A 72,089-nucleotide genomic window follows, 5' to 3' on the forward strand; every position below is an offset into this window, starting at 1 on the left:
GCTGACCTTACAGGCAGCTTACATTGTGAGCCCCAGATGTGGTGCTGGCTGATCTCCAGATCTCTGTGAGAGCAGCACACATTCTTACTTGAGTCCTAATAACTTACACTTTTTTATATATGCGTATGTGTGTAGGGATGGGGGTGGGTACATTGTACAACTTGCCTGTTCTAGTTCTTTCCTCTGACCCCATCAGACTGGGTATATAACTCAGGCTGTTAGGCTTAGTGACAAAAGTTTTTACCCATGGAGCCATCCTGCTGGCCCTGCAGATAACACCTTGGCCAGATTAGCATGGGCCTTGTACAAGGATGATTGGCAGCTCTGTGGCTTGTTCTATATCAGAAGAAAAAAAAAAGCAGCTCTCTCCCCTGCCTCTTTGGCAACATCATACATATACATTGGTCCCCTTTGAACCTCACTTTCCTATACCCCTCAACACATTTCCTTCCCACCTTCGTGTCTTCTTTCTATTTATTTGTGATGAGACAAAAGCTCAGGTAGGTATTCTAGGTTGGTTTTGAACTCACAAAGTAGCAGAGGATGGCCTAGGACTTCTGGTTCCCCTGCCTCCACCTCCCCATTTCTAGGATACAGATGTGTATCACTTTGTCTGTTTTTTCTTGTGTTGGGGATTCAATCTAGGACCTTTGTGTGCTAAGCAAACACTCTGCCGAGTTACATACCTAGCCCAAATTATTTAGCGTATAGGAATGGTGGTCCACACATTTATTCTTATCTCTCAGGAGAAAGAGAGATCTCTGTGAGTCCGAGCCAGCCTGGTTAACATAGCAGGTGCTGTATCGGCTAGAACTACAGAATGAGGTCCTGTCTTGAGGAAAAAAATGATAATTGTGGAAAAGCCTGCTTCCTGGAAAAATACATATAAACGTGAGCTTTTGTTAAAGTTTAGTGATATCGTTATGATGCTATGACTATGGAGGTCCATAAATCCTCTTACCTGAGAACTTAGCACTCACTCACCTGCTCAGAACTTACTGGGGATTCAGTGATCTGTGAGACAAGGGCTCAGTCTTGTGCAGCTCACAGTCTAGTGCCATGATGAGCTGTGAGGAGTCAAATGCTAAGCTAGAAATACAAACAAGAAAATGAAAAAAGAGCCCTGGGTGCAGTATGACTAATCCGTAAGGTTTCAATCGGGTTATTATTATGCAACAGGCCATTGGGTATTAGAGCACATGAAGTTTTAAAGTCTAGGATGCCCCACATCCAATGTGAGGGAGGCCCTGGAAGATTCAGTTAAGGTCAATTCTGATGCACAAGAGATATGCATGTAGGTGAAGGGAGAGCTACCCCAGGTAGCAGCAGTGACAGGGGCAGCAGCGAGAGCAGCAGCATGTGAACAGGCCTAGTGACAGAGCAGAGATAGTTGGAGGAAAGCTACAGAAAGTTATTAGGGTTCCACTGGCCCAGATCCCAAAGGCACATGCTTTATGGATTGTAAACTTTATCAAGGTCAAAGTTTGTCACTGAGGAATTTTTTTTTTTAAACCAAGTGCATGAAGAGATCAGTGTTTTCTATTAGAAAGAATATCCTAAGGCCTGAGGGATGGCTCAGTGTTTTGGCTTTCCTTCTAGGCTTAGCCCAACAGTTACCTGCTATAAAAGGGACAGTTTGGCCCCTCCTTGCTTTCCCTGTGCCCTTTCTCTCTCTGACTCTCTGACCCTTTTCTCCCTCTCTCCCTATCCCCCTCCCCCCTCTCTCTCCAACTGTTCTTAACTGGCCTTTTCTTCCTCCTCTTCCTCTTCCTCCTCCTCCTGTTTCTCCTCTCTCTCTCTCTCTCTCTCCATCCTTCTCATAAACTCTATTCTATACTAGACCCACCATTGTATCAGCATGGGTCTGCTGAGGTACCACCCCCCACCCCCACCACACCATACCACACGCTACAAAACATATCCTGGCTCTTTTAAAAAACACAGCATCATGGACAAAGTACTTGCCTTGAAAGACTGATGGTCTGATTTGAGCCTCAGAACCTATACTGGAGGAAAAAAAGCCAGATGCAACTGTTTACATCTGTAACGTCTATTTTTGTTCTACCATGCAGCCCACAGCCTAGCTTATAAAAGTGGTCCTCTGATCCCTACAGTGCACTGTGGCCCATACAGACCCATAAACATCTACATTCATCTCTCTCTTTCTCTGTCTGTCTCTCTCTCTGTCTCTCTGCCTCTGTCTCTGCCTCTCTGTCTCTCTGTCTCTCTGTCTCTCTCTCTCTCTCTCACACACACACACACACACACACACACACACACACACACACACACACACACACACACACTCACACACACACACCTGAAAAAGAAGGAGAAGAACAACAAGAGCAAGAACAAGAGGAAGAACAACAAGAAGAAAGTTGTTATTTTCGTCATTAAAATAGTCACCCTGCCTTCTGTGGAAAAATAAGTGGATTATGGTTTGGATAAGGGAGATTAAGGTGAAATTAAGGATGACCAAAAGGAAGAAAATTGCCAAGTTACTCAGAATGAAAAATGACAGTGAGCCCAGTGCTGGCAGGAGAGATAAAGTGTTGGGAGCATGAAAGTCCCACACTCACAGATAAGTCCTAGGAAAACAGTAATGTTAAACACCCAGAATTATCTCTTCAGTGGAAGAGAAACATGCCTTTTTTTTTCCCCTTGAAGGCTAGGAATGGAGTTGGCTAACAACCTAGGCGATCCTTGTGCTATCTGTATGACCAGGGGCTCTTAGGCCTCCCCCAAGAAGAACAGGAGCTATTTAATAATCTAGGTCACCTCTGTGCTTTCTGTGTGACCATGGGCTCCTCCAAGCTCCTTTAAGTAGGGCCGTAGGTAGTTGATAACCTGAATGACCTCTGTGCTTGTCTGTATGACCGAGACCACACCAGATCCTCCCCTAGGCAGTTAAAATAACAAATGGAGTCAATCTATAGAACCCGTCTTTATGGAAGAGGTCACATGTACTTTGGAAAGGTTTAGATGTAGTCATGTCTTAAGCGTTGTGCACATGGGCTTGAGTGAATTGTCACCAGGAAACTTTTTAAAATATGACTAAAATACACTGCCTCTAGATGTCAGCCTCTAGAAAAGTGAAGCAACTGAGTTGTGTTGAACCGGATTTCCTCCTTACCTCACATAGACGGTTACTCTTCTGGCACGAGTGTTTGTAGAAGCCCCACCATGGAGTAGCGCAGACATATCGGGGATCTCTGCATACTACCCGACACATTCTCTCCTTTCCAGTGAGTCTTACCTAAGGAAATGCTCTGCACTGTGCAGTGAGGCAGCAATGGGTCAGATTAGCAAGATACTCTTGGTACTGAGGGTATATGCATCATGTAGAATCAGGGGAAAGACTTGCTAGGATTTAATTATCAGACATAGGAACTTTACATTAAAATGCTTAATGATCATAAGCAGACAATGACAATGACTGCTTTTTTTACAGAGCACTGACTCTCTGCATCGATTCCCTTCAGACATTCTACATGCATTAGACCACTTAGTCTTCAAGCAACCCTATGACGTAGGCTCCCATTGTATCAGTACAGGATAGAATAGGATATAGGACAGACTGTTTAAAAACCTTGTATAAGGTCACTCCCTGAGGAAGTAGAGAAGCTTGAAAGTCTTATTTCAATGACCCCTATACTCAACAATTCTATTTCCCTGGCATGGCACACAGAAATATACCCCTTCATCTAACTCAATATGAACGTTAAAAATGACTTTCCCCTATTTGTTCTGGCATTCTCAAGAAGCACAATACAAAGGCTTCTACTCTACTTTGTCTCTAGAAAAGTCCTAGGAGAGGTACAAGAAGGAAAAAAAAATGCTGTGTTTTTGCAGATTCAGGCTCCAAAGATTAGGAAAGGAGAAAAAAACAAGCAATGGTTTTTTAAAACAATGAATGCTGTTTTCCTTTAGCCATAAGGGAATTTTAAAACTTGACAAGCCCATTCAGCTTTCAAAGCATTCCACATTCCCCACCCACAAGCAAATGCCAGAAGGTGCCAGTTTGAGCCAACTCCGGGTTCAGAACAATTTTCTAAATACTGGATCAGATTTCTTCAAAGTCCACACACCATAGATGAATACTTCCATTGTCTTTAATTGGCCTGATGAAATGTGCTTAGCAATTTATCAACTAATTAATTAATCTTAAAAGCACATTTCAGCAAGAGATGAGACAGTCAGGTACAAATGCAACCCAGGAAATGATAGGGGATTACTACTTCAAAAAGATTAAAATCGCTGCTCAAGATCTTTGAAATTTTAGAGTTAGGTTTTGTATAGTCTCAAATTCAATGAAGGATTTTCTGGGGTGGGGGAAATCTGATTACATAAAGAAAGCAATTTCCTCAATTTGAAGGAGAGTTTTTTGTTGTTGCTGTTTTTGAGAAGAAAAAGAAAATGCTGATTACAATTATTTCATTCACTCAAGTACTGTTCACTGGAAATGTACTCTGTGCCTAGCCCCATGCAAGGCACTAGAATATAGAAACTGCTATGTATAGATCTTGTTGTCTAGCCATATGTGGGGAGATGTACAAGCAAAGAAATCATGTAATAAAAGATCGTATGGTAAAAGAAATATGTTCTAGGGACCTGGGGAGCAAGGCTGAATAGGTGAACCCATACTGTGTTGCTAAGATTTTGGACTTAAGTCTTTTAAGTGCTGGAGAGAGTAGGCAATCACAGTATTAGAAGGATCATGCTATTGCCAGTGAAGAATGGGCTAGAGGGTAGGGAAGCACCACAGGCAGAGTGAATTCCACTCTTTATAAAAATCATTCCAGAGTATTCTGAGGTCTCCATTTCGGTTCTCTAATCCATTTCCCCTTGCCCTACGACATAAGAAATTTATAAATTACCTTTTAAAGATTTATTTTGTGTGTGTGTGTGTGTGTGTGTGTGTGTGTGTGTGTGTGTGTGTGTGTACATGAACATGAACCCACAGAAGCCAAAAGAGAACACCAGATCCCCTGGCACTGGCTGTTGTGAACTGCTCTATGTGGGTGCTGATAGCCAGACTCCAGTCTTTTGCAGGAGGATCAGCAAGAGATCTTAACTCTGAGCCACTTCTGCAGCCCCATATGTCACCTTTTGAAAGTGCTATCTTGTTTCTAGGCTTTTGAAGTTTCTCCAATATCTACAATTGCTTTATACTTGAATTTCTCTGTAGTCAGATGTGGGGGTTTGAGTAGACTCATGCGTTTGAATGCTTAGCCATAGGGGGTGGCACTATTAGGAGGTGTGGCCATGTTGGAGTAGGTGTGGCTTTGTTGGAGAAGTATGCCATTGTGGAGGCGGGCTTTGAGGTCTCATATGCTCAAGCTATGGCCAGTGTTGACACAGTCTCCTTCTGCTGCCTGTGGATCAAGATGTAGAATTTTCAGCTCCTTCACCAGCACCATGTCTACCTGGATGCTGTCATGATGATAATGGACTGAACCTCTGAAACAGTAAGCCAGCCCCAATTAAATGTTGTTCTTTGTAAGAGTTGCTTTGGTCATGGTGTCTATCATAGTGTCTATAGATTGAATCCACTTACATGTATTGAGAGTTGTTCTATGGCTTAGAATATGGTACTTGGGTACATGTATGTGGGTACATGTAGGTTAATATCAGTTATGTTTCTATTGTTGTGATAAAATACCACACCCAAGGCTAATTTTCAAACATAGTTGACTAGAACCAGATTTTTAATTAAAAAATCACTTATTTAAGTGTTTCCCTCCGGAACGTCACAAGCTAGGCTCCACTGTATGCACTGCTCTCAGCACTGTCTTCTAAGTTCCCATAATAGGTCATTATGCTTAACACTCAATGGCTTTTCTAGTCCAAAGCTGCATGATATTTCCCCAAACAACATCCCATGAACCCGGTCCCCATTTTTGTTTTTGCTAGGTTTCTACTGCTATGATAAAACACCTTGACCAAAAGCACCTTGGGGAGAAAAGGGTTTATTTGGCTTTCATATCCAGGGTCACACACAGTCCCTCCAGGCCACAACCAAAACTAAAGCAACAATAAAGAACATTTCTTACTGGCTTCCTCCCCATGGCTTTCTCCACCTGCTTTCTTAAACAGTGCAGCATCATCTGCCCAAGGGTGACACAGCCTACAGTGGGCTGGGCCCTCCCACATCAATCATTAATCATGAAAATGCCCCAGACTGGCCTACAGGCCATCGGATGGAAGCATATTCTCAATTGAGGTTCCCTTTCCCCGATAACTCTAGCTTGTGTCAAGCTGACAAAAATCCAACCAAGACAAGTTTGGAAGTTTTAGGAAGTGGGGTGTGGCTGGAGGAAGCAGGCCTGAGAGCATGTTGTTGAAGGTGTATTTTGTCCTTGGCCCCTTCCCCTTTGCATCCTGGCTACCAAGAGATAAACTGTAGAGGGCACAAGTGCTCATAGATAAGCACTGGAGAGACCAGGAATGTTAGTCATGGACTAGAGTCTCCTCAGGGAAGGAAGCGTGTACCTGTTTCCCACCCAGAAGGCTGGGAGTGGATGTTGTTAAGAACCTGGTGACCTTTGCTCTCTGTAGGGCTGGGCTTCACTGAAATCCCTCATAATGTTTATACCAGACTCTCCCAAACTAGACCTTTGTCTCTATCTTTGTTTTTCAGTCAGTGGAACCCATCCTTAGGGGGATATCACATGTATTTTATAACCTACTGATGACCTCCATTAGAGACCACAGGATCCTGGGCTATATACCTATTTTTATGGTAGAGGCCTCATGTACGTTGCAAAATGTAGTCACGCCTTGAGCTTTATTGTGTACTAGGATTGGGATAAATTTTTTCCAGAATTTTTTTCCCCAAAATCCCACTGTACTTGAATATCTCTAAAAGGAACCGGCCTGGTGAACTCATGATGAACTGAGGTCCCTTCTTGCCTCATAGAGTTCGTTCCTTTGCCAGCAGTAGGGCTTGCAGGGACTCCCTCAATAAATAGCTTTGCACCTCCGTACACTCCCAAGTATGATGTTCGGTTTTACCCTGGGTTCCGAAGCGACCAAGTGACCATGGACCCCATGGATCCAGTGTGTATTTCCTTCTGTAAAGTGACGTTCCTCAGGTTATTTTGTTACAGTGTAATTAAATGTAAATCAGTAGGGCTATTATGGAGACTAGTATACGAGGTTCCTTACAAAGCTAAACACGGGGCTGGGGAAAGGGATCTGGATAAAGTGCTTGCTATGCACGCAAAAGAACTGCAGCTCAGAATCTCGGCAACTACATTAAAAAAAAAAAGCTGTCCATAATGGCACCCCATAGTCTCAGTATGTGATGGCTGAAAACACAGAACCCTTGGGACAAGCTCTTTAGACTCGCTGAACCTGCAAGCTCTAGCTCAGTAAAGAAAGTGGACAGTCACTGAGGACGACATCTGATGTCCAATGTCATACTCTTACATTTATACCCCCAACCACACACACGCACACACACACAACAGATCTGCCAGATGATCAATGATCCCCATTTCTGGACACATAAACAAAGGAAGTGAAATTATGCCAAAAAGGTCACTGTCTGTCATATATACGGTGCCTCTGTTCTCAGAGGATAAGTAGTCCATATTATGCCAGGCATCAGTCTTGTGCCATTCAACAGATGAATAAGGAAAATATGATATACACAGACAAATGTGGTATTTGGCCAGAGTGAAATCCTGCTGTTTGCAATGAAATGGATGGAAACAGAACTGGAGAATATGATGTTAGTTGAGATGCCCCAGATACAGAAAGACAAGGCTCCGAGTGTTTCTGCTCACGTGTTGATCTAGAGATGTACTTACTGAAGAGAAGCCGAAAACAGTGTGGAGGCTGGACAAAAGGAGACCAGAGTATGCTCCGTGTATAAAAACACTAAATGTATACAGGAAGTTAGGGCATGTTAATAAAAAATGAAAAGCTTACTTTGCAATAAAAAGTGGTTTGAAAAAGAACTTCAGAAGAGTTGGAGAACAAGACTTGAGTCTTCCAGTGCCCTTCAGTTCAACAGTGCTGAGTGCCTACCACAGGGAGGAACTGTGCTAAATGCTGTGTGCTGAGAGACGATGGGACAGCCCGGGAGGAAATAGAATGGGAGCCGTTACTGGCTGAGAGTCAAGCTTTAGCTCTCACATCTAGCATGCCAGTTATGGTGGTGGCAGCCTCAGACAGTCTTGTGGGAAGCACCATTTGTTCACTGAGGCCAGTGACGCTCTTCATTAAGTTAAAGATCACTCAGCAGATTGGGAGGGAATCAGTTTGTGCAATCCCACAACAGTCAGTGCAATGCCACTATTTTTCTGTTTAGCTTGCAGTATCTCTGTATGGTTGTTTCCTGGTTTGAGAACCGTGCACTTTTCCAGTGTTAGGAGTAGAAGCCAGAGCATGCTGTCCACTCCTGAGCTGCATTCTGAACTCTGAACGTCTTCATGCTGCAGCAGATCTCTCAGCTACTATGAAGAGAATTCTCTTGAAGTAAAAGTGTCAATCTCCTTTCTTGTTTTCCAAATTAAAGCACCTAAAAGTGCTTTGTTCAGTCTTTGGATTTTACGTTGGACACCTGCATCAATGACTTGGAAAGAATAAATCAGTTTAGATTACATTAATATCATTGTAAAGGAACGTAAAAATGTGTGTGCATGTTAGTGTTTTAGTGTACACATGCCATGGTACACTAGAGGTCAGAGGGTAAGCTGTAGGAGTTTCCTCCTTTCACCCTGTGGGGCTGTGATTTAACTCAGGTTGCCACGTTCAGCAACAGACACCTTTACCAACTGAACTGTCTCTCTGGCCTCAGCAGGAAATTTTCCAAAAGAGAATTTAAGAATCATTTTGTATGTGAAATATGAAGGGGGAAAGTCAAGATGCCATGCTGGAAGTTAAGATGAAAGCTTTACTTTTATGTTTTGAAAGACAAGATCATGTAGCCTCACGTAGCTCAGCTGGTCTTGAACTCTGTATTTGAGGCTAGCCTGAAGCGTCTTCTCCTGCCCCTATTTCCCAAGTCCTGGAATTACAAGGATGCACTAACACACTTGGAGCTTTGACTACTCTTTTTAGATATAAAATTCTAGCACTTTTCATAAACTTTAAATATCTTCTTTGAAGAAAGATGAAAAACAATGGGTTGGATCCAACATGATTGTCAGCGGACGAGGAAGCTAATCACGTCCCTCTCACAGCAGCATTTTCCATAAATAATGAACTAAAACACACAGAATTTTAAAGGTATTTTATTCCAAATTCCCCATCTAGGAGAAAAGATGTATAACAGTGTTTACACATGCTTCAATAACTTATTCACTATACAACTTACATTCTCTAAAACAACAGAGTAAACCAGCAGAGACAACACTTAGCACTTAAATAAGATTCTACTGTGGGAAGCAATGGTGTGGCACACTAGAAGGAGGGATCTACCCATTTACCATGATGGAGTGACTTGGAGTTCATAAGCCATCATGGACAGTGTGCGTTGTTCTGATGTGTCATGTCAAAACCACTGTGACCTTTCAGAATAGAATGTTTTTTTCTGACTAAATCTGGTGGGTGAGGAAAGGGTTCCATTTTTATCCCTTTTGTAAAAAATAAATATAGTCTCCCTTTTTATGCTAAGTCCACAGTTTTAAATAAAACACTTACTTGTGTTTGTGTATACCCTACACTGCTGTAGCACGGAGCTTTACCAGTCAGTACTTCACAGCCAGCAAGGTACGAACGTTACAGGGACAGAGACGGACCGCTTGAGTTTGCCACAATAGCACCTAGAGAAATAGCACTGGGGTCAGAGTTCTCCTGCTGTCCTTAGGATGCAGGGAACGTGGAGAACACCAAAGTCCAGGCAGAAATGAAAGGAAAGAGGCAAGAAGCTTTCCTGCTCTGCAAAGAAGATTTTATCAGCGAATGTACTCTCTGGCATAGTTTACAAGAACTTCTAAGCCAGGCCCATGGCGGACTGTGCAAAGGGAAGTCAGACGAAAGTGACTGGGCCCTGAAATCTGACCTTCTGCCAAGAAATTATATTTTCCAAGATTGGGAAAGGCACAGGAGGTGCACATTTTAATTTGGCTCAAAAATAATGAAAATTAACCTTAAAACTTGGCAACAATTATAAAAACCAATGCCACTTTCTTTGACAGAAGTACAATAAACCAACAAAAAGCATACCACAGTTCACGATATTCAGTGCCCATGCATGATGGTTGGGCATGTCTATACAGACCACATCTAAAGGACTAAGTCTATAAAGGAAGATCCAACAACTGACTTCACCTAAAACTCCGCTTTCTCATGTCTTCTTTCAAAAACGAATCTGCAGACAGACTAAGTTGCTTTCTGTAGAACTGCAAACAAAGTGCTTTAGTTTTTAGTTGTTGCAAAAGTGATCCTACACGCCACAGATCGTACAGGCCAGAGAACACAGGGACAGGCAGTCAACTCACAGCTTACCTGTAAAAAGCTAACTAGGGTTTCAGTGTGATGCATGTAAACCATGAATTATAAGTTTCAAAAAACAAAAACAACAAAACCAACCAGCAGTTGTGGTGAAGTTTACATCCCTTCATTCGTATCCTTACAAGACAGCACTAGTACTTAGGAGGGTTGTAAACATAAGTCCCTACGAGGGTACATCTAGTCTAGGAAAAGAGACATTCACTACAACGATGTACCTGACATCTGGTACAGACCTCTACTGACAAGTGTAGTGTAACGTGTCCTGCGGCAGGACCCTGGAGGAAGGATGTGTCCAAAGCGCTGAGACACTGTAACAGCAAGTGTGACTGTCATGAGACACACGGAGCAAACCACATGTTTAAAAAGTCATTAGAACATCACGTTCTTGGACACTAGTGTAGAAAGGTCTCCCGAAGATGAAAGAGTGTAGGCCTGGCTTAATTTTCTCAGCTAGAGCCATTATTATGTTAAGGTCGCCCTCTGCTGTTAAATCAAGATCTATCTTCAGGTTCCGAAGAGACTTAAAGGGCTTTTTCCCCTTCTGCCTACAAATAAAACAGAGCAGACAGAAAACCCAAACATTATAATGCGGACAATGCTCGGAGGGAACACACAGCAACTCCAATGCATACAGGCTCTCCTCCAGAGAGGCCGGACTCACGTGTCATCCTCTATGTACTTGATTAGTGTCAAGGCTTTTCTGTGAAGAATGAGGAGGAACTGTGCAAGGAAAGTACTCCTGAGAGACAGGCCAGGCTTCAAATGGAAGACCTGCAGGGACACAAGACAGTACAGTTTCCATGACGTTGACGGGATCTGACACACATCACCCATTGCAGCTAGGTCGCCTGGTTTCCAAAGGGCGGGGCCAAGGTAGTGGCAAATGTCTGGAAACCCTCCCAGTTTTTGAGATTCCCTATTTTAATGCACTTGAAATTTGTATTCTACATCAAAACATCTTATTTTATTATGAAAAATAACTAAGTGAATGACTTCAGGTGGTATGGAGGATGGGGCAATTTTGTTTCAGCTTCAGAAACATGGGATTACACAATTACGAACTATCACATCTCACGCAGACCCGGATCCACAAGTCCCAGTGAACTTGAGGCTCTTTTTCTCAAAGCTATGTCGGTGGCACAGGGTATTATGACAAAGCTCCGCTTACGTATAGAAAGAGTCTCATGCCATCCACCACCATCTCCAAATGTGTAGCTCATCAGATGTTTTAAAAACAGAGACAATAAAGGTGCTACAATTTAAGCAGAAGCAAGCTAAGTTTTTTTTTAAATTTTTTTTAAAATTTTTTATTTTATTGTATGAATACACTGTAGCTGCCTTCAGACACACCAGAAGAGGGCATCAGACCTCATTACAGATGGTTGTGAGCCACCATGTGGTTGCTGGGATTTGAACTCAGGACCTCAGGAAGAGCAGTCGGTGCTCTTAACCACTGAGCCATCTCTCCAGCCCAGCAAGCTAAGTTTTAAGAATATTTTCGGGCTGGAAAGATGGCTCAATGGTTAAGATCACTGACTGCTCTTCCAGAGGTCCTGAGTTCAATTCCCAGCAATCACATGGTGGCTCACAACCATCTGTAATGGGATCCGATGCCCTCTTCTGGTTTATCTGAAGACAGCTACAGTGTACTTATATATAATAAATGAATAAATCTTTAAAAAAAAAAGAATATTTTCAATTCAAGTAACACAAATTAAAGCACACCCCTCTTCTTCATCCACAACAAAAGTCCTCAAGGGATAGGGCTGTACCTGAAACAACTACAAGGATGGAGAATGCTGTTTTTAACTGTTAAGATACAGGCCATTTCCCATTACTAGTTCAAAGAGAAATTCATTTACGGACTTTAGAAACACCTCTAGCACTTTAATTCTTTGGTGATTTGTATGTATTCTGTAGACACTGTGCGACATATTTTAAAAGAAAACATGCAGTGCTCTTTTGTCTATCAATAGGTGGTATCATATTTACCTGATCCAGAAAGGCTTTCACTAGAGTGTCTCTGTGTAAGACATCTTGGAAAATATTCCTAAGAAGAAAAAGGTTCAGATGTTAAATGGTTTTATAGAGTCAGTTTCCACAGTCTCTCATTCTAGACAAAAAGGTAAAGTTTTATACACAGATGTGTAAGACAGATGAGTGTATTTGGAAAGGATACTTAGTTTGCATGAGGCCCTGGGTTCAAAATTCAGTGCACTCAAATGCAAATACACACAAACACTCAATGCACACAAAATAAACACAAACACACACAGAGATCCATTTTAACTCAAGGGTAATTTATACATTTTTAGCGTTTTTTCCTAGCTAGTGTAAGTTGAGGCTGTCCAGGCAGGGCATGTGCCTATCTATCAATGCATTTTAGAACCGTCACCTTACAAATTAGGCTCAGGTCAAGAGACTCACCATCTGTAAGTATAAACCAGGTCATAAGCTATTCTACCTCAGCCATGGCTAGCATGTAAAGTCCAGGCAAAATGGCCAATCGAGGCGACCCATTTCAGCATGCAGGTCAGACCAGAAGCTAATGAACAAGACTTATTTTCTCACACCCCATTTCTTTCAGTGTTTTTCTTCTGTCTTCCCTAGGCTATCACATTCATGCCAGAGGGAAAATTTAACATTTATCACAATAAGATAAATGAAAAGAATCAGATTAGGTAGTGATCACAACACCACGGCCCAGGAACCATGGGACGACGGAAACGTATCTGGGGATTACTCCGTGGTAATAATAAATAATTGTTCAATGGTATAGCAATTGCCCAGTGTGTGTGAATCCCTAAATCTGAAACCTCAAACCTCACAGACTCAAAGGAGAATATTATTTAAAACACACTGATACTATCATAAGCCCACAATAATAGAAGATATAATCTTGTGGCTGAAAATATTTCTGACAATTTTATATTTAAAACATTTATTAGAACTGGAAATAAAATTCCAAAATTCATGACATGATTTTGTCATGCCAGAATAGCTGAAAAATTGCTTTTGTCAAATTGTCCAACCAAACATATTCAAAGCAAAGACACTAGCGTGGTGCAAATCCACTCAAGTCTCCTCTTTTCCTGAGAAGAGACTCAGTGAGGAAACCGCTATGTGTTCCAAGATGGCTAGTATGTGAACTAGTGACGTAAGAGTTCAATTTGACCATGTCTTTTTCTGAAGCAACTCCCCTCAACCTTTCTAAGCAAAGGAGAGCTGTGTAAAATGGGTTCTTTTAATTCTGCAGCGACACACTGGGACCTCTGGGCATTGTGTTCCTACTTGGGCGTCTGTCAGCAGTTTACTATGGCTCCTGGTGTGCCGTGTGCCTCTTATCTCAGCTCTGCTTTCTTCTTCAGACACACGGGTCACACCCATTTGTCCGGGCTCACTGCTGCCTAACGCGCTTGAACCGGATGATCACACTTAACATATTTTCAGTGTATACAAAGGACTAGCACCATTTCAAGTTCTGACTGAAATGAGAGAACAGTGGCACTGTCTCACTATGTTTTTCAGACTTCAGAACACCATTAAATGCTTTCTTGAAGTTTTATAATTAAAAACCATAATTTCCCCCTAATCAATCAACAACTATTGACTTTTACTTTGCTGATCAGTGAGATTTACTTTTACTATTTTCTGATAAGAAATACACAGCAAAATATAAAATGCAAAGAAAAAACTATTCTCTTTATAAATATCAACTATGTTTCTGTGTTTGATATTCACACCCAGGAATAAAGACTTAAGAGTTACTTTTGTTTAACATACGATGACCATTATACACTAAACTTCCGGCAGTAGGGGCTAACACTTTCAGACTGGTAACTATTAACCTGGCACTTCATTAAGTAACTAGGAGATCACTATATATTTGCTAAGTATTTATTTTAAGAGGCAATCTTAACCTATCTTACAGGAAACAGTATTTTAAGAAATGAAGACTTAGGCTAGGCATGGAGGTCCATGCCTTTAATCCTTGCGCTTAGGAGGCAGAGTTTGGGGCTCGCCTGATCTATATAATGAGTTCCAGGTCACCCAGGACTGCCCAGTGAGACTGCCTAAAAATAATAGTAATAAAAATTTAAAGTTAAAAAAATAAAGAAAAAAGTGCCTGAGTTTTGGCTTATCATATTTCATTTCTTTAAAATACTACTTGCATTGTTTTTACTCATAAATGACAAAAGTTTTATGTTGTTTAACAATGACACCTAAGGCCAAGTGTCACATACAAATCAGGAGTGAAGCTCTCATCTGTGTAGATGATGGTGTCCTGAGCCATGTCCTCTTCTGAAGTTGCCCTCCAGAAGGCTGTCAGCTCTGACCTCATGTATCTGCGTTGATTATAAATATGTTCATGACACGGTGGCATCTGCTTGACAGTGTTGACATCCACATCGATGTGTGTGGTGGGATAAGGGGCATACATAACTTGCCGGAAAGGTAGTACAAAACTGCCAGTCGCATCCTGTCAGAAGGAAGAGAAAACTTACTGGCCATATGACAAACGAGAGAAGCATTTTTAAAAGTATAATAATGGTAAGAGATGCATACTCCTGTGAACTGGTACAGAGTTTGTTCAGAGATAATATTCAAGCGGTTACTATATAAAAATCCAGCCACTACAGTTTGTGTTTCCAGTGAAAATATACATACAGTATGTCATTAAAAAAGTGGGTCAGAACATGCCATGTATAATCCAAATGAAGGGTGTGGGCACTGAAGGAAAAGAGTACAAGGACCTATGCCACGTATTAATGTGATTACTTGCTGGTCTATAAAACTATGATTGCCTTTCTTTCTTGATTGTTTTATCTCCTTTCTGTATCTGAATAGTATGTGTGTTAATAGGTAAATATTTAACTCCTCCTAGGTAGCTGGGCAGCCACTTACCCTGCAGCAAGCACCTGCTGTGTACGAGGTATTGTGCTGAGTGCAGAACACAGAGGCTGCGCAAACCTTTCATGCTTAAAGGCTAGGATAATTACCGTATATCAAGATATTTCTGGAAAGCTAGACAACTGTTGTCCTTGCTACTGCTGGTTCCTGTTGTGGTAGTTTATCAACTTGTGATAAACTTTGTGAGTAAAGAGATGAGAAGAAGTTGGAGATATCCTGACAAGGAAGATTGGACTTGCCTCAAGGACCCAACACCCGTGATCAGTAGGAAGGAGTCTAAGGAAGTGTGTGCGCCCTTCCACCTCTAACCTTCTTCTCCTACCAACTGTGGCGGGGTTGGAAGGGTTAGGGTGGAGTACAGACGGGAAGGGGCAGAGGTATAAGAGCCCAATCTAATGGCTACAGCAAATACACCAGCACGACTCCACTTTGTTTGGAGACTCACAAGTATTTCACTCACTCACAGTTTTGTGCCTCCCCTGTGTCTGGTGTACAGGGTGCTCTTTCAGAAATGCCATTATCTAACTGAACAAGGGCGTGCTAGGAAGTACTGTGTACTTCACTGTGATGCTAAGGACAATTGATAAGTGAAGATTTGTAAAATCAAAATTAGAAATGTGGTTTTATTTTAGTTCTGAGCTCACGGCAAGCGCATGATTTGAAACCCAAAAGTTTTCCTTTTGGGGGTGAAACTAGAGATTGAACTTAGGGCCTTTAACTTTCTAAGTTAACACCAACCATATTAATGAACTGTATCTCCAATCACCAAAAGCTAAATTTTATTGGCAAGAATTCAACTTTTTAAAACATGTTTTTAATTTGGTAAATGTCATTATAAAAAAATCTTGCAAATATATATAAATATCACACACCAAAATTAGCCAGACCCAAAGTCTATACAAATCCATGAATTTCTACAGTTAGAGTCGGCCTGTGGAACAGGTGCTGTGGGGCTCCACATTCAACTTTACCCTCTCAGTATCAGATGTATTTCATGCATTTACCCACCACCTACAACAAAACATTCACGACAGAATTAAAACCAGAAAAACTGTGTGTGTGTATATATTCATATATATACATATATATAAAATTTCTGTTTTCCATAACTTGTATCTATTATATGAATCTAGCCCTTTCTCATCCTTCTTTATATGTTATATTTAATTTTTAAATTAATATAATCTTAGCACTCAGAAAATTGAGGCAGGTGGATCGTTGTGAGTTTAAGGCTGTCTAGTTTTATTTCAACTTAACAAAAGCTAGAGTCATCAGAGAGGAGGCAGATTCAAAGAGAAAATGTCTCCAAAATGCCTGAGCTGTAGGAAAGCATGGGGCATCTTCTTAATCAGTGATTCCTGAGGGAGGGCCCACCCCATTGTGAGTGGGGCTCCCATGGGCTGGTGGTCCTGGATTCTTTAAGAAAGCAGGCTGAGCGAGCCATGTTTCCTCCATGGCCTCTGTCTGCATCAGCTGCCTCCAGGTCCCTGCCCTGCTAAGCTCCTGTCCTGACTTCCTTTGGTGATGAGCTGCGATGTGGAACATACACTGAAGAGACCCTCTCCTTCCCAACTTGCTTTGGTACTCATAATGGTCCCTCACAGCAATAGTAACCCTAACCAGGACAAAAGTTGGTACCAGGAAGGCACAGTTACAGTGCCAATTGAGTGGCAGCAGCATGGAGGGCTGCAGCAGGGTTCTCCAGAAGGCACGCTTTTAATCAGTGTCCAATATAAAAGACAGTTTCTTTGACACCAGGATCCACAGGTCCAGGAATCCAGGGGTAGAAAGGAGAATAATCCCACTCATTACCACCCTGTAGTGACCCATGGAAAATTTTTGATTCCTGTTCTTAAGACCTTAAAGTCTGCTGGCCTAGAACAACATTGTACAGAACTAGAGGCTCAGATTTTCCTTGGGCAACTCTGGACTTCTGATGCTCTTTAAGCCAACCAGCTAAGAAAGTAATAGGTGTTAAAAGGGGATTCAGACTACCAAGGGGAACTGGACTGCCTCTCCACAATGGAGGTAAGAAAGATTATGTTTAGGAGATCCTTTGGGGCATCTCTTGGTGCTGCCATGTTCTGTGATTAAAGTCAATAGGAAACACAACAACCCAATCCAGGCAGATGACAAAGAGCACAGACAGGTAAGGAACAAAGGTATGGGTCCCTCCTCCAGGAAGAGCCAAGACCTGCTGGGGTTCTTGCCAAGGGTGGAGAAAATACAAAATGGTTTAGCAAAGTAAGGCAGTTATAAATACTAGCTAAGGCCACCTGACTAGTTGTAGAAAAGAGGATTATAACTGACATGGGAGTTTTTGTCATATTTTCTTAAGAATGCATTTGTAGACATTTGTGTTTTCTTTCATCAATTTCTTTATCATATGCTGTAACATCAATTAAGAAATATCAATGGTTATCGTATTTAAGTTTCAGGTATTAAAAGAATAAGACATTGGCACCTATTGTAAATTTATAATGTTTGCTGATGTACAAGGAATAGTTATATCATGTTAGGCGTAATTATGACCTGGTTGAATATAGAATGCATTTCTTTTTTTTTTTTTTTCTTTTTTTTTTCGGAGCTGGGGACTGAACCCAGGGCCTTGTGCTTGCTAGGCAAGCGCTCTACCACTGAGCTAAATCCCCAACCCCTAGAATGCATTTCTGATTGTATGTGGGATAGTGATATTATGTTTAGATGTTGTTATGACCTGGTTATTGTTTTCACTTGGAAATTAATTATGACATAAGGAGATGTGATTGTGTGTCAAGCTGATATTGGGTGAATTTGTAATGATTATTTTTGGCTGTCAACTTGGCTACATCTGTAACCAAAATCCAAAAGTGTAGGGCACATCTGTGAGGGAGTTTGTTCAATCTGAAGTAGAAGATCCACTTCTATCCAGACCTTTGAGAGAGGAAGACACTCCTTTAGTCCAGATCATTCGAGCTGGGAAAAGACATGCCATTTAACACCATTTAAAATTACTTGTAATCCTGATCTAATCTGGGCCATTTGTTCTGCTAGAAATCTATATAAGGACTTGGAAAAAGGAAGCTTTTGGTTTCTGCCTGATTACCCTTGTCTTGCTAGCAAGACCATTCTTTCACTAGCATTGGAACCTATTTCTTTGGGATTCCACTGTATACAGAAGCCAGCTGAGACATCAGCCTTGCAGACTGAACAACCATTATATTCTTAGTCTTACTGTTCTTGGCCTGTAAGTCATTCATTCTAATAAATTCCTTCCGTGCATACATATATATACATATAGGTATGTATGTGTGTGTGTGTGTGTGTGTATATATATATATATATATATATATATATATATATATATATATGCTCCTTTATAAGTTTTGTTACACATGCATCTATCCAATCAACACAGAGCAATTGCTGTAATTGCAGGGTACAGTGTGACATTTTAGTACATGCACAAAAAGTATGATTCATTCAAGGTATCATACCAAACATCTCAGATAATTATCATTTTCTTCAGTTAGGAACATTCAAAATTCCAATTACTAGATTTTTAAAAAACAAAAACTAGAGCTGGGGCAATGGCTCAGTAGGCAAAGTACTAATTTCTGTGTAAACATCAGAACTCAACCTATGTTAGGATCCCCAGCACCCATGTATAAGTCAGCAGCAGCAGCATGTACCTATAACCCAGTGTTGGGGGATGGTATGGACAGGTAGATCCCAGGGCACCACTGCCCAGCCAGTCTAGTCAAAGGTTTAGAGAGAGATCTGACTGAATAAAAGCTGAGAAAGTAGACATTATTATCTTGTTTCTCATCTTGATGAAGAGATTTCAGTGGTTCTCTATTTGGTATAACGCTGGTTGTAGATCTGTCCAATGTAGACAGCTTTTGCACCACAGAAGTAGGGATGTTCCTTGAATACACAAATTTATTTACAGTTCCTACAACAACACGGCTTTTGTTTTGTTCCATTTTGCTTCCATCCTTAAGAACAAGTATGAGAGAGCCATGCAGTGGCCATGGAAAGCAAGTTTGCAATTTCCCTTGCCTGCTCTTCCATCTCACTCTCTTTGAAGCAGGGTCTCTCAATCAAACCCAGGGCTTGCCGGGAAAAAATAGTTTCCACTTAATTATTGGAAAAAATTGCTAATTTATATTTATCTAGTTTGCTTAAAAAACAAATATAAAAACTAAAAATATAAGCACTAGAAACAGACAATTTGTCTAAGTTTTAAGAGATGTTTTAATTTCTTAAACTGAGTCAGCATGGTACATTTTCATACCTACTCAGTAAGCAAAAGAAACATTACCGTTTCAGAGGCTCAGTCTGACTCAGGCACTGATTTAACAAGAAAACGCCAAGGCCAGACACACAGCTAGAGGGTGCTTCCCAGATGACACTAACTGTAGATCCCTAAGACATACACTTCATGCTCACAATGATGGAAGAAACCAGTCCCCAGACAATTCAAAATATGATCCATTAATGCTAACAGTATACTTTACAAAGATGCTCGTAATAATTTTAAAGTTCATTTTTACTTGTTGCTTCATATACGATAAATGAACGGCAAGTGTACCTTTAGCAAGCCTTGTACAAAGAGTCCAGATTCGTATTTAAAGGACGATTCGGCTTCACACAGCCTGGAGCACTTCCTCTCTGCTGGTGTCAGAAAAAGGCACAGTGTTCTTACTATCTAGAGAAGAAAAGGTTCAGCATTGACACGTGAGGTAAAAAGGCCACTGCTTGTTTATGAAATAAATTTCAATAGAAAGTTTTGTTGCCATCATTGAAACAGTTCCCAAGTAAGGAGCATCCTTTGACAGGGCATGGGTCAAAACACATCCTGCTTACAAAGGGATTTTGTGGCCAGTTAAGTTTAGGAGTAGGTGGTAAATCAACTGCTTGGTATCTCAGAACTTGCTACACTTGGATAACTATTGTTGTTCTCTAAGTGAATAATATTTGTTTTTTTTCCCAACTGTATTTGGCCATGAAACCTTCATCTGGAGAATAAACCATGTTTCACTGAGGGAACTATCGTCTGATGCAAAGTGACAACAGGGACTGCCCAAAATCTTCCACAGAAAAAACCCTGCTCAGTTTCATGGGGAACAAGTGAATGGTGGGTTTAGAAATTGCTCGCTGCCAGTAAGTTGGCCTAGAGCTGTACAGAGCAAAGTGAACAGCTGTGTGGCTGTGCTGGGACTCAGACCATAGCCAGAGGGAGCTGAAGACAGCAGTTCTCGACTCCAGTAGACACAACTTGTCTCTCAAAACTGAAATGATACAGGACAAGCTATTTAACCTAAAAGAAGATGAGAGATGAAAAAAAAAAAACCTTAATAAATGAGCCCAAACAATGGAGCCTTTCTCTTTTCATTAAGCCAACAAGGATGACCCACATGGAGCCCAAGACCTTCAGTGTCTCAGGTGGAAAGCTGCTGCCTTTGGGGGTCATGCATGACAGCTCTAAATACCCAGCTAAAATATAATGAGAGGTTTTCGTATACTTGGCAAATTAAAGTTCATGTAAGTACACAGGCTAGCTCTCAAAAAAAAAAAAAAGCCGAATAGCTTTGTAAAGCAAAGAGCCCCTCCCCCAACTTATTTCCATGTGAAACATTTAAAAAGAAATTAGGTTTGTTCCAGTTGATATGAATATGTGTCATGTGTCTATAAAGATGACAAAGATGGCCGCTGACTTTTGGCACGTGTCCTCTGGAAATGTTCGATCAGTGTTTTGGCTCCCTCATCCCATTATGTTCATGGTATAAACTCATAGATTTTGCTGAAATCATCTCCAGAAGCGGAATGATCTCGTTAGCTATTTTACACTCTCTGCTTTTGTGACTCTCAGATGTTTGTCTTACTAGAAAGCTGCATGTGGTCACTCTACACCTCATGGTAAGAGTCATCAGCACAGTTCCTATCCTGCACACAGCCAAAAACAAACTGTTCAGGAGGGAGAGTCATACAGGGATAAAAACCAACAACTGGAAAATAGGAGAAAAATACCTCATTTAAAGGCCAGGCCAGATGGCGTATACTTTTAATCTCTGTAGTTGAGCATAAGAGGCAAGTGGACTGTGGTGAGTTTGAGGCTAGCCTGATCTACATAAGGAGTTTCAGGCCAGTCCAGACTGTATATAGTGAGGCCCTGTCTCAAAAAAGAAAAATCTCATTTAAAAATTTTTCTCAAAACAATTTATGATTCAACTGGGAGTTATGGATTATGAAAATTAATGTGGTAATCAAATTGTTACTCATTGTATTAGTCAGTTCTGCTAGAGGAACTAGTTCTGTCAAAGGAATTTGGTAAAATTACGCTGCTTCCTTACACTATGAGGTTATTTCAATCGCAGCCTACTATTTACATGATAATCCATGATACGATGCTAGCGATGACGAAAATCAGAGGATAGCTGAGCTGTAGAAAGGATTACCTTATTTACTTTCTCTGCACTGCTGCCTACCACCACAGAACAGCCGCAGGTCTGCAGATGTGAGCTGATGGCACTGTAATGAAAACACCGGCACGGTCACGGCTTCACAACGACAAGAACCAGCTAGGTTTGATACCACACCAGAGCCTGATGAACATCAAAGTCACCCGCATGATGTCACCCGCATGATGTCACCCGCATGATGTCATCTTCTGTTGTGTAAAACCTTGCACTTTCTAGGGACCTTTCGTGGATGTCATCTTAACGACAACTCAGGGCTGGCGCGATGGCTCCCTGGTGGAGAGCACCTGCTGCTCTTGCAGAGAAGATCCAGAACCCACATGGTGACTCACAACCATCTAGTTCCAAGAACACCAAACCCCTCTTCTGCCTTCTGCAGGTACCAGGCACCGGTGTGGTGCACATACATATATGCAGATATTCAAACACATAAAATTAAATATATTTTTAAGGAAAAAGATACCGTGGTTAGTTAATAGATGCCATTATCTTATAGTAACTCCTTCAAAGAGAAAGGACACTGGAAACAATGCATGAATGGCTGGTCCCAGCATTCTGAAGTGCTTCTGATTCAAGCCATTCAGGCCTTGATATTAAGCATCTTCACCCAGTATTCACTGTGAGCTTAAAGAGAATGCAACAAAGAAGTAAACACTTGAACAAAATACTTGTTCACTTCTCACTGCTAGTGGCGGTCTGCCACTGTAAAGAAGACTACAACAGGAGACGAGGGATGCATGTGGACCACTCTATCCTGCAAAGGAACACACAGCTGCTTGGTGAGTACTGGCTATTCCACTTACTGTCTTTCTTAGAGCAAATATAACAGGACACATTGGCTACCGTCTCCTGGGTGAGTTCATGTTCCTGGCACTGTCCTAAGTGCTTTAGCTTATCCATATCACCTGGTGCCTACAAGGACCTGATAAACTAGCTGTTATCACTGTTCCCATTTCACAGGTAAGAAAATGAAGGTACTGCTTTGGGTACTTTCCCCAAGTTTTCCCAGTTGTAACCCAGATAGTCTGGTTTTAGAGCCCTTGTTCTTATATGTTAAAGAAAAATGTCAGTCTAAAATAGAAATAATTTCCATTTCTAGACCTAAAGAATTCACAGGAATTTACAACGCAATTCAACTTGATAGATTTCTAAGGGTTATATATAATGAGAATTGTAAGAAGAAACCAAACCCAAACACAGATCAGAACTCCTGTGGGTACTTTGGAAACTCAGCCTTTTCAGACTGTGGGAAGAGTAACGTCAGACCTGCCACTACTGAGGCATGTATACGCCTCACGTATACGCTTAACACGTATCAATACGCCTCACGTATATACTCAAATGTGCAATATGGTCCCTAATATTTGGAGGAAGTAGGTGTTCTACCATTTTTCCCCCTCTAAATCTTGTCATGGGTGAGCATTAAGATTTTGATCCGCTCTAATTAGCATTCAGAATAAGAAGTAAAATTCTTACTTGAGAAGAAAGCCTTCATGACAGCTGTCACCAATGTCATCATCATTGAGTACTGTATCAGCTATCTAAAAGGCACACATACAAAATTAGTCTGTTCAGTGTTGAGAGCACTCTTAGTAATAATATGCCTAGGTCTAGAGCCGATACAAGCCAGCCTCTCATGAGCATCGGGGCTACCTAGTGATGCTGCGTATGCACTTTTCAGAGTAGCAGAGGGAACTTGGCCAGGAAGCGTCAAAGACGCTTCTTTTAATTTCCTCTATCAGAATTAGGAGATCAAGATTAACGACAAGTCAGGATTAGGAACAGTGTCCAGAGATATTTACTCATGGAAAATGTGTGACTGAAATATCCTCAACAAATGATCAGAGAAACTGGTGGACGAGGAGCTGGAGAGATGGCTCAGTGCTTAAGAGTACTGGCTGCTGGTCCTGAGAACTGGGGTTCAATTCTTAGCATGCTCGCACCCTACCCCCCCGCCCACCACACATGCACGCACACACACTCATGCACTCGCTGAGGCACACTCTGCTCAAGGGGTAAAGGATGCGTGGACTCACATCGAGGTCTTCAGGAACACTGTGTGATCTCATAGACGCAAGCAGCTCCATCACAGGGATGACCTCCCCAGTAAGCATAGGGATGATACTCTGACCCTGGACCAAAGACAAGGAAGTGAATGCCAGGTAATGGGAAGAAGACAAAGGATATTACTGCAAATTTCAACATTCAAACAATCTGCCACAAATACACAGAAACGTCTGAATTTTAAAACTACGACATAAACCTTTTAAGAAAACTGTGCCTACAGCTGGCTCTGCACCCCTGAGCGATGCCTTGGGGGTGTGCTCCCTCCCTTCATACAGCAGCTCCTGTGAACACAGTTCGGAAGGAGTAACTTTTAAAAACTGCATAAGCACAAGGCTTGCACAGGCCTGATTCAGATGAGGGCTAACCCAGAAACTATCTCCATTTGGTATTGGCTCACAAATGAAAAGCTAATTGTTGCAGAAGTCTTCCAGGGTATACACACCGCTCTTTAAGGCCAGGCCTCAAGCCTAGCACAACGCAAGGTCAGTGGTGTTTCTGAAAGTGCTTTACTACCCTGTATCAGGGTCCCCCCGCCCCCATACATATTATGGTTTCTGGTTTTGTGTTTTTATACAATTTCTGTGTATGCAAATATTGTATCTGTCCCTACATGTGTTTCTTGAATTTTTTCTTTGGCTCTTTTCTACTTCTATTTATTTTGTCCTCTTCTGGTTTGTTTTTAACTTATTTTACATCATCATCATCATCATCACCACCACCACCACCACCACCACCACCATCATTATTTTAGATGCCTGATTATATCCTAATGAGAGAGAGAAAGAACAGGTATGGATCTGGGTAGGTGGAAGTTATGGGAGGAGTCAGGGGATGAGTCAATAAATTGTGGGGCTGGTGAGATTGCTAAGTGGTTAAGAGCACTGACTGCTCTTCCAGAGGTCCTGAGTTCAAATCCCAGCTACCACATGGTGGCTCACAACCATCTGTAATGAGATCTGATGCCCTCTTCTGGTGCGTCTGAAGAAAATGACCATATATTCATATAAATAAATAAATCTTTGAAAAAAATAAATTACATGTAGTATCTTAATTTTACAAGTAAATGACCTCAAACATATTTTGCCAAACTGAAAAGGATGGCCAAATATTAATCTGTAGATGTAATTAACTTTTTTTACTCTAGTCTTCAGATTTAGGCTGCAGAAATTTTTATTCAGTTCACTCTACACAGCTTAACAAGAGTTACTCATTTTCAGGCTCCTTCTGTCAAATGAATGTATCCTTACCAGAAGGACCCACCACTTTATACAGACATGAGCAGAGGGGAACTGTCACAGGCAGCAAGTGATAGACACTGTACCTGATCTTCCATCCTCTCGGTGCCTTCCAAGACAATTTTCTGGACATTTTCTTGTCTTTCCTAAGAAAAAGAAAATTTACTTCAACAAATCCATTTCGATGCTTGTTCATTTTTCAGTGTAGATATGTTCTATCATGTACAGTGCACAGGGAAGCACTTTCTATGCAGGTGGGGAGAAAGGATGGGGACAAGAGATTAGCTCAGCAAGTTCATGGTTTCACATAGAACTTAAATACAATCAAAGCATCCTTTATTCTGCAGTAAAGAGATAATTTAGTCAAAGACGGCCCACATAACACCTGCAGCTTCAAAAGAAAATAATTACACACTATTCAAATCAAACAAGATCGACTTGCATCTGAGGAACAGAGGGATGGTTGTTTTAGTTTGTTATTTATGGGACCGGAACTCACCAGGTAGAACAGGTTGGCACTGAACTCAAATCCTTTTGCCTCAGACTTGAGCAGGGATTACTTGCCTGTAATATCACCTGCAGCTACACTGTTTGGATCTAAATGATTTTTGTTAAGTTTGTCAGAAATAAGGAAGGAGTCTGCAAAAGGTATAATAGAGAAAAAGAAAATTATTCTTTTTAAAAGATGCTATTACCCTTTGTAGTAGGTTAGAGGCCTTATAAAATTAGTCATGTTTTAATGGGTTTCCAGGACAATATTAAACTAGAAAATAGGAAGGCGAATTATATGCTGAAAATGCACAGCAATGTATCAGGAGAAAACCGTATTTCCTTTAGCTAAATTTGTAAATTGAAAGGAGTAACTCCCTAGAATCCCTTTGGTCTATCCTCATTATAGAAAACTGGGAACATGGGAAAGCAGCTTAGTTACCAAGGGCTGCAAGGCTGACAGCTTATCAGCATCTTTGAACATTTATACTTTAAAACGGTTGTAAGGAAGAGACAAAGTCACTCAAGGAAAACAAGAAGGACTTAGAGCCAAAGCTTCCAGAACAAATTCCAACTGAATGTTTACTTTCTCTAAGCTATAATACCATTTCATCTTCCATTACGACTGTGAAGACCACAGTCATGTGAGCAGATTTTTCTGTGCCCAGGAGACACAACATAATAGCTGTCTGGTGTTGGCTGCATATAATTCCCAAAACTTAAGTGTAAAAGTACCAGAAGACACTTCACTGGCCAGGTTGCTCTGAATGAGATCAAGAGCTGCTTACCGGGGTTGGGGATCTAGCTCAGTGGTAGAGCACTTGCCTAGCAAGCACAAGGCCCTGGGTTCGGTCCCCAGCTCCGAAAAAAAAAAGAAAAAAAAAAAAAAAGAGCTGCTTACCTTGTGCATCCATATCCTTCCTTTTCGAATGATGTGCGTTAGCCTGTCAACACACACTCTGTGCAGTGGGAGGTAGAAACTCAGCTCCGTCTGCGGCAGTATAATTGATAGTCCGTAAGTGCTCCGATCTCCGTTCCAGTTCCCGTCGAAGATTAATGAAACAATAATGACGCCCTTTTCAGATAAGACAAAAAACTTTACATCTATTGCCCCACTCTCCGCATTCCGAAGAATTTCTCCATTCAGAGTGTGGTTGGCAAGAAAAGTGATTTCTCCATCACTGAGGAGTACTTGGTCTGTCTTTGGAGCCCAAATGTGCCTTACTCTAGGACCAAGAATATTATCCCAGTAAGCAAAGGTAGCCGCCAACAAGGGTGATTCACCACTTAAAGCAATCTCTGTCTTGGCAACAGCAGGAGATGGTGGGGGGCAGATAGTCGACATCCCTGCATCCCAGGTCTCACATTATCCAAATGCTTGCAATAGCTAAACAGAGACATACAAAAACAGCGGTTAGGTTCAGCCATTTAAAGATATCCAGCCACACCCCAACTGACTTAGAAAATGTCACATACCAACAGAAACAAAGAATGAGCCTTTACTACCTCCAAATGCATAGCCTGTGCACAATTGTAACGACTGGATGTTTGATATTTGGTCCCTAAACCATTTCAACTAAAGAACGAAACAGGAAGGGGAGGACCCGGTGTTTCAAATGGTACCCTAGTTAAAAGTAGGTAAAATTAGGTCCAATGGGCCATTGGAGGGAAGAATGGGTTCTAATCCAATGACTGCTGTGCTTAAGAGGAGTGGAAAGGAGACTGAGGAGGAGGCAGACTAAAGCAAAGCTAGCTAGCTGCCGGAAGACAACAGGCAGGAACCGGAACGCGGATCAATCTTGGACAGCACAGCGAGAGTACCATGGATTACTGCTCCCCACCAGAGGTGGTACTGAGACAAGGAAGGATCCCCAAGAAGCCTTCAGAGGACTATGTTCCTGATGATCACTTAACACTTGCATTAGGCTTGGCGTTTCTAGAACTGAGAGGGAACACACTGCTGCTCTTTTAAGTTTCCCAGTTTCTGTTTCCTAGGTGCTCCTAGAAAAGCAATTAAAAAAAAAAAACAAAAACAAAAACAAAAACAAAAAAAAGAAAACAAAAAAAAACAACAAAAAAAACCCAAAACAACCCTGAGAGCAGAAATACCATAAATCAGCTAAAAAGATGCAAGATCAAAAAAACAGCAACAGAGCAACAGCCCTGTCACGCTCAGTGAGCTCTGGCGACTGAGGTACCGAGGTCCAACACTAGTGCTTAAAAAGTCACTGAAACAGGAAGGGACAATAAGCAAAGGCGGTAGTGCAGAAGGCAGTACAGCAGTGTGAAGGGCGCATACTAAGTTGCTAAAATGAAAGTTTCAGTTACTCAGAGCAAAAAGACAGGCAGACAAGAGCAGAGGAGCTCAGAGCCAATCCAGCGCCAGGGTTACACATGTGGATCTTCACTCCAACACATCAAAGTCTACATACTGTATGTAGAAAATCACAAAGTTTCTAATTAAAAACATGCCATCAAAGATTTAAAGTGGAGAAAGTGACAGAATGGTAGGTTTTATGTAAGGCAACTACTGCAGGAAGCCTCCTCTCTGCCAGTGTGATTACTTTGGGAGTAGGAGTAAACATTAGATCAGTCACAAAGTGATGGCCATGTAAATACAAAAGTCTATTTACTGGGCTGGGCAGACCGTTGGACAGTGCAGCCTGCCATGGAGCTCATTCAATCCCTAAGATCCATATGGAGGAAGGGAGAAGGACATAACTAATTCCCACAAGTGGGCCTTGAACGGTCATAATCTCTGTCTCTCTTTTTCTCTATCTTATCAAGAGTTTAGAGTCTCATGCAAAGGAGTAACGCCTATATTTAGAACTGAGCAAGTCTTTCTATCATATTATGATTAGGCATACAGAACTTGGCAAGACACTCAACTCTAAGGAATAGGTTACCTAGAGTTTTTAAATGTGCATTTTGAGTTTTAGAAATTCACTTAGGCACTATTTACTTTTTAATACATGTCAATTGAATAGTCTGAGGAGACTCTAGATTATAAAGTTGTACAGCTTGTTTAAGATGTTGACTTTTGGACACAGTGGAGAGGTCAGCTTTCAATGAGAAGTAGAGAGTGTAATCTGAGTGGAAACTGTAATGGTGCCACTGTTGTCCTCGCCACCAGCAGCGAATTGCAGGACCACAAAATAAGTGAACTCAACACACAACCATTCACCTAGATTGCAAACATGTTTCTGTTACATTTTTGCTTTTCATTTGAAAAGCACTGAATAATTCTAAATACAATAGAACAAATATTCCATAAGTATACTGAAAAGAAAAGCACTTCTGGAACCAGTATTGAGTCCCAACGCATAATCTTAAAGACTTATGGGAAAACTTTTACCTGATTGTGAAATTTAAAGTATTATATGCCATTTACTTTATTTAGCCTCATTCCTAGTCTAATTATGAGGAAAAGGACTAAAGATCATGTTAGGTTGTTCAGTTTCAAATGCAACCTTTACCAAAATAGTCCTCTTACCCCTAGGCAATGAATGCAAAGACCCCACTGGACCTCTACATTGCAAAGAGTACCCATGTATATTATATTTATTGTAAGATGTAATTTACAAAATAGGAGCAAAGAGATTGATTAAAAAGTATAACCATTGACAACACACCAGAATGACAAAGAATTATAGGAACATGGTCTCTTTCTGAAATGTCGGTCTTTTTCTGAAATGTCGTATTCGATGGGACTCACTCTTTCCTGTGATTAACAGGTGATGACACACACTACAGGATAAGATTGACAAAGTGAGGTAGGTTCCTACTGAACTGACGTGTCAGAGTGATCACTGCGGTTTGGTCTTTTGCTATGCTAAATACTGGTTGCTCCCAGAGACCTCACCTAGACCCAGGTGACTACATGACCTTGCCCCCCAAGTAACCTTGATTGGTGAATAAGATGCCAACAGCCAATTGCTGGGCAGAAGAGACATAGGTGGGGTTAGGGTTCCCAAGTTTGGGGTTGGAGAACCATGAGGAGAGACAAAGGTAAAGCGAGAAGATACCATGTTGTAAAAATCTTAAAATAGGGGCTGGGGATTTAGCTCAGTGGTAGAGCGCTTACCTAGGAAGCGCAAGGCCCTGGGTTCGGTCCCCAGCTCCGAAAAAAAAGAACCAAAAAAAAATTTTTTTTAAAATAATGGCCATGTGGGCTGGCTAATTGGAGTTAAGAGCAGCCCAGATGAAGCATGGCAAACTATATAATGGGATTACTGGCTGGGAAATAGACATAACAGCATAGAGGATAGATACCTGCCCAACTCTTGTAAGGCTCATTGTAAATATAAAGGTTGTGTGTGTCTTTTATCTGGGAACTGAATGGTCAAAGGTTGGGTAGAAACCCTGGATTGGGACTAAAAATATCCAATAACAGATCATGTTTGGATGATCCTAGACCACTGAGCTAGGACAGCCCTGTTGGTTAGATGCCAGGAGGAGGAAATGGTTCAGAAGCTTCCACAGCTGAAAGATTTTTCTGCCCAATTCTTTTGAAAAACCAAAACAAAAAACCCAAAAACTCCACTATATTCAGAAGTTAGTGTCTCTTTTGAGCCCATCCTTCTGCTGCTGCAGCAAGTAAGATCTCTCGTTTGACTCTATGCTGAGCTCCACCTGAGTCTGTATTCCATAGCTTGGTCCTTTCATGCCTTTACAATGTCACTGCCACTGCATTTCTGGGTCCACGGTTGCAGGCTGCTACATTTTCTTCTTCCCCTTTTTTCTGTGGATTAGTAAAAAGGCTCTTCTAATTCCTCATTTGTGAAAACCTCCCAGTGGCCTTCAGCATTTCTGCACGTCAAGCATGCTAGCAAAGCCTTCAGCAATTTAACGTGGAACTTCTCTGTCAAGTTTAACCTTTCTCTAGCTCACATAGATCCCCGCATCAACGCAGCCATCTTGTGAAGGGCTCAGTGACCCTCACTGGAGAGAACTTTGCAATTTATCTATTGAGTTATGATGTGAACTTATTCTTATTTTACTCATATATTGTTAGCACTGTTATGCATATTTACTTAACTTTGTTTTGTCTGTATGTATCTCAGTCTGCCCCATGCTTGCCTGGAGCCCGTAGAGGTACCTGGGTCCTTTGCAACTCAAGCGCTCTTAACCACTGAGCTATCTTTCCAGCCCCTTCAGAACTTTGGCTGAAATCTATGAACAGGCCTAACACTTTCGGCACAGCGTGCTGGCATCCGCTGCTCAGAACGTGGTTTTCAGATTATGCCATCTACCTACAAATTCATTGTTTTAGGATTATTTATTGTGTACTGTGGTTATAACTTTGTAAAATTAATGCAACAGCAAGACCAGACCAGTGTAACTTTTTCCCTTCCATACGTTCACAGAAGATTTAGTTTTACCATAGATCTTAGTAGTACCCATATAGCCCCCCTCTAGATTATAATGAGAACTTTTACCTTTTTCATTTAAGAGTACTTCATGGCTTCTCTTAGGCAAATCCAAATTACCAGTATCATTACCCTCTTGCTCCGAGGCCATTATTAAATAAAAGAAGGAGTAAATATAAACGACCTTATAACTAGAACGTCTGAGTGACTGACTAGCAAGCAGGTGGTATATATCCAGTGTGAAGACAACAGACAGATGTTTGGACAAAGGAATCAACCATGTCCTCAGTAGGACACAGCAGAAAGTACAAGAAAGGAGCAGACTGTTCAGAATAGCATCTAGTTTAAAACTGAGATATTGTTTATTTCAGGAATATAATATTTTTGGACTGTAGCTGGATGTAAACTAAATCATGAAAAAGGGAAAATTCCTATGACCTAAAAAAAATAAAGTCTGATAGAGAAGTGTAATCAGGGAAGCTGTAGGTATGATATTTCTAACACCTGCAGTTAGCTTTGGTGAAAACCCATATTCAAATGTGGCCAAAACAATTCATTTCAAACTCACATATTTTTGTTTATGTTTTCTGGGCTTATCTCAGAAGGTTAACATTAGCCACAGAGTCTTCTGAGGGAAGCTGAATCCAGAGTGAGGCTAAGGTTCATCACTCTATCAACAGAGTTCAGGGGTCACAAGGGCTTAACTGATACTTCCACAACTAATAAAGTGTATTTGTATTAATAAGCATATTAACGCTGTTAGGAAACTGCCACATTTGAACACCCGCCACCCTTCTCCTTTAAACCTGTGTAAAATTAAAAAAAAATTGGCTACAACTTTCCAGGCTGCTTTGAGGAAGTCCATTTGCTTACTGCTACTGTGCTGAAGAATTATACCACCATAAGGCTTCCACTGCTTGTGGGAAGGTGGGGGGACAGCCATCAACCAGCCCTCTCGGCCAAACAGGAACTAATCAAGACCCCTGTAAAGACAGTGGACTTCTTGCCAGCCTGGCCTTTGTCACTCTTCACAAATGTTCAATTTCAGTCAAGACTCACACCCATATCCACGACACCAGGACTGTGTCTAACACTTGGTCAGTATTTAATCAACATGGGAGTGTAGGGCAGGCTCAAAAGATAGGAGTTTTAATTCATTCGGTCATGTTCTGAAAGCAAAGTCGGATGGCCAGCATAGCCAAAAAGACTGTTTTACCAACTTTTTACGTTATATTCACATTTATCTCCTGGAAATTTAAATGCTTGTTGAATGTCCAATCTGCAGTGCAGGCTGTAATATTCTCATTCATTCTCTCCCCCCCCTTCCCCACCCCCTGGTGTGCGTTCTGTAAAATAAGAGCACCAGCACCTCCAGGCAGTTTCCAACTGATTCAGAGCTTTCTCACAGTGCCAATGGTCACTGAAGTGCTAGTTAGCAGTGTCTCAAACAGAAAACCCCACTTCCTCCTGATCCACAGATAAACTCTCAGTCCCTGTAGCAAACATTCGTTCAAAAATAGTAAATGAAAAATTTCCAGAAAAATTATTTGCAGGTTTTTTGTTTGTTTGTTTTTTTGTTTTTTTTGTTTTTTTTTTTTTTTAATGTGACACGTGGTGCTGGGCAGGGTGAAGCAAGCACCTGCTTCCTTCTCCTGGGCTGTGATTCACCCTTTCAGTCTGGCATATTCGTGCTCTCCACACTGTCTGCCACTATTCCTCTGTCTTCTTGGTTATCAGATCTGGTGTCCAAGTACCAAGGAGCCTGCACTCAGGTCATCCTTGTTTTACTTAACAAGGGTGAAAAGGCTGTAGGCTACTTTTGAAACACAAAGCAATCACATTCACGCAGCTTTTATAGCCTGGCTGCAATGGCTCGACTTTATTATCAGTTATTTCTGATCTCTTATTGTGCCTAGTTTCTAAACTTTATCATCCGTGTATGAAATGTAATGAGGGGAAAGCACCTATATTCACATGATGTGTGTGTGTAGGCACTTGCCAAGATTTCAGGCTATACTGGGGGCCTCCTGGAACGTCCTCTTTAATTGAGGTGAAGACTAATATATTTCAAATACTCTGATTTCATATTATTTTTTGATTCCATATTATTATTAACATCCCCCCCCCCCGTGCTCTTTATTATAAGTTTTCCAAGTGGACTAATGATTCTATCTCAAAGTATTTTTCAGTCTTTTTTGGGTCCTTTATGTAAAGTAAAAGTACTACTGAGACAGTCTGTGTACCCGTTTTACACAACTGGTGACGCACCGGAACAGTGTGACTAGAAATTTATCCACCTGCCCGAACAAAATTCTACAAGCGCCTAACTGAACGCGCAATCCCTCTCAGGCCAACGCAAGATTTCCCTCCTTTTCGGAATATAAGACCTGGCCAGACAGACCCTGTGTGGGCAGACTTAATCAGTGCGCTTCTCTCTGCAACTGATTACCATCAGTCAAGTGATGCCCAAGTCACAATGGTCACTTCCTTTAGTAAGTCTGTGCAACCGCGGAACTGTGAGGCAACCAGGTCAAGTCCCACAGAACTGGGGAACACCCTGGTAAGAGCTGCAACCCTTGTAAGAAAGCATCCACACTCAGTGCAAACTTCTGCGAAATTCTGCCTGCGTGCTGTCTGTCCTTACTCCATCCCACCCTCGCTTTCTCCTCCCGGGCGGGGACCCTCGGTAGATCTGACTGGGTCGCAGGACCGCCAGCGCTCTGGTTGCCTCCGGTACAGACCCCTGGGGCCCAGGCTTCTGGTGCTGGAGGCCGCGCCCGCGGTAGCCCCCGGAGGGTTCCCTCAAAGGCCGGGGAGAAGCTTCGGGTCGGGGAGCACCGGCGGACAGCGTAGACGAGGCCCATCCTCATCCCCTCCGCACCGCCGCGGCCCCCGCAACTCCTGCGAGGCCAAGGGCTCTTTCGCTCGGGGAACAGGGGGGAGTTCACCCCGAAGAAGAAAAAACCCGCTGGTACCGGCCGGCAAGCAGACCGAGGCAGCAGCCCCGCTCCGCCCGCACGTCTCACTCACCCACTCGCCGCCGCTGCGCCTTCACCGCCGGCGCAGGGACCGCAACCGCAGCCGGCTCCGGGCCCCGCCCCGGCCCCGCCCCTCCCACGCCCCCGAGTCCGCCCCGTCGTAGCCCCGCCCCCACCCACGGCCGCTCCAGATTCTGCAGGGGTCTGTGTCCGGTTCTTTTTAATCTGGTTTCCTTCTTTTGTCTTTGGTCACCGTTATGGAGTCAAGTTGCGATCTGAGGCAACCAAAACGCACCTGTCTAGCATACCCTGCCTGGACTGTCTAGACACCACTCCCACAGAGAAGGAACAGGCAATTGGGATGGCTGACACTACAAACGCCATCTTTCACGTGGGCGGAACTTGTCTCTGCTTGACGCGCCGCTGTTTCCTCGTGGGACTCCGTAAGTTCCGGCGTCGCATTTTCAATGTGCTTTGCCAGCCTTGAGATGTCAGTGGCAGCTGGCGGGCGGAGGCTGTCTTGCGCTTTGTATCTTCCAACCGCTGCTCAGGAAATAACGTTGGCAGAGTTGAGCTCAACCTAGATAGATTAGTGCCATCTGCGTTAGGGAAACCTGCTGGACCCACGGAGCATAGTTACTGGTTGTAAGTAGGTTTTTTTTTTTTGGTCAGCAGGTAGTGGATGCTCAACTAATAGTTAATGAATGAGTGGATTTCTTTTTGTCCGTATGGCACAAGTAACTGCCGTTAAGTCGTGCACAGACTGTGCACGTTCACTCCACAACAAGCACAATTTGTTAATTCCTCCCTCTCTGTACGTCATCACCCCGGTTTTCTTCTAAACGTCATACAGTGCACTTTGTTTTTTAACTTTTGGGAAAATAACACCTTGACGTTTAATATGTTTAACTTCTTTTGGTTTGTAACTGTACTGTGACTTTTCAATACAGATGAGTAGTGTTTAATATTTTTCATCATTTACAGGAAAAGAAAGGAATTAATAACAAACTACCTATCAACACTACCTTTGGGTAGTAGTGTATGCTTTTTTCTTTTGTTGTTTGTTTTAAACCCAGCAACTGTCATCTGTTAAGTTCTTACACTGTTTTGTACGGTGCTTTTCAGACTATACAAAGGATTATGTGTAGAGTTTAGCATGCATCCAAACACACAAAATGGATAGTACCGTGTTTGGAAGGCTAGGGTTAAGAGTGAGATGCTGTAGGTCAAAGTGGGTGAGTTTTCAGGTCAGGTAACTGGGTGAGGCTAGACAGCTAATGCATAGCATGAGGAATAGACATTTATTTTATATCCCACACAGAAAAGTTAATAGGTAGATTTTAAGTACTATCGTGTGCACACGCGCGTGCGTGTACACACACACACACACACACACACACACACACAATTTGTCTGTAGTAACCCAGAGCTATCAAAGTAATTGATTGGACCAGTTTTGTGTTATTCTAGAGCCCAGTATATATAGATATTTGTTTGGTAAGCCCTTCTCCTTTAAAACTTGTCTGTGGTGATCCAAACTAACACTAACTACACTTCAGAATAAGACTGGAGCTTTGATTAAGTGCCTGGGGGAAGGAATATATACCTCCTCAGATTTTTTTTTTACTTCAAAATTTTGCGTAGAGCCAAAAACCAACTAACAAACAAACAACAAAAGAACCCACCCCCACCACCACCAATAACATCCAACAACAACAACAACAAAAACCAAGAAAACAGTGTCCATCAGATATCTCATTTTGTGTAATTTCAGTCCTAGGATAAATACGTTTTATTTAAAAAATTAAAAAAAAAAAACAGTCAAACCAAGAAGAGTCTAGGAATGTCCTTAGTGGGTGGAGGGCTTGCCTAGCATGTATGACTCCCTGGGCCATACCAGCGTCCTCCTCTCTTTTTCTCTCTCTGGAAAAAAAAATAATGAAACACCAAGACCTAAAATGTTGCATGACCACAAGAAATGAAATAAACCATAATAGAACTTATATGTTGCTGTGTATTTTGTGACCAATGAGTGGAAACCTTTTCCTTCACATCTCATGGAACAATTACTTAGCCATAGGTAAAGTAGGTTATATATTTTTAACTAGATTGTAGCTAAATTTTATTAATCAGGAAGGAAATAATAAGTATGCATGCTGGTCCATCATTACTGTATTGCCTGAGGGGTGTAGTCTAGAATACATCTTTCTTCCAGGGAACGAAGAGAAAATAATGCTAATTGTGTAGAACTATGATCCATGTTATTGGGTGTGGTAGATTTTTAACCCCTACCATCTCACATTTTCCAAATAAATCACCTCAAATAACTCTAGGCTCTATGTGAAAATATGCTTGCTGTAGAAATATATCTCCAGGGCTGAAAATGGAGGGCATTTGGCAAAGGTCTTGCTTACCTTGCCCTGGTTCACTCTCCAACAATAAACAAACCAGCGAGATGGCAAACACCTATAATCTGAGGCAGGAGAATTAGAAGTTCAAGATCATCCTAGGCTACACTACAAGCTGAAGATTCTTCGGGGTGGGGGAGCATCTAAGAGAAGAAAAAGAAAGGGAGTATCTCATCAAACAAGAACCAAGATCACTTTCCCTTATTTCCAACCAGAGCAACACCCTTAAAGACCTGATGTAGAAAAATGTGAACTGTCCATGTTTCATTAACGTTCAATCATGTAAACACTCCCCAACAAGGAGGACTCTAAAGCAAAATAAGAGATTGGGCTCTGTAACCCCTACAGATATTAAGTATTGTCTCTGCTTTAGATTAACCATGAAACTGGATAGTTCTTCACTTCTTGGTGACTCAGTGCTCTCAGTGCTAGCTTACTGTGGTGCCTTAAAAGAGGGAACGGAGATAGAGAGGCCAGTATGACCCTTAGGTTAGACTATGCATTCATGACAGGGGGCGTTTTGTTCCCCATCTGTGTAGTGGCTGCAGCATTTAATAGGAGTTGAAATGACTACCATAGGTGCATTGCACTCCTCCTATCGTCCCTCCCTCTGGAGCTTCCTTGCCTGACCACAGGGGAAGCTTGTAAATTTGATCTTTTAGCAGGACGCCATTGCACAGCAGCAAAATAGCATGCTTAGTCATCTGTCACCTGGTTGCTGTAAGTTTTGTGTGCAATCAAGCAAGCTGAAAAATTAGATCAGTACATTCTAGAAGTGATGGCTTACTTTCATTTTTGTACCTACTCAGAAATAATAGATACAGTAATAAATGACTTATAACACTCTTACACCCTACGTGTATTTATAGCTCCAGTAAATATGTCAGAACACAGAGAACCTTCTTGACTCATCAAAAATGCGAGTTGTCAGGAAGGCTTTTCTCCATTGTCTCTGCTAACGTGTTTCAGAAGTGTGATGTGCATTGCTTCAGGGCTGGAACCAAGGGCTGGTTGATTAGCTCTACTTACCAAGATTACAGGAAATTAGATGTGACTCAGACTGGCATGTGAACAGTTTTATGACAGACACAGATGAAGAATATTGCTGTATAAACCACAGTCCATTTCATTTCTCTTAAGGAATGCAGTTTTATGTGGTTGCCTTCCTTAATCACTGAAGACTTAATAAATATGCATTTTATGCTACATTTGCCTTCATTCGAAATATGAATGGAATCTTAGTGCGTTGAGCTAGTATGGTGAAATGATATAGAAAACCCTTGAGTTTCTGTCTGGAGACAATACTTTATAGTTCTAACAATTCATGATGTACTGCAAAAAAAAAAAGTCATTAGGACACAATACTCATTTCTTTTCAGCTCCTCTGTGGACTCATAATTTTATGAACGATATCCTTAGTGGGAGGAATGTCATCCTTGACCGGGTGTAGATCCTGTGCCTTCACAATGCTGCTGTGCATCTTACCTTAGATGCAAGTGTTTCTAAGGACAGAAGCCCCAGACTGGAGAGATGGCTTATCTGTTAAAGGCTAGGCACACACACACACACACACACTCCAAAATAGAGCCTGGGGGAGGGATTTCCTAGCTCATTGCACCTCATAAAACATAGGAAATCCAAACATCATCTTAAGTCTTAGATGCCAATGCACAATCACAGAGAGAATAGGACATTCTGTTTCCTTAGAAGAAGAGAGAATTTGTGATCGTACATATCTAATAATTTGATAGGCTAGGGATGCAGACAGCAGTGCAAACTGATGGTGTGGGTGCCATGCAGAGGAGTCACAATAATGCACACTTTCCACTCATGCAGTTCTCAGCCTGACTCCGAATGCGTTCCTGAGCGTCTCTGTCAAGTGTCACCAACTACTTGCAACCTTCGGCAATTGTGCAGTTATGTTTATATTTTATTGCATTTAATGGAGCTTGGTAATTAGCGTTTCCAGTATTGAGTAGCAGTATGAAATAACTGACTGTCAGTGTTGTCACATACTAATTAAAACCCAAGACCATATGGTTACCTGTGGATTCATTTACTTTTTAGTAGATTGTGATTGGAATATGACAGGTGTCTAATTGAACCTTCATTCCAGTTACTGAAAAGTGTTTTCCTTGAGACAATGTTTTCCTCTTCCTCTTCTTTCCCTATACCTAACCCTGCAACTCAGGTTGGCCTGAAACTTGGAGCAATCTTCCTGGCCCAGACTCAGTTGTTACTTTTGAAAATAGTTCATTTAAGAGTCAAAGTCATATTGGATAAACCAAAAGAGAAGCTGTGGAGAAGTGTTTGTCTTTTAAAAAAATATCAATTAATTCTCATATATTATATCTCCACTGCAGTGTCCTCTTTTTCCTCTCTTACTCCCTCCCTTCCACCCCCTCCCAGCTTCCCTATCCATTTCTCCTCAATTTCCATTTAGAAAATGTCAGGCCTCCCAGGGATATCAACCAAATACAACATACCAAGTTGCCATACTATAAGGTACCTCCCCTCATATTAAGGCTGAATTAGGCCACCTAGAGTCCCTGAAGCAGGCAAAGACATCAGAAACAGCTCCTGCTCCCTATGTAAGGTGTTCCAGAAAAACACCAAACTATACAACTATAGCATATATGCAGAGGGTAGGTTAGACCCATGTGGACTCCCTTATTGTCAATTCAGTCTCAGTGAGCCCCTGTGAGTCTAGGTTTGTTGACTCTGAGGGTTTTCTTGTGGTATCCTTGACCCTTCTGGCTCCTACAATCCTCTGCCCCTCTTTCTGAAGGATTTCCTGAACTCCATCTATTCTTTGGCCTTGGGTCTCTGCATCTGTTTCCATCTGTTGCTGGATGAAGCCTCCCTGATGATAACTGGGTTAGGCACCAATCTATGAGTATAGCAGAATACCAGTAGATTTCATTTTATATTAGTCAGGATTCTCTAGGGTCACAGAATTTATGGAATGTCTCTATATTGAGGAAGTTTATTATTTTGACATACAGTCTGTAGTCCAGCTACCACAACAATAGTCAGCTGTGAATGGGAAGTCTAAGAATCTAGTGGTTTCTCAGTCCCACGAACTGTTTCAGCTGGTCTTCTGTAGAAGTAGAGTCCAACAGATGTGCTGGCAAGTAAATGCAAGTGGCGAAGAAGAGCAAATCTTCCTTCTTCCACTGTCCTTACGCAGGTCTCCTGTAGAAGGTGTGGCCCAGATTAAAAGTGTGTACCACTGTGCCTGGACTTGTTTTGTCCCAGCCTCACCTTGAACTCAGAGATCTCTTTGCCTTAGTTTCCTGGGATTAAAGACATGCACTAACTTGCCTGGGCCTAAACTTTTCATGACTACTATGCCTCAAGATCTCCACGATCCAGGTCAGAAACTTGTGTCTCCCAGCCTCAAGATCTGGTTCATAGGTCAGTCTTCCAATTCTGGATTGTAGTTCATTCCAGATAAAGTCAAGTTGACAACTAGGAATAGCCATTACACATTTCATTGAAAAAATTTCCCAGTGGTGTTTGGTTCTATTATAGATCTCTGGGCCTCCAGCCACTAGTTTCTGGTCCTCTAGGCAGTGTCAAGGGTTTCAAGCTGGACCAGTCATTGGTTAGCTGCACCTACAATTTCTGTGCCACCTTTACTCCAGCACATCATGCTGGCAGCACAAATTGTAGGCCGAAGGTTTTGTGGCTAGGTCAGTGTCCCAATTCTTCCACTGGAAGACTTGCCTGGTTACAGAAGAATTGGACAGTGTTGAAAATTTATCATATAACATGAAATGTGTTATTTCGACACGTCAGCACCAAATCAAACCTTATCTTTGCACATTCAACTTTGTGACAGAGAATATTTCCCTACAAAAATTTATAAACGGTTTTTATGTAATTAAAAAAGTATTAGTTTCAGATGTTTACTTGCTTTTTATACTGTTAATTAGTATACTGTATCTCCCATTGCTAGCAGTCTGAGTTATGGTCACCCTAATAGATTCCCGGACTTTCCATTGAACTAGGTTTCTACCTTGCCCCTGAATTGCTCCCCTCAATTGCCTCTCCATACTTTTCCCGCCTAATCCCTTCTGTTCTCATTCCCCACCTTGTCTGTATTTCCCCTTCCCAAGGAGATTCATGCACCCCCACCTTATGCCCTCCTTGTTCCTTAGCCTCTCTGATATTACTTTACAGTTAATATCTCCTTATATGTCATACTCTAGCCACCAACTTGGCAGAGGCTCCCGGCTATATCAGAAACAAGCCTGAGGTTGAGACTTCCATGTCTACTAGAGATCCCACAGACTGGGAAGAGACCAGATAGGGTGCTCTTCCCCGAACTTCCCCACTCTCACTAAGTCAGCATCCTTCTACCCTATCCACAGTCCCGCACCCTTTGGCTTGCTGTGCCCCAGCCTCCAATAGGGGCACAGACTCCCCAGGCTACTAGGGACCTCCGAGACTGGAGGAAGTTCAGGCAGGCTGCCTGCCAAAGTCTTCCACTATCTCACAGTTTCAGCTTCCATTCCACTATATTCCCTAGTCCTGTGCCGTCCTAGCTGCCTTGTCCCAACCTCCAACTGGTGTGGAGACTCCCCACTCTACCAGAGAACAAGCGGATTAGGAGAAGTCCATGCTGCTTGCTGGCTAAACTCCCTGTACTGGCTAGTTTTGTGTGTCAACTTGACACAAATTAGAGTTATCACAGAAAAGGAGCCTCAGTTGTGGAAATGCCTTCATGAGACCCAGCTGTAAGGCATTTTCTCAACTAGTGATCAAGGGGGGAGGACCCACCCCATTGTGGCTGGTGATCTTGGGTTCTATAAGAAACAAGCCAGGGGAAGCAAGCCAGTAAGTAACGTCCCTCCATGGCCTCTGCATCAGCTCCTGCTTCCTGACTTGCTTGAGTTCCAGTCCTGACTTCCTTTAGTAATGAACAACAACTTGGAAGTAAGCTGAATAAACCCTTTCCTCCCCAACTTGCTTCTTGGTCATGATGTTTGTGCAGGAGAAGAAACCCTGACTAAGACACTCTCCCACTCTCTCACTATCTTGGCACCTCCTTCCCATCACCAGTCCTGTGACCCTCTACTTGCCTTTCCTCAGCCTCCAACTGGAGCAGATACTTCCTGTCCAATCAGAGACCACACAGACTGGGAGAAACCCAGGCCACACAGCCCAGAAGACCAGAAAAGAAACAGAAACCAAGGAACAAAGCACCCATACAACAAAGACAAATTCAGAAATTGATACCTAGACCTTTAATTACCTCAAACTCAGTTGTCTAGAGGCCAGAACACAACAACACAAGTAACAATAGGCAACATATAATGTCACCACCAGACCCAGCTGTTCCCCAAGCCCTGAATATTCTAACACAACAGAAGAGCAAAAAAAGAGATTTTAAAACTAACTTTATGAAGAAGATTGAGGTCCTTTTGAAGAAAATCAATAAATCTTTTAAGGAAATTAAAAAAAAAACACAAACAATGTTTGTGAAAATGCAAACACTGTTTGTGAAAACACAAACAGAAGAAATGAAAAAATTCCTTAAAGAAAGACAATAAAAAACCAAATCATTGAAAGAAACAAATAAAACTGTTCAAGACCTGAAAATGGAAACAGAAGCAATAAAGAAAACACAAATTGAGGGGATCCCAGAAATGGAAAACCTAAGTAAGTGAACAGGAGCTATAGACATGAGCATCACCAAAGAGTACAGAGGATGTGAGATAGAATTCCAGGTGTTGAAGATGCAGGGGAAGAAATGAAGGTATCAGTCAAAGAAGTGTTATGTGTAAAGTGTTCCTGATACAAAACATCCAGGAAATCTGGGGTACTGTGGAAAGACCAAACCTAAGAATTATATGACTAGAAGAAGGAGAAGACTCCTAAAGGACTAGAAAATATTTTCAGCAAAATCATGGAAGAAAATTTTCTTAACCTAAAGGAGATGCCTACAAAAGTACAAGAAGCTTACAGGTCATCAGATAGATGGGACCAGAAAAGAAAGTCTCCCTCACCACATAATAACCAAAACACTAAATATTCAGAACAAGGAAAAACAACACTAAATGCTGCAAAGGAAAAAGAGCAAGTAACAAAAGATAGACCTATTAGAATTACACCTGACTTCTAAATGGAAACTCTAAAACCCAGAAAGGCCTGGACAGATGTCCTGCAGACTCTAAGCAACCACAGATTCCAACCTAGACTTCTATACCCACCACAAATTTCAATAAACATAAAAGAAGAAAACAAGATATGTGGTCCCATGTTCTGTCTTTCTGCTGGATGCCTTTGATACACCAGCTCAGAGAGAGCTGGGGAAAGTCTGGGAGTCCATCGAAGTCCGAGTTTCCTTTTGAGGCATCAGATGTCACTATATGCCAGACTGAGGAAGGTGAAGCAGAGTCTGGGTTGGAGGTTCTACAGGACTCTGACCTGGCTGAATGTTACAGCTCTTAAAGGGGAAATAAAAAATTCTGGCAGTCTATATGGGGTAGATACCCAGAGTCCAGGGTCCCATGGGGCAATGTCAGCAGCCAGCCCTGTGAGAAGAGCCCCTGTGGGCTAAGGGTGCCTGGCCAGGCAGGCAGGTTCAAGATTCAATGATGAGTGCTGCAGGTAAGTGCAGAGACAGAGAAAGGGTTGGGGGCGGGGGAGGCCCTTCCCCAAGTGTTACAGCTCAGTAGAGGCAGCCACTCTCAGACAATCCTTGGTGAAATAACTTGTGTACTTTATTCTGTGTAGACAGGCACTCTTTGAACCTTGGGGAATGGTTTGAAATGGGGGAGGGGGGTAAATACTTTCTTTTGGCTGAGGTTTAAGATGCTGGTAATGCTCTATTTGCATGGGGAAGTAAGTGCTGTTACATGATTAACTACTCAAGGTCACCTTAGTTAAGCCACTTTACTCAAGGCCACTTTAGTTAAGGTTCGCCTTTGTTGAGGCTCATTGTTTTTGTTCCAGAGCAGTGACAGAGGCAGGGAGGGAGCGGCTCCACTCCTGCTGTCTTAAATCTCTGAGATTCCAGGGGTTTGGGCACACTCCACCTTACCAGTTCTTATGCCAGTCCACATGCCCTACAAAGATATTCCATGACTGTGGTAGTTTAAATAGGAAAGGGCTCCACATATTTATGTATTTAAATGCTTGGCCATAAGAAGTAGCACTATTAGTAGGTGTGGCCTTGTTAGAGAAGTATGTCATTGTAGGGGCAGGCTTTGAGGTCATATATGCTCAAGCTGTGCCTACTGTGGCACACAGTCTCCTTCTGCTGCCCGCAGATCAAGATGTAGAACTCTTAGCTTCTTTTCTAGTACCATGTTGGCCTGTATGCTGCCATACTTCCCTCCATGATGATAATGAACCTAATCTCTGAAACCATAAGCCATATCCAAAGCAAATATTTTCCTTTATAAGACTTTGCTGTGTACCCTATTCCTTTCACAGCATTATAAATTGTAACTAAGACAAAAGTCAAATTTAAATATTATCTATCTACAAATCCAAACCTACAGAAGGTACTAGAAGAAAAACTGCAACCCAAGGAGGTTAACTACTGTCTCAGTGAGGGTTTTATTGCTTGAAGAGACACCATGACCAAGGCAACTCTTATAAAGGCAAATACTTAATTGGGGCTGACTTATAAAATCCAGAGGTTCAGTCCATTATCATCATGGTGGGAAGCATGGCAGTGTGCAGGCTGACAAGAACTGAAGAGTTCTACATCTTGATACAAAGGCAACAGAAGGAGACTGTGTTCTGCAGGGAGGCAGGAGAGGAACTCTGTATCACACTGGTCAGACTTGAGCATATATATGAGACCTTGAAGCCCCACCTCCAGTGACACACTTCCTTTAACAAGGCTACACCTCCTCTAATAAGACCATACTTCCTAATAGCGTCACTTCCCATTGACCAAGCATATTCAAACTGTCACAAAACCACAGGCAATAAATAATCTCACACCACCAAAAACAGAAGAAGGTAACACACACACACACACACACACACACACACACACACACACACACACAACCATCACCACTATCACCAACAAAGAAACAGGAATTAACAATCACTGGTCATTAATATCTCTCAATATCAATGGACACAATTCCCCAATAAAAAGACACAAGCTAACAGAATGGATTAAAAAAAAAAAAAGGATCAATCCTTCTGCTGAATATAAGAAACACACCTCAACATTAAAGATAGACATTACTTAAGCATTAAGGGTTGGAATTTTTCCCCCCAAGCTCATGGCTTCTATGCCACAAGCTTAGCTCCTTTCTAATCTCCCTTCTCACTAGTCTCAATAGAGAAACAGGAAACACAACTGACATCATTGGGCTAATTTAAGGTCATTTAGTTAAAAAATATACACAGTGGGTTCTTACATTTGCTTTTTCAGTTGTAAACATTATTTTGACAAATTTGTTTCTTTTACTTTTACATAGATATAGGGCCTGCCCTACCTTTAACTTTCTAAACATCTCTGTGTGAAATTCTAACTGGACCTGACCTGATTCTATAGATATTTGTACAGGAGTATGGCAGAGCAGAAGCATCACTTCTGACATAGTTTTATCCAAGAAATCATTTCACATATTTTATCATTATATTTTAATGTGTTAGGAAAATCATTTGTCTAAAAATGTCATTTTCTATTTTATTTGACACCTAGGAATACTACTTTCATATTTTCATCTTGCAATTGTCAATCTAGCTAAATGATTCTTTCTGATTGTATGCTTTTAAAAAACAGAAAATTAGAACAAAACAGATATGCCTCAAACCAAAGACAAGTGTCATTTCACTTTGGTGTTCTTCAAACTTTAGTAACCTTTCATTTTCTTGAACCTAGGGTCCTTGCTATATGTTCAAAGCCTCACCATAGTCTAGCTCTAGCTAGATTTTTAAGGGTTCACCTTTTGTTTGTTTGTTTCTTTGTTTTTCAAGGCAAGGCTTCTGTGTAACAGCTTTTGCTGTCCTGAAACTTGCTTTGTAGACCAGGCTGGCCTTGAACTCACAGAGCTCCACCTGACTTTTCTTCCCAAGTGCTGGGATTAAAGGGATGTGCCACAACGTCCTGCTGGTGTAGATAAATCCCTATTTCTTATTTACATTTCGATTGTTATTCCCCTTCCTGGTTTCAGGGCCAACATCCCCCTAACCCCTCCCCCTCCCCTTCCTCCCCTTGGTGTAGATAAATCTTAACTGTATCATATGCTATCTTTTCCATGAAGCTTTCCTGAATTTTTCCATTTGTATTAGAATGATTCATTTCCTTGTATAGACTTAATGTCTACTAATAATACAAATGCCAGACTCTCTTTTTACACTTAACATTTTTAGGGTAAATAGTAGTTATCTGACATTGAAAGATATAGTAGAAACTATTAGAAAATGGTTGGGACATTGTGACATAGAATGTAAAGCTGTGAGCTTTTTAGTCATGTCAACTAAGACAAATTTTGACTCAAACATATATCTTGGTTGAGTGGCCAATTATCTTTTAGCCTCAGATTCTTTTTTTGTGAAGATGAACTTGTTTTGAAAACTAAATGAGATAATCCATGAAAAGGTTTTAGCCTGGTGCCTTCCCCATGATAAGGAAAGTTAATCACTACTAACACATGCCACATGCTAGATACTCATTTGGTGATTGACAAACAAATCTATTCTGAGACCCTCAAGATGAACACAATGAGAGGGGAGGAAAGATAGGAAGGAAAGAGAGGACGAGGTAGGCGGGGGAGAAGGAAGGGCAGCATCAGGAAGAGAGGAAGAGAGAAAATGAAAGTAAAAAGAGGGTAGGGGGTCTTGCTTAAGTTCATATTTGAGGTAACATTTTTCTATTTCGGTAATCAAGTCACTGTCCATTATGTGCACACACACACACATGTGAAGGGCAATTCAAATTAAGCATTTCCATTATAAATAAAAACCAATAAAGTATCTTTAATTACTGTTTAGACCTATCTCACTTTGCAGAACATTACTAAGCTCCAAAAATGACATGTGCTCATATGGCAATACAGAAAAGTGTAATTTGAACATCCTTACAATTTTAGGTGGTGAAACAACAGTCTACTCCATAATCAAGGTTTCTAGATAGATTTTCACAGTGCTTCATAAAATGAATAAGATGCCCAGCACATAGGTTTAGTCTGTACTTACAATCATCTGTTTGAGATTTTTATATAAAATATTCTATAGTATTTTTAATAGATGCAAGGAAATTTGATAAATAGTTATCACATAAGGGTAGTTCTCTTTGTAAAAGTAAAGGTTTGAGTTGCAAGGTGGAAAGCCTGTTTGAAATAACATGAGGAATGGATTGCTATTTTCATTGTTTTTCATCTTAAAATAAGCCATATTAAATAGCTTACCTAGAGCAAAAATACTCAATAAATACTTGCAAACCGAATTCAAGAACACATCAAAAGAAACATCCACAGTTAACAAGTAGACTTTATCCCAGGGATGCAGGGATGGTTCAACATATGAAAATTCATCAAATCTAATCTACCATATAAACAAACTGAAAGAAAAAAAAATCATCTCATTAGATTCTGAAAAGGCCTTTTGGGGGCTGGGGATTTAGCTCAGTGGTAGAGCGCTTACCTAGGAAGCACAAGGCCCTGGGTTCGGTCCCCAGCTCCGGAAAAAAAGAACCAAAAAAAAAAGGCCTTTGATAAAATCCAACCATCCTTCATAATAAATCTTGAAGAGATTAAGGAATACAAGGGAAATACCTAAACACAATAAAGGCAATTTACAGCAAGCCTATACCCAACATCAAATTAAATGGAGAGAAACTCAAAGCAGTTCCCCAAAAATCATAAGCAAGACTAGGCTGTCCACTCTCTCCATATCTATTTAATATAGTACTTGAAATTCTAGCTGGAGCATTAAGACAACTAAAGGAGATCAAGGGAAAACAAATTGGAAAAACAAAGGAGAACAGATTGGAAAAGAAGAAGTCAAAGTATCATTATTTGCAGATGATATGATAGTATACATAAGCAACCGCAAAAATTCTACCACGGAATTTCTACAGCGGATAAACACCTTTGGCAAAGTGACTGGATACAAAATTAATTAAAAAAAGATCAGTAGTCTGCCTTTATACAAATGACAAACAGGCTGAGAAAGAAATTAGGGAAACAGTACTCTTCACTATTATAGCCACCAATAACATAAACTATCTTGGGGGTAACTCTAACCAAGCAAGACCTCTATTAACAATAACTTCAAATCTTTGAAGAAAAAAATTGAAGAAGATATCAGAAAATGGAAAGATCTCCAAAGCCAATGGATCAGTAGGATTAACAGTAAAGATTGGTCATCTGCCTAAAAGCAATCTACAGACTAACAAAATTCCCATCAAAATTCCAATGCAAGTCTTTATAGACTTTGACAGAGCAATTCTCAATGTCATATGAGAAAACAAGAAAAACAAGAATAGTTAATGCAATCCTGTATAATAAAAGAATTTCTGGAGTTATCATTATCCCAATTTCAAGTTGTACTATAGAGCAATAGTAAAAATTGCATGGTATTGCCGTAAAAGCATACAGGTTGATCAATGAAATCAAACCGAAGACTTATAAGCAAAACAACACACCTGTGGACACTAGATTTTAGACAAAGAAGGCAAAACTATACAATGGAAAAAAGAAAGCATCTTCAAATGGTGCTGGTCTAACTGGATATCTACGTTGTGTGTAGCTTTTACTACTCTGCCTTAACTCCGGGAAGGGGCCGAGCTGCCAGCCCTCACCAGAGAATATTGAATCCACAGATTAAAAACACAGACACGCATGCCAGTTAATCTTAAAATGCCTTTGCTAACTCAATGACTGGGCACTGCTAAACCTCTCCTGCCACCCCAGGCATAATCAGATAGAGTGGCCATTGGCCACACAAAACTGAAACTCATATTTCTGGTTGTCTTCTTCTTTTCCTCCCTTCCTGATTCTGCCTGTGTCCTCCCAAGAAGCTATATGTGTTCTGCACCATCCCTAGTCATTCGTTGCTGGTGTCTTTATTGATGGATCAAGAACTAACTGTGGAACAGGACCTTAGCATCAGAACCAATCCCTACATGTCTACATGTAGTAGAATGCAAATCCCACATCTTATTACCTGGCACAAAACTCAAGTTCAAGTGTATCAGAGAACTCAAGAAAAAACATGGACACAATAAATCTGATAGACAAGAAACTGGTGAATAGCCTTGAACACATTGGCACAGAAGACAACTTCCTGAACAGAATACCAGGAGCTCAGGCTCTAAGATCAACAATTAATAAATGGGACCTCATGAAACTGAAAAACTTCTGTAAGCCAAAGGACACTGTCAAAAGGACAAAAGAGCAGACTACAGGATGGGAAAATATCTTTACCAACCCTACATCCAACAGAGGGCTGATACTTAAAATATAAAACGAACTCAAGAAACCAGACATCAACAAACCAAATAACTCAACTAAAAAATGAGAGTACAGATCTAAATACAGAATTCTCAACAGAAAAATGGTTAATGGCCCAGAAGCATTTAAATGTTCAACATCCTTAGTCATCATGGAAATGCAAACCAAACGACTCTGAGACTCCACCTTATACCCATCAATATGGTTAAAATCAAAGACTCAGGCAACAGCATATGCTGGTGAGGATGTGGAGCAAAGGCAACACTCCTTCATTGGAGGTGGGAGTGTAAACTTGTACCCTGGAAATCAGTTTGTTGGTTTCTCAAAATATTTCGAATAGTTCTACTTTAAGACCCATTTATACCACTCCTGGGCATATACCCAAATGATGTTCATAGCAACTTTATTTGTAATTGGAAACAACTTAGATTTTCCTCAACTAAAGAATAGATAAAGAAAATGTGATATATTCATTCACACAATGGAGTATAACTCAGCTGTTAAAAATGACATCATGAAATTTGCAGGCAAATAGATAGACCTAGAAAAGATCATCCTGAGTGAGGTAAGCCACACCCAGAATGCCAAACATGGTATGTACTCAGTTATAAGTGGATATTAGCCATAAAGTACAGAATAGCCAGGCTACAATCCACAGACTCAAAGAAGCTAAGTAACAGGGAGGGCCCAAGGTGGGCCTCACTTAGAAGGGGAAATAGAATAGACATTGGGATGGATGGAGGAAGGGAATTGAATGGGGAGGAGATAGGAAGGGGAGCAGGAGGGAACTGGTTGGGGGGAAGATGGAGGGAGAGAGTACTGGCAAAAGAGAACTGAAATTGCTGGGGTTGCATCTCTGGGATGAACTAGAAATGTAGGACAATGGAAACTCCCAGGACTCTATGAGGGTGACTCCTGCTAAGACTCCTAGTAATGGGGGATATGGAACCTTGAAATGGCCAACTCCAGTAACCAGAAAAGACGTCCAATGGAGGGATTGGAACACCAACCCAGTCACAAAAACATCAACCCACAGATTGCCCTGCTTACAAGAAGTGCAGGAATAAGGATGAAGCTGAAATTGGGGAAAGGATAACCAATGACTGGTCTAGCCTGTGACCCATGCTGTGAGAGAGAGCCCACCTTGACACTATTGATGATATTCTGCTACATTTTCAGACAGGCAACTAAGCATAACTGTCATCAAGAGACTTCACAGCAACTGATGGAAATAGATGCAGAAACCCACAGCCAAACATGTGGAGCTTGGGCAACTCTATGGAAGAGGGGAAGGAAGAACTGGAGGAGACAGAGAAGTCCAGGACACAAAGAAAACCTACAGAATCAACTAACCTGGGCCCATAGGGACCAACAAAGACTGAACCATGAAACAGAGAGCATGCATTATATGGACTGAGTCCTTCTGCACATATGTAACAGTTGTGTATTTTGGTCTTCATGTGGTATCCTTAACAACAGGAGCAGGGGCTATCTCTGACTCTGTTGGCCTTGGATCCCTTTCCCCTAACTGGGCTGCTTGGTTTAGCCACAATAGGAGAAGATGCCAAGTCTTCTGCAACTTGATATGCCTATGGAGATCGATATTCATGGGAGGCCTCCCTTTTCTGAGGAGAAAGAGAAGACTGGAGAATGAGAGGTGGCAAGGTGAGAGGGAGGGACTGGAGGTGAGGAAAGAGGGGAAACTATTAGTTAATTAAAATAGCTTTACCTAGGAAGTTATCGAGTATCTATTTAAGACGGAAAAAATTTAAGTTTAAGACTGAAATTTCATATGAATTACAGACACAGAGACATGGCTACATAATCTCGAGTAGAACAGCAAACTAGGAAGATAGACAAAATGGGAGGCCTTTTATTACTTTAAATCAGAGTATAATATCAACATTTCTTTTCTTTTTTTTTTTGGTTCTTTTTTTTGGAGCTGGGGACCGAACCCAGGGCCTTGCGCTTCCTAGGCAAGCGCTCTACCACTGAGCTAAATCCCCAACCCCAACATTTATTTTCTTAATCCTAATGGATCAATTGTCTGCACATTTGAATACCATGTTGGGATGTGAAGAGAAGCAGTGTGTTTGACCACTGCTGGTTGTGTCTCGGGACCCTTGGATGCCTTTACCAAACAGATCTTTAGGAAAAGAGACAGGGCTGAAGAGAGATGGTGCAGTGGTTAAGAGCACTGACTGCTCTTCCAGAGGTCCTGAGTTCAGTTCCCAGCAATCACATGGTGGCTCACAACCATCTATAAAGGAACTTGATGTCCTGTAGGTATACATGGAGATAGATCACTCACATACATTAAATAAATGTTTTTTTTTAAAAGATTAATAGGAAAAGATGACATTGTACAGAAAATGCCATAGGACTCTGATTCTAAGACATGTTTCCCACTACTCACTGCATATTACAACTCAGTAGATGCTTATGTATTTTATGAACCACAGAGAAAAAAGAAAAAACAAACGATCCATTTGATGAAACAGGCAATGTTTATCCCCCGCTCCCCTTGAATCCGGGGCTTACTAGGCAAAACACAACCATCCAGCTAAATCCCTGATGGAAATCATATGGGCAGTATTCTTTCAGTCCTCCCTTTTCCTTGACAGAAATTCTTTTGCTATGTACCTCAGGCTGGCCCACCGTGTTGGGATTGCAGGTTTGTGCTGCCACAGTGACTCTTCCACGTCTTCAGTTTTTACCGTCTGCCCTTGCACTCATATAATTGAAAGGAGGCAAGTGGGGTAAAGGCATTTGTGTAGGTATGAGGACCTGAGTTCAGATTTCAGCATACACATAGAAGGCATGCATTGTCATTGTCTCCATTTGCATTTCTTTCCTTGTGAAGAGACACCATGACCACTGCAACTCCTATAAAGAGAAACTTTTAATTGGGGCTGGATTATAGTTTCAGAGGGAAACATGGAGGTGTGCAGGCAGATGTGGTGCTAGATAGAGAAGGAGCTGAGAGTTCTACATCTTGATCCACAGGCAGCAGAAGGCAACTGTGTGCCACACTGGCTGTATCTAGAGCATGGAGATGTGAAAGCCTGCCCAGACACTTCCTTGTACAAGGCCATACTTACCCCAACAAGGCCACTCCTCCTAATAGTGCCACTCCCTATGGACCAAATGTTCAAATACATGAGTTTATGGGGTCCATACTTATTCAACCCACCACAGCCATGTTAGTGACTCTGACAGCAACACTATTGGGTAGGAAATACGAGGGTCACTGGGTCTTGCTGACTGCTAGCCTCACTCAGGGACAGATTCTATCTCAAGGGAATAAGTCAGAGCATGGTAGAGCAGGATCCCATGTCCTTTTTTCATGGACACACACACACACACACACTTTTTGTTAAAGGATCCAAATGAAGATGAAACAAAACAAAAACACAAAAAGTTGCAGTACAGATAATTTGAAACAACTAAATAATGATGGTTCAATGACAAAATAAGTCACTGTCGCCAATCCCCAGTACTTTATCACCTGTGGCAGATGGGAGAGATGGCCCTACTGGAGATGGTGCTGGAGAGCTCACCCTAGTGTGCAGGCACAGGAGAGTGGGTGTTCTGGCCAACTCATCTTCTACATAGGCCCAGATCCAGGGTTCTGAGCTGGCCCACCACAAAACAACATCTACCCCATCTGTGAACTGCTGGGGCCTATGAAGGGTGGGTCCTGTAGTACTAGAGCTGCAGGATCTCCGCAACACAGGGCAACAACAGGATATCTGAGAGGCGTCCCCATATGGACCCAGTATTGATGGTGTAGTAGAAGCCAGAGGACTCAAACCAGATCGATGACTCATTGACGTGAACATTTGCAAGTAAAGACGTGTGGACAATCTCTCTCCTCCAGCCAAGCAAAATGCCCAAAGGAAAGAAGGCCAAGGGGAAGAAGGTGGCCCTGGCTCCTGGCCAAAAGGTAGTCAATCCTTTGTTTGAGAAAAGGCCCAAGAACTTCGGCACAGGGCAGGACATCCAGCTCAAAAGAGATGTAACATGCTTTGTCAAATGGCCCCACTACATCAGTCTGCAGCAGCAAAGAGCCATCCTGTATAAGTGGCTCAAAGTACCTCCTGCCATTAACCAGTTCCCCCAGGCCATGGACAGGCAAACATCAACTCAGCTTGCCCACAAGTACAGGCCAGAGACAAAACAAGAGAAAGAAGCAAAGGCTACTGGCCCGTGCTGAGGAGAAAGCTGCTGGCAAAGGGGACGTCCCAACTAAGAGACCACCTATCCTCTGAGCAGGGGGTCAATACAGTCACCACCCTGGTGGAGAACAAGATAGCTAAGCTGGTGGTGATGCCCATGATGTACACCCCATTGAGCTGGTGGTTTTCCTGCCTGCCCTCTGTTGAAAGATGGGGGTGCCCTACTGCATCATCAAGGGAGAGGCCAGGCTGGGGCCTGGTCCACAGGAAGACATGCACCACTGTTGCCTTCACACAGGTTAACTCAGAAGACAAGGGTGCTCTGACTAAGCTGGTGGAAGCTATTAGGACCAATTATAATGACAGATATGATGAGCTCCACTGCCATCGGGGAGGCAACGTTCTGGGTCCTAAGTCTGTGGCTCGCATTTTCAAGCTGGAAAAGGCAAAGGCTAAAGAACTCGCCACTAAACTGGGTTAAATGTACACTAAGTTTTCTATACATAAATTACAAAATTAAAAAAAAGACATGTGGACAAAAGGGTATAATGTGTGACATACTGTGATGAACTGCAGCTTTCACTGTGAGATGTATGTATGTATGTATGTATGTATGTATATATATGTATTTTTATTTTCTGTTTTCTTTTGGTGGGGAAGGTTACCAGGGCAGAAGGCAGATATGAAGGGACAGAGAGTGGGACTGGTGCATATGATGTGAAATTCACAAAGAATCAATAAAAAGTTTTTTAGCAAATCCTACCGGTGTGCGCCACCACAACCGGCAATAAAAAGTTTTTTAAAAAGATATAGCTTAAATAGAAGGCAGTTTGAGCATTGACCAGCTCAGTTTCCTGAATGCTTGTTAAAATTAATTATCTTCCAGCAACTTCCCTCCCTACATCCAACTCCCAGAAAATATGCTTGGAGTGGAAAAATGCAAATTGGGTTCTGAGGTAATTTTGTACTCAAGGGACAGATTTTTTTTCCGTTTCACATTGCTTCATGTTGGAAAAGGTTCATTATTATTTATAACGCAGAACAAGCCCCAAAGCCAATCCATTTTCAGCTACATTGTCACTTTCTGCATTCCAAACACCAGTCAATTCCCAAATGAGCAGGCTGGTTCTTTCCTTACAGAGTCGTACAACTTGCTTAGGGTAGTACTAACGTAAGCGACGGCCCTTTATCCAGAACAATTCTTATTCTCTACCACCAGCACTCAGATACCTTGTTAAATCTTTAAAAATATTTATCACTATTAAATTATGTCTCTTTGAGTAATGTGGTTCCATACTGCCAAGACATTCATGGGTGTGGGCTTCAAGAGCAATTATTACCTTATTAACCACTCTATGTCTAGATGTGCTTCTGAAAACATTAAGGTTTCTTAATGTACTTAGTCAGTGAGCTGGTTGTTTGTTATGTATGTGCATGTGTGTGCGGGTACATGTGCATACATGAGCATATGCATATGAGAGGGCAGTTTTAGCTGTTGTTACTTAGGCAAGAACCCTTTTTCTTCTGAGACAGGGTGTCTCACTGGTCTAAAGCTCACCAAATAGTCTAGACTGGGTGACCAGTTAGCCTCCCAAGATTCTATGCCTCCACAGCACCAGGATTCTAAGAGCACATCACCAGGCCTAGATTTTCTTTAACCTGGCTTTGGGGTTATCAAACTAAGGCACTTTCTCAACTGAACTATTGCTCTGGTTTTAAATAGTATATTTAATATAAAATATTGTAATGCCCTGTTTTGGATAACTAAGCCCTGTTAACTGGTTAATAATTCTAAATACAAAATTGATTCAAGTTTAAAACCAAACCACAATAGGCAAAAATGGTCCCCTCCTCGTAAACAGCCCCTGCCTCCAATCCTGACATTAGAATTGTATGTACTACAGGGCCATTCATCTGAGTGACAGGTTTGACTTTGTGGTACAGCGTTTGTCTGCATGTCTCCAAAGTTACTGTACAATGTGTCAAAGATAAGAGATTTCCCATCTCAACACGAGGACTCATGGCTGTCAGAACTGTATCAAGACAACTGGGGTGATAAATTATGTCAGAGGTGGCTCAAGAGTGGGCTGGCCATGCCAAAGAGGCCACTCAGGTATTTCACATGTCTGGGCTGAAAGTGGACACAACATGGCTTCTTTAACTGTTTATTTCCTCTTTTCCCCACTGCTTGGTTCCTGTGGGCTGAAGAGCCTTCACAAGAAAAAACTCTGTGAACTTAATAGAGGAAGAGAAACTGGAGGATCTCCTTCTGATTCCTGGATCCCATGATGAGAAACATCCTGACAGCCGTCAAAAAGGAGGAATTTCTGAAAATGACAGAAGCTTTGAACCCTCAAAGGAGTAAAATAAATCAAGGTTTTTCTTAAAATGTAAATTTCAACCCAACTCTAACTTTGGTGGACTGCTTTTAAGAAACAGAGAGGTCTGCTGGGGAGTCTAATTTTGCAAAGTTACTCACTTTTTGACGACCAAGTGATATCCCTTGAGCATGGCCTCCAGACTACTCTCTGTACCTTGTGCTGCTGGAGAGATCAGCACAATCAGAAAATGTTCTTTACAGCAAAGCTTTATAGGAAAAGGTTTCATTTATGTGACATCCAAGATGGATTTGTAGTTTAGCTTCAGCTGAAGACTTTCTGGATTGACTCAGGATACAGGGCCTCTTCTGCTTCAGAGAGAACATCATTACTTAATTTAGCTACCTTTAGGCCCCTTTCAAGCTTTAGAAATAGGCGAACCACTTTTGGAAGGTGGTATAACTTTTGAGAGGCAGGACGTCATGAGAGGATTTTGCCATGTGTTTCCAGATGTGCTTCCTCGATAGAAGTCCAAAGCCACCAGGCAACTGAAAATGGACCAGCACTTTAAACGCTGAGCCAAATAAGCTTCCTGTACTTATAAGTTATTTACATCAGAGATTTTTGTTATGATAAAAGAAAGCTAATACATCTTCTAAATAGCTAAATTCTAGAGTCTTTTATGTATGTTAGGCAGCCGCTAGCCCTACAAAAATCATGCCACATCAATAGAGACATCACTATAACACAAAATCAATATTCCTTATGTTCATGCTTATAACTATTATTTGATAATGACAAAAATTGTCATTTATATAGAGATGTGTTCTATTTTGATAGTGCTCGAGAACAGATGCCTGTAGAATATTAAGATTAATGCTTCTACAATCATCATTTGCTCTTAGTCAATGTAATATCGAATTCACTAGTACAGTTCACATGAAGTTCAACAAATTTGGTCAACAAAATATGATAACAAATCATTGCCTATTGTCTTTATTTTTTGCATCTGTTTTTAAGGTTTATTTCATTTTAAATTATGTACATACGTTGTATCGCATGTGTGCATGCACAACCTGGGTGCAGGTGATCACAACTTTTTAAGTTGGAGAATACAGCTCACCCTAAGAAACAAGTGCACAATTTATAGGTGCACAGCTTATGGGTGTCACAACATCAGCACATGTGGGTGGTCACTCCCCAAGTCAGAAAAAATAATGTTGTTGCTGAAATGGCTCTGTTGGTAAAGGTTCTTGCTCCCCTGCCCTGAGCTCAATTCTCATAGCCACATGGTAAAAAGAGAATTGGTCCCTACAGCTTGTCCTCTGACCTTACAATGTGCATAGTGGTGTGTGCAGCAACTCACTGCTTGCCCAGCCAAAATAAAGAGATGTGTAAAAATTTGTTTAAAGGTCTTATCTGTTTCAAGAAGACACAAGGCTCTTTTCTCTGTTACTCCTGACCTTCTCACTAAACAGCCACAGTCTTGACGAACTAACAAAATGAGTGTCTAAGTTTGGGTTTCAGTGCTGTGGAGAGACATGACCAAAGCAACTCTTATAAAGGCAAACATTTAATTGGAGCTGGCTTACAGTTTCAGAGGTTTAGACCTTTATCATCATGGTGGGAAATATAGCAGTGTGTATGTGGATGTGGGGCTGAAGGAGCTGAGAGTTCTACATCTTGATCCAAAAGCAGATAGCAGGGGAGTTCCTTCCACAGGCAGCCAGGAGGAGGCTCTCCACACTGGCAGAATGTCCCACTCGCGACCTCTCGCCGGCAAGAAACACGCGGGGACATAGAAATCCTAGCTGTAACCAAACTTTTATTTTAATCTTAAGGAGAAGCCTCGGCGCGCCAACATGGTGCGCTTATATACACCCTAGCGCGGTGCATCCACACCTGATTGGTTGCTTACCCATGATCTCATAAGGCACGCCCCGGAGTGGGCAAAGACCTGGCACGAAGGCACTCTTGCACATGCGCACACAGATAACTTCCTGAAAGGGAGTCGGCTGGCGCGGCGAAGGCTAGCGCCATCTTGTAATGGCAGAGGCTATCCTGGCCTTCCACGTGGGGCGCAGTGGAAGCCAGCACCATCTAGTGGTGGCGAATGTTATTGCGGCCCTCTACGTCTCACCCTTATAATTTATATTATTTTATAACAGTCATGATCACCCTATTGCGTGCAATGAGGAAACCTCAGCGATGTGGAAGGGCTGATCAAAGGATCAATGAGTCTCTCTCATCCCAGTGCAATGGATCCACAGATCCATGGGGTGCAAGAGCAGAGAACTCAGATACCGACTAATTCCTGAGCATAGATAACCAAATTCCAGGGGAGGCCCCTTGTTCAATGGCCACAAGTGCTTGAGTGATAACGGCCTAGTCACGTTTCTGTTGAGATCTGAGTTTGCAAACCAACCATAGTATGAACACTCATCCACAGCATAGGGCTGCACCAAACAGAGCCACTCCCGATAAGTAGTGGGCACCTCATTTGGTCCTCCTCAGCTGTTACCACCAAGGGCCGTAGTCAAGCCGCTCCTAATAATAAAATTTAGAATTCCCGATTGTTAGCAACTACTCCAGAAAGTTCACCCACTGTACTTGTCTAACAATAGATTGGGGGAGGATAACTCCAGACACTGTAGACACAATGTCTGCAGCAGTAATGGCTGCTACAATAGCAGCAAAAGTGTCAAGGTCTTTTCCAGGACAGTTTAGGATCAGTCATTTTTCTCTGGAACAACCAACAGACAATGGAACCATTTCTGAGATCTGTATAACCAGGACAGAGTTCCCCAGTCCACTGTAGCTTTACGCAGGTGGCTTTCTTGTGAAGCTATAGTCTGTAAAATGACAACACCAGTTACCAGTTAAGGCAGCAAGAGTCACCAGGGAAATGAAGGGGGGCAGGGGTAACAGCTGGAGTCCAATCTTCTCCAGAAAGCAGCAGTGCACAGAGAGTCAGAGAGCGGGCCATAGTGGGACGGGACACACACAGCGGTAACACTGACTGCAGCAACAGCAAAATCTCTGTGATGACAAAAGGTGAAGGGCAATCTTCTGTCTTCCTCTCAGGGCAGAGGAATGATTCCGGGGACCTGGACCAGGAGAGCTGAATCTTTATGCAACCAGGATCAGCAAGTCTCAGCAACCACTCAGGCAGCTGGCACACTCTTGTAGCATCCTGTAGAAAAAACACAAACATTCCCTCTTCCCCATATAAAATATCTGGACAGGATCATGTCAATATGTGGATCTCTCTATTTCACCTAGGCAGAAGTATGCCTAGTTGTAGGGTGCCATAAACGTTGGCATCCAAATTTTAAAATTGAAATAAAAGGAGCATTATTTAGCATACAGGGATAACTCCCCCTTTTTATTTATTAAAATTGTTAAAATATTATTTATAAAGGTAAGTCCTCGAGGATTAGATTGAGGACACTGAGCACTTGTATTTATAAATTGACTTGTATACCAAATTATTGTCTCCAGCATTATTGTTTTGGATAATAAAGAATGAGATTTTTTGACTAATTGTTCCTATGGAAGGCCTACAATCTGTCTGGTATCATTGTCCTCCCTTGTTAAGGAGCCCAGGCAATCCAGTTTAAGTTCTTAAATTGTCTATTAAGGAACAGTATTTAGTGCTCTTAACCACTAAGCCATTTCTCTAGCACCTCACAAACTTTATTTACCTAAACATAGCATTAATTAGAAATGTCAAATCCTGTAAATATTGTCTAATTTCAGTCTTACTAGAAATCCCTGAACTGGCAGGGTGAGGCTGGGAATTGAAAACAAGCAAATGGAGTCTTCCTCTTTTCATATCAACTCTATTACCATTTTCAAAGTTAGGTATGAGCCTAAGGTTTAAATTAGTTGTCTGAGCCACAGCACTGAAAGGACAGTGAGTTGTCAGACATTCACACTGAAATCACTCATTGATTTTAAGTAGAAAACCTGTCTCTAATAAAGCATTAAGTAATTGAAATCAATTGTAAACCACAAGCCACACATTGGCTATCAGTATATGAATTGAAAGTTTGATTTAAAAACAGTGGCTAAAGCACAGAATTTAATAATGTACTGAAGCAACAGAAACTCAAGAGAATAAACAAGTGATCCAATCATACATGTAGCCTTTTCATTAGATGAACCACCTATAAATATAGTAAGAGCATTTCCTATGGGTTGTATGCACAAATATACAGGAAGTACAAAAGCATGCAAAGAGTAAAATTATCAATTTTGCCTGAAAAATTTGTATATGTAATAGGCCAAATATCAGTATTTTGTAATAACCAATTAACTGTTGTTTGGAATAAGATATGTTTCACCAGGTTTCTTTTTAAAATACTTCCATGACTCTAGTCTACAATTCTGTATTAACAAGCTGAAGCTTTATCTCCAATGTGCATAACAAAGACCTAAGTCCTCTGGTAGGGTGAGGTACTTAGCCAATTAACATATCCTTAGAAGCTTGAAATTAGTTTCAAATATTCTTTTCTGGAGTAGTGTAACAGCTACTCCCCAAATATTAAAGCTCATTTTGAGAGCAAAGGTTTGTAGTAAAAATTTCCATATACATTGAAAGATTTAAGTTCTAACTTCTTACATTGAAGAAGCAACAAAATTACCTAATATAAGGCTGTTAGCAATCCTCTAAATCTATCTTGAAATGGCAGTTGGAGTAAGTAAACTGGCCGTAATGTTCTCACAAGTTCCAAAATCTCATCAATCCTTCGTAAATCTTGTAACAATCTCTACCTGTTTGATTTTTCCTTAATTAAAAATAAGTTTGAGTTAGTCAATGTAACACTGGCAATCCTTAATCACAATCTTTAAGTTCTCTTTGTAACACCAGAACACAGCCACAACTTTGGAAGGTCACCTGAGTTCTGAGTACGTGACTAGGCAGCTGTCCTTAGGGCAGTGGAATTAGCATCAAAATGCAGATACAAAGTTTGACTGCCAATTCCTATATATGAACGCACGATGGCGTAGTCTCTAGTACCTCAACAAAGAGACATTGTCCTAAATTCTTTTAGAAGCCTGGTTTCTAGGATAAGAATTCCATAAAAATATTATCTCAATTTAGACCTGTTTCCCTGGGTTGGCTCATGCCACATGTTGTCTAGAAATGACTCCATCCAAATTACCAGTTTTATGTCAACTTTTTTTTTTTTTTTTTTTTTTTTTATTAACTTGAGTATTTCTTATATACATTTCGAGTGTTATTCCCTTTCCCGGTTTCCGGGCAAACATCCCCCTCCCCCCTCCCCTTCCTTATGGGTGTTCCCCTCCCAACCCTCCCACCATTGCCGCCCTCCCCCCATAGACTAGTTCACTGGGGGTTCAGTCTTAGCAGGACCCAGGGCTTCCCCTTCCACTGGTGCTCTTACTAGGATATTCATTGCTACCTATGGGGTCAGAGTCCAGGGTCAGTCCATGTATAGTCTTTAGGTAGTGGCTTAGTCCCTGGAAGCTCTGGTTGCTTGGCATTGTTGTACTTTTGGGGTCTCGAGCCCCTTCAAGCTCTTCCAGTTCTTTCTCTGATTCCTTCAATAGGGGACCTATTCTCAGTTCAGTGGTTTGCTGCTGGCATTCGCCTCTGTATTTGCTGTATTCTGGCTGTGTCTCTCAGGAGCGATCTACATCCGGCTCCTGTCGGTCTGCACTTCTTTGCTTCATCCATCTAGTCCAATTGGGTGGCTGTATATGTATGGGCCAAATGTGGGACAGGCTCTGAATGGGTGTTCCTTCAGTCTCTGTTTTAATCTTTGCCTCTCTCTTCCCTGCCAAGGGTATTCTTTTTCCTCATTTAAAGAAGGAGTGAAGCATTCACATTTTGATCATCCGTCTTGAGTTTCGTTTGTTCTAGGGATCTAGGGTAATTCAAGCATTTGGGCTAATAGCCACTTATCAATGAGTGCATACCATGTATGTCTTTCTGTGATTGGGTTAGTTCACTCAGGATGATATTTTCCAGTTCCAACCATTTGCCTACGAATTTCATAAACTCGTTGTTTTTGATAGCTGAGTAGTATTCCATTGTGTAGATGTACCACATTTTCTGTATCCATTCCTCTGTTGAAGGGCATCTGGGTTCTTTCCATTTTCTGGCTATTATAAATAAGGCTGCGATGAACATAGTGGAGCACGTGTCTCTTTTATATGTTGAGGCATCTTTTGGGTATATGCCCAAGAGAGGTATAGCTGGATCCTCAGGCAGTTCAATGTCCAATTTTCTGAGGAACCTCCAGACTGATTTCCAGAATGGTTTTACCAGTCTGCAATCCCACCAACAATGGAGGAGTGTTCCTCTTTCTCCACATCCTCGCCAGCATCTGCTGTCACCTGAGTTTTTGATCTTAGCCATTCTCACTGGTGTGAGGTGAAATCTCAGGGTTGTTTTGATTTGCATTTCCCTTATGACTAAAGATGTTGAACATTTCTTTAGGTGTTTCTCAGCCATTCGGCATTCCTCAGCTGTGAATTCTTTGTTTAGCTCTGAACCCCATTTTTTAATAGGGTTATTTGTTTCCCTGCGGTCTAACTTCTTGAGTTCTTTGTATATTTTGGATATAAGGCCTCTATCTGTTGTAGGGTTGGTAAAGATCTTTTCCCAATCTGTTGGTTGCCGTTTTGTCCTAACCACAGTGTCCTTTGCCTTACAGAAGCTTTGCAGTTTTATGAGATCCCATTTGTCAATTCTTGATCTTAGAGCATAAGCCATTGGTGTTTTGTTCAGGAAATTTTTTCCAGTGCCCATGTGTTCCAGATGCTTCCCTAGTTTTTCTCCTATTAGTTTGAGTGTGTCTGGTTTGATGTGGAGGTCCTTGATCCACTTCGACTTAAGCTTTGTACAGGGTGATAAGCATGGATCGATCTGCATTCTTCTACATGTTGCCCTCCAGTTGAACCAGCACCATTTGCTGAAAATGCTATCTTTTTTCCATTGGATGGTTTTGGCTCCTTTGTCAAAAATCAAGTGACCATAGGTGTGTGGGTTCATTTCTGGGTCTTCAATTCTATTCCATTGGTCTATCTGTCTGTCTCTGTACCAATACCATGCAGTTTTTATCACTATTGCTCTGTAATACTGCTTGAGTTCAGGGATAGTGATTCCCCCTGAAGTCCTTTTATTGTTGAGGATAGCTTTAGCTATCCTGGGTTTTTTGTTATTCCAGATGAATTTGCAAATTGTTCTGTCTAACTCTTTGAAGAATTGGATTGGTATTTTGATGGGGATTGCATTGAATCTGTAGATTGCTTTTGGTAAAATGGCCATTTTTACTATATTAATCCTGCCAATCCATGAGCATGGGAGATCTTTCCATCTTCTGAGGTCTTCTTCAATTTCTTTCTTCAGTGTCTTGAAGTTCTTATTGTACAGATCTTTTACTTGCTTGGTTAAAGTCACACCGAGGTACTTTATATTATTTGGGTCTATTATGAAGGGTGTCGTTTCCCTAATTTCTTTCTCGGCTTGTTTCTCTTTTGTATAGAGGAAGGCAACTGATTTATTTGAGTTAATTTTATACCCAGCCACTTTGCTGAAGTTGTTTATCAGCTTTAGTAGTTCTCTGGTGGAACTTTTGGGATCACTTAAATATACTATCATATCATCTGCAAATAGTGATATTTTGACCTCTTCTTTTCCGATCTGTATCCCTTTGATCTCCTTTTGTTGTCTGATTGCTCTGGCTAGAACTTCAAGAACTATATTGAATAAGTAGGGAGAGAGTGGGCAGCCTTGTCTAGTCCCTGATTTTAGTGGGATTGCTTCAAGTTTCTCTCCATTTAGTTTAATGTTAGCAACTGGTTTGCTGTATATGGCTTTTACTATGTTTAGGTATGGGCCTTGAATTCCTATTCTTTCCAGGACTTTTATCATGAAGGGGTGTTGAATTTTGTCAAATGCTTTCTCAGCATCTAATGAAATGATCATGTGGTTCTGTTCTTTCAGTTTGTTTATATAATGGATCACGTTGATGGTTTTCCGTATATTAAACCATCCCTGCATGCCTGGGATGAAGCCTACTTGATCATGGTGGATGATTGTTTTGATGTGCTCTTGAATTCGGTTTGCCAGAATTTTATTGAGTATTTTTGCGTCGATATTCATAAGGGAAATTGGTCTGAAGTTCTCTTTCTTTGTTGTGTCTTTGTGTGGTTTAGGTATAAGAGTAATTGTAGATTCGTAGAAGGAATTCGGTAGGGCTCCATCTGTTTCAATTTTGTGGAATAGTTTGGATAATATTGGTATGAGGTCTTCTATGAAGGTTTGATAGAATTCTGCACTAAACCCATCTGGACCTGGGCTCTTTTTGGTTGGGAGACCTTTAATGACTGCTTCTATTTCCTTAGGAGTTATGGGGTTGTTTAACTGGTTTATCTGTTCCTGATTTAACTTTGATACCTGGTATCTGTCTAGGAAATTGTCCATTTCCTGAAGATTTTCAAATTTTGTTGAATATAGGTTTTTATAGTAAGATCTGATGATTTTTTGAATTTCCTCTGAATCTGTAGTTATGTCTCCCTTTTCATTTCTGATTTTGTTAATTTGGACGCACTCTCTGTGTCCTCTCGTTAGTCTGGCTAAGGGTTTATCTATCTTGTTGATTTTCTCAAAGAACCAACTTTTGGTCCTGTTGATTCTTTCTATGGTCCTTTTTGTTTCTACTTGGTTGATTTCAGCTCTGAGTTTGATTATTTCCTGCCTTCTACTCCTCCTGGGTGTATTTGCTTCTTTTTGTTCTAGAGCTTTTAGGTGTGCTGTCAAGCTGCTGACATATGCTCTTTCCTGTTTCTTTCTGCAGGCACTCAGCGCTATGAGTTTTCCTCTTAGCACAGCTTTCATTGTGTCCCATAAGTTTGAGTATGTTGTATCTTCATTTTCATTAAATTCTAAAAAGTTTTTAATTTCTTTCTTTATTTCTTCCTTGACCAGGTTATCATTGAGTAGAGCATTGTTCAATTTCCACGTATATGTGGGCATTCTTCCCTTATTGTTATTGAAGACCAGTTTTAGGCCGTGGTGGTCCGATAGCACGCATGGGATTATTTCTATCTTTCTGTACCTGTTGAGGCCCGTTTTTTGACCAATTATATGGTCAATTTTGGAGAAAGTACCATGAGGAGCTGAGAAGAAGGTATATCCTTTTGCTTTAGGATAGAATGTTCTATAAATATCCGTTAAGTCCATTTGGCTCATGACTTCTCTTAGTCTGTCGACATCACTGTTTAATTTCTGTTTCCATGATCTGTCCATTGATGAGAGTGGGGTGTTGAAATCTCCCACTATTATTGTGTGAGGTGCAATGTGTGTTTTGAGCTTTAGTAAGGTTTCTTTTACGTATGTAGGTGCCCTTGTATTTGGGGCATAGATATTTAGGATTGAGAGTTCATCTTGGTGGATTTTTCCTTTGATGAATATGAAGTGTCCTTCCTTATCTTTTTTGATGACTTTTAGTTGGAAATTGATTTTATTTGATATTAGAATGGCTACTCCAGCTTGCTTCTTCTGACCATTTGCTTGGAAAGTTGTTTTCCAGCCTTTCACTCTGAGGTAGTGTCTGTCTTTGTCTCTGAGGTGTGTTTCCTGTAGGCAGCAGAATGCAGGGTCCTCGTTGCGTATCCAGTTTGTTAATCTATGTCTTTTTATTGGGGAGTTGAGGCCATTGATATTGAGAGATATTAAGGAATAGTGATTATTGTTTCCCTTTATATTCATATTTGGATGTGAGGTTATGTTTGTGTGCTTTCATTCTCTTTGTTTTGTTGCCAAGACGATTAGTTTCTTGCTTCTTCTAGGGTATAGCTTGCCTCCTTATGTTGGGCTTTACCATTTATTATCCTTTGTAGTGCTGGATTTGTAGAAAGATATTGTGTAAATTTGGTTTTGTCATGGAATATCTTGGTTTCTCCATCAATGTTAATTGAGAGTTTTGCTGGATACAGTAACCTGGGCTGGCATTTGTGTTCTCTTAGGGTCTGTATGACATCAGTCCAGGATCTTCTGGCCTTCATAGTTTCTGGCGAGAAGTCTGGTGTGATTCTGATAGGTCTGCCTTTATATGTTACTTGACCTTTTTCCCTTACTGCTTTTAATATTCTTTCTTTATTTTGTGCGTTTGGTGTTTTGACAATTATGTGACGGGAGGTGTTTCTTTTCTGGTCCAATCTATTTGGAGTTCTGTAGGCTTCTTGTATGCCTATGGGTATCTCTTTTTTTAGGTTAGGGAAGTTTTCTTCTATGATTTTGTTGAAGATATTTACTGGTCCTTTGAGCTGGGAGTCTTCACTCTCTTCTATACCTATTATCCTTAGGTTTGATCTTCTCATTGAGTCCTGGATTTCCTGTATGTTTTGGACCAGTAGCTTTTTCCGCTTTACATTATCTTTGACAGTTGAGTCAATGATTTCTGTGGAATCTTCTGCTCCTGAGATTCTCTCTTCCATCTCTTGTATTCTGTTGGTGAAGCTTGTATCTACAGCTCCTTGTCTCTTCTTTTGGTTTTCTATATCCAGGGTTGTTTCCATGTGTTCTTTCTTGATTGCTTCTATTTCCATTTTTAATTCCTTCATCTGTTTGATTGTGTTTTCCTGGAATTCTTTCAGGGATTTTTGCCATTCCTCTCTGTAGGCCTCTACTTGTTTATTAATGATTTCCTGTGTTTCCCTAAGTGTGTTCATGTCTTTCTTGAAGTCCTCCAGCATCATGATCAAATATGATTTTGAAACTAGATCTTGCTTTTCTGGTGTGTTTGGATATTCCATGTTTGTTTTGGCGGGAGAATTGGGCTCCGATGATGGCATGCAGTCTTGGTTTCTGTTGCTTGGGTTCCTGCGCTTGCCTCTCGCCATCAGATTATCTCTAGTGTTACTTTGTTCTGCTATTTCTGACAGTGGCTAGACTGACCTATAAGCCTGTGTGTCAGGAGTGCTGTAGACCTGTTTTCCTCTCTTTCAGTCAGTTATGGGGACAGTGTGTTCTGCTTTCCGGCGTGTAGTTTTTCCTCTCTACAGGTCTTCAGCTGTTCCTGTGGGCCTGTGTCTTGAGTTCACCAGGCAGCTTTCTTGCAGCAGAAAATTTGGTCTTACCTGTGGTCCCGAAGCTCAGGTTCGCTCGTGGGGTGCTGCCCAGGGGCTCTCTGCAGCGGCAGCAACCAGGAAGACCTGTGCCGCCCCTTCCGGGAGCTTCAGTGCACCAGGGTTCCAGATGGTCTTTGGCTTTTTCCTCTGGCGTCCGAGATGTGTGTGCAGGGAGCAGTCTCTTCTGGTTTCCCAGGCTTGTCTGCCTCTCTGAAGGTTTAGCTCTCCCTCCCACGGGATTTGGGTGCAGAGAACTGTTTATCCGGTCTGTTTCTTTCAGGTTCCGGCGGTGTCTCAGGCGCAGAAGTCCTGCCGCTCCTGGGCCCTCCCCCACGGGAGCCCAGAGGCCTTATACAGTTTCCTCTTGGGCCAGGGATGTGGGCAGGGGTGAGCAGTGTTGGTGGTCTCTTCCGCTCTGCAGCCTCAGGAGTGCCCACCTGACCAGGCGGTTGGGTCTCTCTCTCACCGGGTCTGGGAGCAGAGAGCTGCTGCGGGCCGGGATCCGCGGGTGTGGGACTTCCGGTAAACACAGACCGTGCCTCCTAGAGAAATTCTGCTTCCGTGTCCCAAGCTCACCAGGCAGCTTTCTTGCAGCAGAAAATTTGGTCTTACCTGTGGTCCCGAGGCTCAGGTTCGCTCGTGGGGTGCTGCCCAGGGGCTCTCTGCAGCGGCAGCAACCAGGGAGACCTGTGCCGCCCCTTCCGGGAGCTTCAGTGCACCAGGGTTCCAGATGGTCTTTGGCTTTTTCCTCTGGCGTCCGAGATGTGTGTGCAGGGAGCAGTCTCTTCTGGTTTCCCAGGCTTGTCTGCCTCTCTGAAGGTTTAGCTCTCCCTCCCACGGGATTTGGGTGCAGAGAACTCTGTCAACTTTTTGTTACCAATGTTATATCTTTTTAACCATATCCAATAACTTGAAAGCCAATAGTCCATAACCAAGGCAAGTAGAGCATATTTACACATTTAAAACCAATGAGAAACAAAATTGAAGTGGCTACACATATCTTAATATTTACACCAAACACCATTTTTACCTTTTAGCTATGATTTTAAGAGAAGCACCCTGTCACCTGTTGAGTCAAATAATACGTCAGGGATTTTTCTAAGAGAAACAGCTATCAACTCTTGTATCAAGGAAGCTGAGAGGCTGTTGGTGCTTTTTAGATCAGCTCGTGTAGATGCTTAGCCTCTGGGCAGCTTCTCCAGCTAACCTAGACACCTGGCTACAGGCACAGGGCTCCAAAGGCCTGATTGAAACTGTTTTTTATTCATTTGTTCCTTTTTGAAACGAGTTAAAACCAAGTCAAGGTGTGAACGACCGGCAAATAAAGTTTTTACCATTTTTTCTTTTGAACATGAAACATAAAACATTTAAACAACAAGAAACAAAAACCACAGACATACACTGACAGACAGGAGGACATCCTGATGCACCAGGGACAAACAATAGACAAAGAGGGAAAAAAACAGATGGTGTTCACGGTGACTATCCACTCGAGTGGAGTCGATATGGACGATGGATTGTCTCAATTCCTAGACTAGTCCATCAACGTGTTGAAACCCAATTCCTGTAAGATACTGAGATATATTATCTGAGCAGAATGACTGACATTCGCCAATGGTATGGAAGTGAAACAGTCCTGAGTATTTTCACTCACAACCCAATTACATTAACTCCATCAAGCTGTGCATGGGCATTGAGATGTTCTTTTGTTTGATTCTCCTGAATAAATTTTCAGGCAGTCTGCTTCTATCAAATCTGATCAGTATGACTCTGTAAAGCTGTTGCGTCAGCGCACGGACGCCGAGGCGTACTGAGAGCCGGCGCCGGAGCTTAAGCACACCTTTTACAGGCACAAAGACAAAATTTTTCTCCCAAAATGCTGTGTTCCTTTTATCTCCTCCCTTCTCACCCGGGGCGTTCTTTCCCCAACCTTTCGCCTCTGGCGGTGGTAAGACCGCAGAGGGGCCTGGTGCTTGAGATCGATCAGGTCGTTGCAACCTTTCACTATACTCTGTTTCTGACACGCCTTGCCCTTCCCCCAACACTCTCCGCTTTGCTGTTACAGCTGGGCAATTCCCACACGACCTCTGACGCCGTTTGGCGGTAACTAGAAACCCAAAGGCTAATAGAAACAACCCTAGGGCGGCCAGAACAACCATTGAGGCTCCTGCCGCATCTGGCAATGGGGTGAGATGGAACAGCTCAAGGCTAAACATTGTCTCTCAGAGTCTTACCCGTGTCCCACAGCTTCTGGATTTCTTCCGTGAAACGGAGGCTCCCCTTGGCGCCGGCGATGATGTGGCTTTTTTGTCCCGGGTTCTCGGCACCAAATGTCCCATGCACAATCTCTCGCCGGCAAGAAACACGCGGGGACATAGAAATCCTTGCTGTGACCAACCTTTTTTTTTTTTTTTTTTTTTTTTACATTTTATTATTTTTTTTATTAACTTGAGTATTTCTTATATACATTTCGAGTGTTATTCCCTTTCCCGGTAGCCGGGCAAACATCCTCCTCCCCCCTCCCCTTCCTTATGGGTGTTCCCCTCCCAACCCTCCCCCCATTGCCGCCCTCCCCCCAACAGTCTAGTTCACTGGGGGTTCAGTCTTAGCAGGACCCAGGGCTTCCCCTTCCACTGGTGCTCTTACTACGATATTCATTGCTACCTATGAGCTCAGAGTCCAGGGTCAGTCCATGTATAGTCTTTAGGTAGTGGCTTAGTCCCTGGAAGCTCTGGTTGCTTGGCATTGTTGTACATATGGGGTCTCGAGCCCCTTCAAGCTCTTCCAGTTCTTTCTCTGATTCCTTCAACGGGGGGTCCTATTCTCAGTTCAGTGGTTTGCTGCTGGCATTCGCCTCTATATTTGCTGTATTCTGGCTGTGTCTCTCAGGAGCGATCTACATCCGGCTCCTGTCGGTCTGCACTTCTTTGCTTCATCCATCTTGTCTAATTGGGTGGCTGTATATGTATGGGCCACAGGTGGGGCAGGCTCTGAATGGGTGTTCCTTCAGTCTCTGTTTTAATCTTTGCCTCTCTCTTCCCTGCCAAGGGTATTCTTGTTCCCCTTTTAAAGAAGGAGTGAAGCATTCACATTTTGATCATCCGTCTTGAGTTTCATTTGTTCTAGGCATCTAGGGTAATTCAAGCATTTGGGCTAATAGCCACTTATCAATGAGTGCATACCATGTATGTCTTTCTGTGATTGGGTTAGCTCACTCAGGATGATATTTTCCAGTTCCAACCATTTGCCTACGAATTTCATAAAGTCGTTGTTTTTGATAGCTGAGTAATATTCCATTGTGTAGATGTACCACATTTTCTGTATCCATTCCTCTGTTGAAGGGCATCTGGGTTCTTTCCAGCTTCTGGCTATTATAAATAAGGCTGCGATGAACATAGTGGAGCACGTGTCTCTTTTATATGTTGAGGCATCTTTTGGGTATATGCCCAAGAGAGGTATAGCTGGATCCTCAGGCAGTTCAATGTCCAATTTTCTGAGGATCCTCCAGACTGATTTCCAGAATGGTTGTACTAGTATGCAATCCCACCAACAATGGAGGAGTGTTCCTCTTTCTCCACATCCTCACCAGCATCTGTTGTCCCCTGAGTTTTTGATCTTAGCCATTCTCACTGGTGTGAGGTGAAATCTCAGGGTTGTTTTGATTTGCATTACCCTTATGGCTAAAGATGTTGAACATTTCTTTAGGTGTTTCTCAGCCATTCAGCATTCCTCAGCTGTGAATTCTTTGTTTAGCTCTGAACCCCATTTTTTAATAGGGTTATTTGTTTCCCTGTGGTCTAACTTCTTGAGTTCTTTGTATATTTTGGATATAAGGCCTCTATCTGTTGTAGGATTGGTAAAGATCTTTTCCCAATCTGTTGGTTGCCGTTTTGTCCTAACCACAGTGTCCTTTGCCTTACAGAAGCTTTGCAGTTTTATGAGATCCCATTTGTCGATTCTTGATCTTAGAGCGTAAGCCATTGGTGTTTTGTTTAGGAAATTTTTTCCAGTGCCCATGTGTTCCAGATGCTTCCCTAGTTTTTCTCCTATTAGTTTGAGTGTGTCTGGTTTGATGTGGAGGTCCTTGATCCACTTGGACTTAAGCTTTGTACAGGGTGATAAGCATGGATCAATCTGCATTCTTCTACATGTTGACCTCCAGTTTAACCAGCACCATTTGCTGAATATGCTATCTTTTTTCGATTGGATGGTTTTGGCTCCTTTGTCAAAAATCAAGTGACCATAGGTGTGTGGGTTCATTTCTGGGTCTTCAATTCTATTCCATTGGTCTATCTGTCTGTCTCTGTACCAATACCATGCAGTTTTTAATCACTATTGCTCTGTAATACTGCTTGAGTTCAGGGATAGTGATTCCCCCTGAAATCCTTTTATTGTTGAGGATAGCTTTAGCTATCCTGGGTTTTTTGTTATTCCAAATGAATTTGCAAATTGTTCTGTCTAACTCTTTGAAGAATTGGATTGGTATTTTGATGGGGATTGCATTGAATCTGTAGATTGCTTTTGGTAAAATGGCCATTTTTACTATATTAATCCTGCAATCAATGAGCATGGGAGATCTTTCCATCTTCTGAGGTCTTCTTCAATTTCCTTCTTCAGTGTCTTGAAGTTCTTATTGTACAGATCTTTTACTTGCTTTGTTAAAGTCACACCGAGGTACTTTATATTATTTGGGTCTATTATGAAGGGTGTCATTTTCCTAATTTCTTTCTCGGCTTGTTTCTCTTTTGTATAGAGGAAGGCAACTGATTTATTTGAGTTAATTTTATACCCAGCCACTTTGCTGAAGTTGTTTATCAGCTTTAGTAGTTCTCTGGTGGAACTTTTGGGATCACTTAAATATACTATCATATCATCTGCAAATAGGTATATTTTGACTTCTTCTTTTCCGATCTGTATCCCCTTGACCTCCTTTTGTTGTCTGATTGCTCTGGCTAGAACTTCAAGAACTATATTGAATAAGTAGGGAGAGAGTGGGCAACCTTGTCTAGTCCCTGATTTTAGTGGGATTGCTTCAAGTTTCTCTCCATTTAGTTTAATGTTAGCAACTGGTTTGCTGTATATGGCTTTTACTATGTTCAGGTATGGGCCTTGAATTCCTATTCTTTCCAGGACTTTTATCATGAAGGGGTGTTGAATTTTGTCAAATGCTTTCTCAGCGTCTAATGAAATGATCATGTGGTTTTGTTCTTTCAGTTTGATTATATAATGGATCACATTGATGGTTTTCCGTATATTAAACCATCCCTGCATGCCTGGGATGAAGCCTACTTGGTCATGGTGGATGATTGTTTTGATGTGCTCTTGGATTCGGTTTGCCAGAATTTTGTTGAGTATTTTTGCGTCGATATTCATAAGGGAAATTGGTCTGAAGTTCTCTTTCTTTGTTGTGTCTTTGTGTGGTTTAGGTATAAGAGTAATTGTGGCTTCATAGAAGGTATTCGGTAGTGATCCATCTGTTTCAATTTTGTGGAATAGTTTGGATAATATTGGTATGAGGTCTTCTATGAAGGTTTGATAGAATTCTGCACTAAACCCGTCTGGACCTGGGCTCTTTTTGGTTGGGAGACCTTTAATGACTGCTTCTATTTCCTTAGGAGTTATGGGGTTGTTTAACTGGTTTATCTGTTCTTGATTTAACTTCGGT

The 72,089-nt window shown here is 41.6% G+C and overlaps 1 protein-coding gene and 1 pseudogene across 5 annotated transcripts; one reads left to right on the top strand and one right to left on the bottom strand.

The window, feature by feature from the left end:
* Positions 1-9,229: 9,229 nt before the first annotated feature.
* Positions 9,230-34,381, bottom strand: C9orf72 (C9orf72, member of C9orf72-SMCR8 complex). Of its 5 annotated transcripts, none has more exons than XR_015619700.1 (11): positions 34,273-34,381; positions 26,532-27,017; positions 25,228-25,287; positions 23,876-23,971; positions 23,316-23,380; positions 21,819-21,891; positions 19,952-20,680; positions 14,712-14,947; positions 12,460-12,517; positions 11,129-11,238; positions 9,230-11,012 (listed from the first exon to the last, which is right to left on the bottom strand). XR_015619700.1 is itself a non-coding variant. In XM_087548868.1 (11 exons), exons 2-11 carry the CDS (start codon positions 26,973-26,975, stop codon positions 10,826-10,828), a joined length of 1,446 nt encoding a protein of 481 aa, XP_087404994.1. In that variant the 5' UTR covers positions 26,976-27,017; positions 34,273-34,381; the 3' UTR covers positions 9,230-10,825.
* Positions 34,382-52,684: 18,303 nt separating this feature from the next.
* On the top strand, positions 52,685-53,554 carry LOC148005739 (large ribosomal subunit protein eL8 pseudogene; annotated as a pseudogene).
* Positions 53,555-72,089: the final 18,535 nt, after the last annotated feature.

The sequence above is a fragment of the Rattus norvegicus genome, chromosome 5 (genome assembly GCF_021556685.1).
Source record: "Rattus norvegicus strain SHRSP/BbbUtx chromosome 5, alternate assembly SHRSP_T2T, whole genome shotgun sequence".
NCBI classification, from domain to species: Eukaryota; Metazoa; Chordata; class Mammalia; order Rodentia; family Muridae; genus Rattus; species Rattus norvegicus.

Bases quoted from the DNA above. Each gene is read 5' to 3' on its own strand.
- C9orf72 (XM_087548868.1), bottom strand. From the start codon at position 26,975: ATGTCGACTATCTGCCCCCCACCATCTCCTGCTGTTGCCAAGACAGAG. The intron at 20,069-21,818 runs GTAATCCTTTCT...TTTCTTCTCTAG, and splicing joins GTGCAGAGAAAGTAAATAAG to ATAGTAAGAACACTGTGCCT. The intron at 11,013-11,128 runs GTGAGTCCGGCC...TTTTATTTGTAG, and splicing joins AAGTACATAGAGGATGACAC to GCAGAAGGGGAAAAAGCCCT.